The sequence below is a fragment of the Mesoplodon densirostris genome, chromosome X, assembly GCF_025265405.1.
Source record: "Mesoplodon densirostris isolate mMesDen1 chromosome X, mMesDen1 primary haplotype, whole genome shotgun sequence".
NCBI lineage: Eukaryota > Metazoa > Chordata > Mammalia > Artiodactyla > Ziphiidae > Mesoplodon > Mesoplodon densirostris.
The window spans coordinates 27,919,648-27,991,736 of NC_082681.1; positions in this window are offsets into that span (position 1 = coordinate 27,919,648).

Here is a 72,089-nt window from a genome sequence, read left to right on the forward strand (position 1 = left end):
CTTATATTTTTTGTATTTATAGCATTGTCATCTAATTGTTTTAAAATAGAAATATTATGTTTTTTAAGTGAATTTTGTTGTTCTTTTTTTTAATTTTTCTTATTGAAATAGCAACATTTCTTCTGTATTTAGAAAAACAGGCAAGGAAAAAGAAAAATAATAACTCTCCAAATCCTGCCACCTAGAAACAACTACTATTAATATTTAGTGTTCTTCCATTCACTCATCAGTATAGAAATATTTTATGTTAAAAATGTAAGTTTTATTGAGTAATTGATAAGATTGAATCATTTCCTTCTACCTTGGTAAATCAAATGGCTTTACAGGTTATCCCTCCCTTACAGACAAAAATCATATCTCTTCTTTGACATATATGCAGACCTGTTCATATAAATGTTTAAGTGGATATTAAAGTATACTTTTCATTCTGTTATTTTAAATCTGGAATATGTATTTAATCTGGTATTCAAAGATTTTTGAAATTCTATCAATTAATAGATGGTTGATTTCTTAGACAGACCCATCTTACCTGAAGTATAATAGTGCTTATAATAGTGTCTTTCACAAGAGTCAGGATTCAGTGCTCACCCTGGATTCACCTTTGAATTAGAATTGTATCATGGATGTTTAAAAAATTGAGTCTTTTGATTAAAAAAGGAGAAAGAGGGACTTCCCTGGGTGGCACAGTGGTTAAGAATCTGCTTGCCAATGCAGGGGACACAGTTTCGATCCCTGGTCCTGGAAGATCCCACATGCCATGGAGCAACTAAGCCCGTGTGCCACAACTACTGAGACTGCACTCTAGAGCCCGTGAGCCACAGCTACTGAGCCTACGTGCCACAACTACTGAAGTCCGCGTGCCTAGAGCCCGTGCTCTGCTACATGAGAAGCCATCGCAGTGAGAAGCCTGTGCACGCAAAGAAGAGTAGCCCCCGCTCGCCACAACTAAAGAAAGCCTGCGTGCAGCAACGAAGACCCAGCACAGCCAAAAATAAATAAATAGATAAATGTATAAAAAAGAAAAAAAGGAGAAAGAGAAAGAAAAAAGGAAAGAAAGAAAGAAAAGAAAAGGAAAGAAAAGAAGCAGTAGTTTTTACCTCTAACATGAGGAAATCCTTATGCTTTAGAATTTATAACAATATATCTGTGGCAAAATATAACCTGACTGATTTATTATTTTAAAAGATTGTGAGAACTAGGCATGACATATCAAAGTAGTGAGGCATTTGGCAAAAATTTGAAAGAGATACACTTGAGTGGAAATGACAATATTTTTAATTAAAATTAGAAAAATAACTAAGGCATTGGTGCTCAATGGAAAAAAATACACTTAAAGCTTTGTGTTCTATAAAGAGAATTTTGAATATGCACCAATATGCATGCATTAATATTTTTATTTACTATGTAAATAAATCAACTCTATGGAACCAATTCTTCCACTGAGGCATGAAGAAATTATATAGGAAAGTAACTCTCAAATGAATCAATGAAAGAGTAAGCTATTTAGCATTTTACAATTCTCTTTATTCATTCATTCCATTTCCCACATGAATATGCCCCAAACCTTAGAACCGGAATCTGTAAAATTACAACCTACAATAACATGCACTTTCCAGGAAAGTGCTATGTGTTAGCACTTTGTGTATCTAGATAGGCTTATCTTTGAGATTTTGGAATATTTAAAATGCATTATGCTTATAAGTATCCTTTTTGAGATACCCACATTGGAAATGTTGTTTTAAAACAATACTTACACTGCACTCTACTTTCTGCAGTTATAGGCCACACTCTTCCCCAAAGTATTTTGCAGGGCTTTTACTGGCAAAGAATTTCTCACTGCCTTCATATTGCAGATATTGGTTTACAGGAAATTCATACACCCTTGGAAAGTTCTGGGAAAGGGTAGTACACATTTGTTCAAATCTTTTTTTTTTTTTGATTAAATATGTGTGCATGATATAGAGGAAGTTAATCGTGTTGCATACAAAACACTGCTTCAAGTCACAAGGTGTTTCAGGGATATGGGAATGCAGCTAATAAAAACATTTATAAAATAAAATATGTCAGGTGAACTCTCAGGAATTCTGTTTCTATTATAGATCCTTTGCATAACAGAGCAAATGGAAACATTTAGATAACATTTAGGTATGTCAATAACCAAAAATTCTAACACTATTTCACTGTGTGTCAGTAGCACAAAATAAGAGATCCTTAGAAATTCCTGATGGAGATAAAAATCAGCAACAACTAACCAGGGAGTGGGAAGAGATCTGAAGAGGTTAGGGTGCCTAGCCTCAGGCTCTTAAAAGTAATTGTACTCATCTGAGATAGAACTTTTGCACCATCAGCATTGTCAGAAGCATTAACACCTTATTCATCTGCAAATTCCAAATTCAGAATTTCTGATGATCAAAATGGATTTGGGTTTGAAGTTTGCTTTTGTAATAACTGTGAAAGAAAGATTTTCCATGTAATTAAGGGTTTGAATCAGATAACCGAGGGAAATGTTCAATTTGATAAGAAAGTACACTTTTCAAGCCCTCTTTAAAAATCACTTTGATGGTTTTTATTTCCTTCATCATAAAAGCACCATGGGAAACTTGGGAAAAATACAAACGCAGAAAGAAAAATCAAAATCAGAATTTCCAATAATCCAATAACTCAGATACCCACTGTTAATATTTTAGACAGCAGAGGTTGACAAACTTTCTGTAAAGAACCAGATAATATATATTTTAGTCTTTGTGAGCCACATAAGATCTCTGTCAGTTTTGCATTTTGTTTTTGTTTTGTTTTATTTTGTTTTTAACAAACCTTTTAAAATGTAAAAACCCTTCTTCTTCTTAGCTCAAAGGTCATACAAAAACAGATCCTGAACTGGACTTGGCCCACAGGCTATAAGTTTGCCAACCCCATTTTAGTGTACATCCCTAAAGGTCATTTTTCTTTTAAAGATTATTCTTTTCAATATAAAATATTTTAAACACTCAAAAACAATATTTAAAATATTAATATTTTACATTACCAATTTTCAGTATTAAACTTTGCTGAATCTTATTTTAACTCTTCCTTCAAAAAGAACTCAGTATTACAGATGCAGCTGAAGTCTCACGCCCTCCCCAGGAATCAAGTTCTAGAGGTTTTATTTTCCTGAAGTTATGTATATATTATTCCTGCACATAATTTTTAGACTTTTACTATTTCTACATATACCCATAATGATACTGTTTTGTGTGATTTTTAAATTTATGTAAAATAATTGTATTATATGTACCTTGTGTTTTACATTCAACATTATGTTTTTAGATGTCTCCAAGTATTTCCCCCTATTTAAGTCCCCTTAATAATGCTATATACACACATATAAATTGCTATAAGTCATTCTAACCTATTTTAGATTGCTTGTATTTGACCATACCCTGTTAACAATTAGTCTGTGTTACTGAATGCATTAACCTCACATCTTGTACAGCATAGTTTAGAGCTGAGGGGACTCAGAGACTATCTAGTCCAAATCCCTCATATTACGAACGAGTATACAGGCCCAATGACAGTAACTGGCATGTCCAAGATCACATAGCAAGTTAGTACCATATTCAGAACTAGAACTGAGCTTTTGTGCTTATACTAATAAAGCTAGTACAACCCATGGGCTCTTAATTGGGGTGCAGTAACAATGGCAAAGTATTTACCTTGGCTTGCTGCTCCCTTCAACTTGTTCCATTTGGTGAGTCCCTGAGGCATATCTCACATGAACATGAACATGTGCATTGCTTGATTATCACATGGTGTCCATCACGTTCCTTTCAGATGTCCTCAAGATCGTAGTTCTCTGGAGGGTAATCTTCTTGGATATGTTCTGCCATTTTCTTTCCCTGGCTGCTATAATTAACAGCTCTCACCTGCAATCACAAGAGCCCAAACAGATGATGTCCTCTTTGGTGTCTCCTTTATGCCCTTCTGTAGGCTGGTTTGGTTTGTTGTTCCGGGTGCTGTGCACATGCTATATTCTAAAAGTGACCACAAATGAAGAACATATCTATCACATTACTAAGTCCTACAGAGATTTAGTGAAGCAGATTTTTACGAATTTAGTGCAGCTCCTCTCCTTTGGACTCTGGCAGAAGAACATGAGGACTGGACAATGGGATAGTGAAAGTGACAAGATCATTCTACCCATAAGAAACTGACTATTGTCCCTTGGACAAGGCTTATCTGCCACAATTTTCTCTTTGCTAATAATGAGCTCCATCCTCACTCCCAATCCAGGATGGTCTCTAACCCTTCATAAAAATAGTTACCTTGCAGTTTATTCTACCAACCCTCCAGATATGCCCAGATAGTAGAGCTCTAAGATGATCAGTCTATTTCTCAAACTAAGATTTCCTGATGTAAAAATTCTATAGAAGAAATTTTTTTTATTACTTTAGTCCAGCCTTTCCTATAACCTTCTTATTCTGGTAATAAAGATTTAATATAAGAACACATCTTCTTCTAATCCAAGCAATACATTCTTTTTTCCCCCTCTGGCTTTGTTGAGATAAAATTGACATACAACATCGTGTAGGTTTAAGGTATACAATATGATCATTTGATATATGCATATATAGTGAAGTTTACCGCAATAAGGTTAGTTAACCTTCACCTCACAAGATTACCATTTAGTTGTTGTGGTGGTAACAGTAAAGGTCTGCTCTCTTAGCAACTTTCAAGTATACAATACAGTATTGTTAACTATAGTCATTATGCTGTACACTACATGCCCAGGACTTATTCATCTTAGACTTGAAAGTTTGTATCCTTTGACCAACATCTTCCCATATACCCCATCCCTCAGCCCCTAGCAAGCACCACGTTACTCTCTGTTTCTATGGGTTAGATGTTTTTACACTGCACATATAAGCAAGATCATACAGTATTTGTCTTTCTCTGTTTGACTTATTTCACTTAGCATAAGGCCTTCAAGATCCATCCACATTGTTGCACATGGCAGCATTTCCTTCTTTTTTATGGTTGCATAATATTCAAATATATATACATATATATTTTATATATCATCTTTATCTGTTCATCTGTTGATGGACACTTAGGTGGTTTCCATGCCTTGGTTATTATGAACAAAGCTTCAATAAACATGGAAGTATAGATAATTATTTGAGATAGTGATATTTCATGTCCTTCAGATATATATCCAGAAGTGAGATCACAGATCATATGGTAGCTGTATTTTTAATTTTTTATTGAACCTCCATACTGTTTTCCATAGTGGCTGTACCAATTTATATTCCCACCAATAGTAAGCACTACATTTCTTTTTCCTTTTTTTTTTTTTTTTTTTTTTGTGGTACGTGGGCCTCTCCTGTTGCGGAGCACAGGCTCCAGACACGCAGGCCCAGTGGCCATGGCTCACGGGCCCAGCCGCTCCGCGGCACGTGGGATCCTCCCAGACTGGGGCACGAACCCGCGTCCCCTGCATCGGCAGGCGGACTCCCAACCACTGTGCCACCAGGGAAGCCCCAGCACTACATTCTTGATCCACAGGAAATGTCATGTAAGATTTCAGTCTTTAACTACTATGACTATGAATAAAAATTTAACTATTTCCTATTCATTTTCCCCACTTTTTCTCTTAAAAATTAGTCAGGGTTAGTCTAGTAGACATAATAATGCCCCCCCACAAGATGTCCATGTCCTAATACCTGTAACTTTTGTATATGCTACCTTACATGATACGAGGTACTTTGCAGGTTTGATTAAGAGTAAGAACCTTGAGATGGGAGATTATCCTGGATTATCTGGGTGGACCTAATATAATCACAGGGGTCCTTAAAAGTGTAGAACCTTTCCAGGATGTAGTTAGAGGGAGATATGACTACAGAATAATTGTCAGCTAGATGTGATGTCGCTTACTTTAAAGATGGAAAAATGAGCCATGAGCCAAAGAATGTAGGTAGCTTCTAGAGGCTGAAAAAGGCAAGGAAATGAATTCTCACCTGGGATGTCCAAAAAGGAATGCAGCCCTGCTGATATCTTGAGTTTATCCCAGTGAGACCTGTGTTGGACTTCTGAACCACAGAACTATAAGATAACACATTTATATTGTTTAAGCCATTACACAAACTTGTTATGGCATCTGTTACAGCAGCAGTAGTGACAAACCACTCCAGTTAACAACCCATTTACAGGCTGTTTTATTTAAAACCTGCTTTGTTCCTAAAAGGCTAAAGTAGTGTACAAGGATGCATACCATAAAACAAGACAGTATAAATTAAACATTGGCACAAAAGGGGTAGAAAAGCAAATCAAGGACAGCAACATAAAATGAAGCCTAAGAATGAGGTTAATACAAAAATGCATACCATACATACATATATTACAGGTGAGCTCTAGCTTTCTAGTAGCCAATGCAAAGAGGGAAGCCTGGTCAGTTCTAAGGATACTATATGCTATCGTAGTATTCATTTTATAACAATCGATGATTTGCTTAGAAGAAGTTCACTTTAACTTGAGACTTGAATCAGATGAGAAGTTATCCCGAGAAAGTTTATATTATGCAATAATGTTCCCACCCAAATTCGTATGATAGAGACAAGTCTAACTATGCTAAATTATACAATTAGTGATATATTTTGATGAGTCCACTTTGGATTACAATTTGCACAAATCAACGTAACAATGATCTAAGTTAAAAATCCTCACAAGCTTTCTTTCTAATACTTGAATCATTTGGAATTCCATCTCCTAAAATCAAGTAGTTTTAGGGCTTAATGACCTTAAATATCTTCTAGTTTGACTCGATATCTTTACAGAGGAAGGAATGGAGAGTCAGAATGACATCACAATCATACCACAAATTACCATCAGAGCTGGACAGAATGCAGGTGTTTCCACATTTGTTGGTTCCTCCCATATACCTCTGTAAACTTCCTTAAAAGATGAGTCACTGTTTCTTTAAAACGAAGGCTCCTTATTTTGGCATATTCTTCATCATAATTCCAAAGGGTACATATTCTTCTTCTGATCCAAGCACTGAATTCTTGACACCTAGGCAACTCATAAATACTACTTTTGGCTTTTTCAAAACTGGGAGAGCTAACTGGGGAATGAATTCTGTTCTTTTAGTAGACCTAGGTTCCTTCCATAGGTAGATTCCTTTCTTCTCCAAGGAATAGAATTTCTTTCTCCCTGTACACTTTTAAAAATCGAAAATTCAGTGTAGTACAGGTATAAGAGACCCTTAGTAGAGGGGGAAAAAAAAAAAAAGAAAGATGGTCAACACTAAAGAAATGTTAGCTACTTATCATTCATTGAGACAAATGCCTTTTAAGTCAGAGGAATCACAATGTGGCTTCATTTAGTCACACAATTCTGTCTCAAATCATCCTGGTAAAATAGTGACAATAACAGATTGGCTTCAACCAGAATTCAGAAAGAACTCTTGATCTTATCTCATGCATTATCTCCCACCTGAAGACATAGATCCTTTTTTTTTTAAATTGAAATATAGTTGATTTACAGTGTGTTAATTTCTGCTGTACAGCAAAATGATTCAGTTACACATATATATACATTTTTATATTCTTTTCCATTATGGTTTATCATAGAATACTGAATATAGTTCTCTGTGCTATACAGTAGGATCTTGTTGTTTATCCATTCCATATACATTAGCTTACATCGTCGAACCCCAACCTCCCACTCCATCCCTCCCCCAATCCCCTCCCTCTTGGCAACCATAAGTCTGTTCTCTATGAAGACATAGATCCTTTTAAAAACAGCAAGAACTTAATATACGGTAGAGGGAAATGAGTGACAGAGCAACAAAATTTTAAAGGTTTGCTATTAATTTATATATTGATGTCATGCCTTTGTTTTGATTATGGTATTTAATGGATGAAAATTCATTGTTTTAATTGAATATTTAAATTCTGGTTGTACATTGTCTATTTTAATACTGTAAATCATTGAGATCTTTAAATGCCAGAAATTGATAAATGAAAGTTAGGAATGTTATTATCTTTTAAAATATGGAGCAGCATTTTCATACTTAGGGAGTTTCTATTCTAACTAAAACACTATGTTCCCATGTTTAACATTCTAGAATCAGAAATATTGCATCAGCCATGCAGATGGAGAAAGCACTAGACTTTACAATGTAATTTAAAAAGAAACAGTAGTTACCAAAGAGCCGTAGGAATGAATGCACACAGAAGGGGCAGAATATGCCAGTTTAGAATTGACGGATTGCTAAGAATAAAACTGAGCAATAGCAATAAGACAATATTCTTTTTCAATAGTTTTTTCAATCATATCTGTACTTAATGACTCTAATATATTTCTAAGCAAACAACATAGAAACTACAGTCATATTTAGGGTGAAATGACTGTCACAAAGCAGGTTAAATAAGTCCTTGGAAAAGTAGGGCACTTGGAAAAGTTTACAGGTACCCCACCCAGGCACAAGTGTCTTTTTCAGAATAGGGAAAAAACATGTGGATTCTCTCTAGCCAGCTGGTCAACCAAAACAATCAGCTTTCTGGGGATATCCTGCCTTGTTTCGTATCAGACAGCTAAAGTGCTCTTCTACGGTTTTTAGTTTTTTTGCCAATGGTCCTCAATCCTGCCCTGGAGGACCCACCTCCTTTTTGTTTTCTTGGTTTGTTAAGGAGCTCTGAAAGGGATCTGTGGCTCCTATAGGGGTACATGGATGCTTTCAGAGATGTGGTTCTTAAACTCCCTGAAACTGTCTACAAATGTATAAGAATGTACAATTGATTGAGTGTCCATATATATCCAGTGACTCAAACTTGACTTTGAAGACACAAAGGCATAGAATTATGATGATTATAGTATTTACAATGCCTTACATACTATCACACATCACATACCTTACAAACTACTTTCATACAAGGGTCTATCGATGAAGAGCTTATATCTCAGTTGGCACAAAAAATATACACTTCAATTGTTTAATAAATATTTATTAAGTTTCTACTATGTGCCAGGCTCTGTTCTAAGTACTCGAGAAACACTGTCAATAGAACAAAGATCTCTGCCCTAGAAGATCATCTTACATTCTGCATTTAACAAATGTAAAACATGAGAAGAGTTTGAAAGCTATATATACTCTTATGCAAAGTGAATAGCAAAATGGTTATAGGCTTCAGAGTAAAGAACTTATATTTAAACCTCTACTCTTAAAAAAAAGCACTATCTTATATATCAGAAACACCCTGCCTTTCACACTGCTTCCTACTTTCAAATAATGTTAAGGAATTAAGTTTGAAACTTGCCTGGCCCTAAATCCTAGACTTAGCCTTAATAGCCTTCAATGTTTTTTATTATGGATCTTCTCATTTAGGTTGATTGTAGAAACAGCTGGTCTATTTCAACACAAAAGCCTAGAGGTGAAAGTAACCATGATTTTTTTTTTTTTTGCCTCTTTACTAGAATAATACATTATTTCATAGTGGTACAAACTTAGACCATGTATATTACAAAGTATCTCTTCCTGTTTGGATTTTGTGCCCTGCTGGCACTGTGCCTGGTAAAAGTGGTCAACAAAGCAAAATCATTTTTTCTTTCCAATTAATAAGAATGCAGCAATTTATTTTTAGGAGCACGGAAAATAGAATGTACACGTTTATTTAAGTTGTGAATACCAAGAAAAAAAGCATTTGCTGACAAAGCCTAAGAAATTTGGATGGTGATGTATATAAAACCACTGCAGATGAAAGAAATTTTAGTCAAACATATTAATTATTCATTATGTAGTTTCTGGGTTCTTAAAAGAAACTCATGCCTGAGAAGGAAAAGCTGACATAGTAAAATATTATAATGTTTAATTATAAATATTATATTACTAAATATTCCTACTAGTGGACTTTCTATCTTTTGGTCTGGACTAGTTAGTCTGCCTAATGTAAGCTAGAATACAGAATTGCCAATTTGTTCCTTTTAGAGGATGTTTGGTAATCAGAGAGAAAATCTCTTTTCCCTTGTCACGGTTACCCACCCCCATCAGCCACTGTGCAAATGCATGTATTTAGGGGAGCACGGAGGGCTCAAAACAGAGTATCCCCTTGTCTAGGAGAGAAACAACACTGTTCCTAATAAATGAGCCACAGGTGCCACCCTCACGTACAAAAGACAGTATGTACTGTCTTTGCATCATGCTCATGACTCAGATTACCAGAACTCTTACCAGTTTTATTCTCCCCCCCCACCCCTTCTATGTAGTTTATTAGTTTAGCCTGAATGCTCAGTTCCTAATATTACAGAAGGTGTTAATCTTTTCTCTAAGGGTCAGAATGGGTTCTGGTAAATCATAAAACTGATGTTCTGGGAAGAATTGCTGTAATTGCTGTTCTAACAGAGTTCTTTGTGTCTTTGTATCTATGGAGGGAAGAGAAATTTTTCCCTTTACTAATTGTCTTTCCTTCTCCTTAGAGTGCCGATTTCATTTAGTAGGACAATTTTAAAACTATTCTTTAGAAAATGATTTTTGTCATTCTTTAAAATATCTAATTCTTATGGGGCTCATTATACAGGTTCTCCAGTGCGGCTTTCTACCTGTGTGACACACAAACAACACTTTCTCTTCTCCATTTTCACATCCTTAATACGTCTATACTCTCTATTATGAAAATATATCTACTTTTGCTTTAATCCCCATCTCTTTATCTGTTGTTACCTTTAGGTCTATCATGAAATCACTTTAAATCCAATAAATAAAATCTTATTTTTAAAGTGCTCAGTTCTCAGAATTGGAAGAATGCTATTACTGAGAAAGTGGCTATCAGAATCCACCTAACATGGCCTTGAAGCACCTCTCAGCCCTAATAAACCAGAAGAGCCAGAAGTAAGAGCCCCCAACTCAGAGCTTCAGATGAGCTCACCATCAGAGTCAATTATCTCTTTGGCTCTTCTCCAGCTGCTCAGGTTCATGGAGCAGTCTTCTTGGGCTGCCACAACAAAATACCATAGACTGGGGTGTCTTAAACAAAAAATATGTATTTTCTCACAGTCTGGAGTCTGAAAGTCCAAGATCAAGGCACCAGCAGAGTTGATTCCTGCTGAGAGCTCTCTTCCTGACTTGTAGATGGCCACCTTCTCACTATGTCCTCCCATGGCCTTTCCTCTGCATGAAGAGAGATCTTTAGTGTCTTTTCCTCTTCTTAAAAGGCCACCAGTCCCATCGGATTATGGCCCTACCCTTATGACCTCATTTAACCTTAATTACGTCCTTAAAGGCCTATCTCCAAATACAATCACAATGGGAGTTAGGGCTTCAACATACAAATTTTGGGGAGACAGTGGTAACCCATGAAAGCTCAGTTTTTTGAAGGATAAAATACAGTTTTTTTGTGTGTTTTTTTTTGCGGTACACGGGCCTCTCACTGCTGTGGCCTCTCCCGTTGCGGAGCACAGGCTGCGGACGCGCAGGCTCAGCGGCCATGGCTCACGGGCCCAGCTGCTCCGTGGCATGTGGGATCCTCCCGGACCGGGGCACAAACCCGTGTCCCCTGCATCGGCAGGCGGACTCCCAACCACTGTGCCACCAGGGAAGCCCAAATACAGTTATTTTTAACATTGAACCTGAACCTGAAGAGCTGAAGTCACTCACTGACAACACTATCATGAGATTTGTTTAAATTAATTAAATTTTTCATGTCTTTTACTAAATTTTAATATATCATTGCTCCCACCCCTCATCAACTGTACTTTTTAAAAATTGAGCCATTTATCAGATGATACAACTCTGTACTGTAAACTCTTATATAACAAAATAAGTGTTTCTGTGGTTTTGTGATATAGTTTCTTCTATAACAGTTTTTGGAATCTTTTCACTATCAAGTTTTATGAAAATTCCAGGTAAATGGCTTAGATTTTTGAGGGATAAGAAGGTGGCATGGGTAAAGGAGAAACTATTTCTAGTGAGAAAAAGAATCCTCTGAAGAACTTTGTACACCAGTGAATACCAAAGAGAGAATTGAACTTGATGTCTCTGGGGCAAAACAGCTCATAGAGCCTTAGGCAAAATTCTACGGACCTATCTGAACACATCTAGCTGATGAGATACTATGTTGCTTGAGATTCTTCTGTTTTCCCAAATGTGCTTAACTTAGATTTCTATATCCTTTGTGCTTTCAGTGGAAATCCTCCAGGAAGAATTGCAGTGATTTAAAAACAGATACTTGCCACACTTTTCTTTGCATATTTCAGTGGCATCTGACTACAGATTATTTGAGGAGTTCAAATTCCAAAATATCCTAAACCTGCATTGAAAACAAACAAAAATCTATGAGTTCTGTGTGTTCATTGTTAACGTACATCTCTTGAAAACAAGAATTTCAAATGTGTCTATCACAAAATCCAGAAAAAAATGTGTACTTGATGCTTCAGTGTCTAAAAGACTGCCTGGGCTTCCCTGGTGACACAGTGGTTAAGAATCCACCTGCCAATGCAGGGGACATGGGCTTGAGCCCTGATCCAGGAAGATCCCACATGCCGCGGAGCAACTAAGCCTGTGAGCCACAACTACTGAGCCCGCGTGCCGCAACTACTGAAGCCCGCGCACGTAGAGCCCGTGCTCCGCAACAAGGGAAGCCACCGCAATGAGAAGCCTGCACACCACAATGAAGAGTAGCCCTCGGGTTTCCCTGGTGGCACAGTGGTTGAGAGTCCGCCTGCCATCCCACATGCCGTGGAGAGGCTAGGCCCGTGAGCCATGGCCGCTGAGCCTGCACGCCTGGAGCCTGTGCTCCGCAACAGGAGAGACCACAACAGTGAGAGGCCCGTGTACAAAAAAAAAAACAAAAACAAAGAGTAGCCCCCACTCACTGCAACTAGAGAAAGCCCATGCGTAGCAACGAAGACCCAATGCAGCCAAAAATAAATAAATAAATAAATTTATAAAAAATAAATAAAATAAAAGACTGCCTAATGCTGAAGGATGAATAAAATTTGTCTTCAGAATTATTGTTTCTTTAGAGCATATTATTTCTTTAATTGGAAAGATTTTAAAAATAACATAGATGTTGCAAGAAGATTACTGTGCCAAACCCTTTTTTTATGGATTTTTTTCTTTTTAATGTTTCCACATTGATTATAAAAATAATGTGTAGTCATTCTGTAAATTTTGTAAAAATGTATCAGGAAAAGAAATAGCCTTTTCATAAACCCACCAACTTGAGATGATTACTGCTAACATTTCAGCAAACTTCTTTCCAAATACTTCTATAAATATTATGGAGTTTAAATATATGATTTTTGTATCATTTTAACTTAAGATTATGTCATAAGTATCTTCTTATATTCCTAAAAGTTTTAAAAATATAATATTAAATGGCTATGTAATATTCTTTCATACGGACAGTCCATAAATTTTTAAACATTCCTCTAATGTTGAGAATTTAGTTTGCTTTTAATTTTTCATTATTATAAATAACACTGTATAAATCTTGATACTTAAATTTCTGTACAATTTCCTCATTATTTCCTCAGGGTAAATTCCTAGATGAGGAACTATTGGATGAATTAAAAAATCTGTTGGAAAATAAAAAAAACTTAATGCTGAGGTTTCTAACCTCTTTGGGTTTGCTGATACCTCTGAGAATCTGATATAAATTTTGCCCCTCTTCCAGAAAATGCTAGCAATTATAGTTTCCTTCACATAAAGATACTATAAAATGTTTTTTTAAGTATGTCTGCCTTACTCATGAAAACACATTGAAATTCTGAAAATAACAAAAAGCAAATTTTAATTTTGCTCAAAAGTAAATTTCAATGAGAATGTCTTTGTTTTGTTTCAAATGAGTTTAAAATTTAGATGACAGCACATGCAATTTGAGTCACCAAGTGACTTTTGACGGCCACAAGTGCTGAAAACTCTGACTGACAAAATTATGTTGAATAACAAATTGAACCAGACAGCTTTGCCGGATGAAAGTAAACTTGTGTCAATGAGCCTCAGAATTCCCCAGAATTCTTCCAGTTGAAATCATGTCCCAACATGTCGTTTGTTCTCAAATGAATAAAGACATCTTCTGTCAGAATTTACTTTGTTGATGCTGTCCATATTACTAAGGGAGAGTTTAGAAATCAATACTTCAGGGACTTCCCTGGTGGCACAGTGGTTAAGAATCTGCCTGCCAGTGCAGGGGACATGGGTTCGAGCCCTGGTCCGGGAAGATCCCACATGCCGCAGAGCAACTAAGCCCATGAGCCACAACTACTGAACCTGTGCTCTAGAGCCCGTGAGCCACAACTACTGAGCTCCCGTGCCACAACTTCTGAAGCCCGCATGCCTAGAGGCCATGCTCCACAACAAGAGAAGCCACCGCAATGAGAAGCCCGCACACCGCAACAAAGAGTAGCCCCCACTCGCTGTAACTAGAGAAAGCCCGAGTGTAGCAACGAAGACCCACTGCAGCCAAAAATAAATAAATAAATTTATTTTAAAAATCGATACTTCAGTTTCAACATCATCTGAGCAAGAACTTTCAAAGAATTAGGTAATGTTTTAAGTATCGGCAAATTTCTGCCTGAAGAAAAATTGACCCAGTTTTGTCAGTCTTGGCTCCACCCAGCAGAAGTTTGTCCAAGTTTGAAAAGTTTGTAAAGTTGCCTGCTTCCAATCCCCTCTTCCAGAATAGCAAGCTTGGCAAAACAAAACAACAACAATAACACAAAATTTTTATGTTTTTTCCATGGCAACCATAGTTGTGACTGCAGGATTTTGAGTGAAAAGATTTTTCTTAACCCTATGGCCAAAAATCTTCAAATAAGCCAAACCATCATCTGGTAAGTAAGCTATAAGTTAATTAATCAATCAAACACTTTAGAACTTGTTTTGTGGAAAGCCTATGTAGTAAAAAATTTCCAATTCTGTTCACCTTTCTTCACAAAGCCTCTTGAAAAGAAGGTGATTCCAGGTTCAGGCTTTCAGAAAGTTGACAAATTCTACAATATCTTAGGTCTAGCCAAAAAGGAACAGAAGGGGTAAGTCTCCTGGTGCCAATCTACGGGTGTACCACAAAGATGGTAATTTGGGCTTGGCTGTAGTCTCCCTTTATCTGCAGGGGATACATTCCAAGACCCCCAGTGGATGCTTAAAACAGAAGATAGTATGAAATATATATACACACATATATATATATATATATACACACACACGTATATGTATACACACACAGATATATATATACACACACATATATACTATTTTTCCTGTACATACATATGTATGATGAAGTTTAATCTATAATTTAGGCAACCATTACTAAAATAGAACAATTATGCCAATATACTGTAATAAAAGTTATGTGAATGTGGCCTCTCTATCTCAAAATGTCTTACTGTATAAATTTAATGCTTTTTCCATCTTAACTAAGCACTTGTCATGCACTGTGGCTGTAACTTTTGCAGTTTGAAGTGTGACAGCAAAACTAGCATGAATTTCTTTTTCCTTCTTCACAATTTCATGGAGAGAAGATTTGTTCTTTTTTTTTTTTTTTTTTTGGCTGTGTTGGGTCTTCGTTGCATGCAGCCTTTCTCTAGTTGCAGTGAACGTGGGCTACTCTTCGTTGCAGTGCACGGGCTTCTCTTGTTGCAGAGCTCGGGCTCTAGGCACGCGGGCTTCAGTAGCTGTGGCACACGGGTTCAGTAGTTGTGGCTCATGGGCTCTAGAGTGCAGGCTCAGTAGTTGTGGTGCACGGTCTTAGTTGCTCCACGGCATGTGTGATCTTCCCAGACCAGGGATTGAACCTGTGTCCCCTGCATTGGCAGGTGGATTCTTAACTGCTGCGCCACCAGGGAAGTCCCGAGAAGATTTGTTCTTACCATAGATATTAGCAATTTAGAACTTATGAACTGTTTATTTCTGGAATTTTCTATTTAATGTTTTCGGACCTCTGTCGACCTTGGGTAATAGAAACGGCAAATAAGGGGGGACTATGGTATAGAGATTGAGCTTCCTATAGAGAGAATGTGTCCCTGCAAATTTGTAAGTTGAAATCTAATATCTGATGTGATGGTATTAGGAGGTGGGGCCTTTGGGAGGTGATTAGGTCATGAGAGCAGAGCCCTCATGAATGGGACTCTTGCCCTTATAAAAGACACCCTAGAAAACTTCATTGCCCCTTCTGCCATGGGAGGGTGCAACAAGAAGTCCATCTATGAACAAGGAAGCAGGCTCTCACCAGACACCAAACCTCACCAGACAGATTCTGCTGGTGCCTTGGTCTTGAACTTCCAATCTCTAGAACTGTGAGAAACAAATTTCTGCTGTTTATAAGCCACCCAGTCTATGGTATTTTGTAAAACCAGATGTACGGTCAAACACTGCAGATACTGGATAAAAGACTACCAAGATTGTTTCCCCTATTGAACTTTTGCTTGGCAAATAACCTTCCATTTTAAAGACAGCAACAACGTCTGAGTTTCTAAAAGGGGCTCACAAAAACAGGAATCCTTTTATGACATTAGCATGCATATAACATATAAATACTAGATGCAGTCTGCACTGAGATATGAGTGATGCTATCCAGTTCCAGTTCTTGCTGGAGGCAAATGTTTTAGCTGCCTATTTCTTCATGTCTCATTTCAAAATATTTGAAGAAAAATCATCAATTATGGAGTCGATGGGTTTGACAGAAGCACTGCTCATATTTTCTCTGGTTTCCCTAAGTCATAATCCAGTTCATCCTTTTCCAGAGCACATGGCTTCACCAAATCTCTCAAAGTATATGTGGCTTCTTTTGGCTGACAATGTGACAAGCAATCTTATAGGAAAATACTAGAAAGGTTTTTGTGCTGAGGCAAATTTAAGTCCTGGTTATTTCCTTGTCTTTTCAAACTGAACTATCTTTTTAAAAATCCACACTGTTGGCTTCATGTTTCCACTGACAAAATCTTTGGCACATAGTTAAGTATTATGGCTTTGTGTCACATCATAGTCAGTAATGAAAGTGAAACCAAAGTACACCTTAAGTATTTTAATACATTATTTTAATTTTTTTGTGTGTTTTCCCACTTAGGCTTGGGCAGATATAAACAATATGTCCATTATTGTTAACTATGTTTTCTTTAATTTAAATTAACATGAAACTGTATGAAAAGTCGGAGCACTGTAATAGTACCTGATGTGACCTTTCATTCCACCCCACAGTTAATAACATAGTTAGGATAAAATATTTCAACACAGTTTTCAAAATCAAAGGGAAAATATATTCATACACATGTAAGTACACACATCTATAGACACACATATATATTTCATACCTCATGACCCTTAACAACATTATTTGAATGCATTTTTTCACAGAATTTCTAAAGTAATAGGAAAAACACTGAAGTTATAGATATTTACACATATATGTTTATGTATGCATGTGTGTGTATGTGTGTATACACATATAATTTTACCCTGTTAACAATTAACAGTAACTGCTATACACTTTTACAGCTCCTATGAACATGACTATATAATAGAGATCACAGAATATGGGTGTCCAAAATGAGGACCTAGAATCATTATCTCAATTGGAGTTATATTCAGTAGACTCTATAAATTCAGAGGATGAGTAATCCTTTCTATAAATATTTCCATCAAAAATAAAGTAATTTTCAAAATGCACAGATATACTCTTTCAGTCTTCATTGGCTAGAACTGTGTCACATTAGAAGTGTCACAGTTTTTGTATTCTATCATGTACTGCAATGAAAGGAAATCAGCGCATACTTAGACGTTGTGCTTTCTTACTTTGGAAATTTTCTAACCTAAGCTAGGTTCATTGTAAACAAAAGCAATCATCTGTGATTATAATAGCTGGATACATTTTCTTTAATTCCTAACAAGAGAAATAATTCTAGATGTCATAATGTGGCAATAATAAGGATCATATACTGGTGGTGCTCATTTAGCATACCGGGCCACCTATATTAATCAGAATAGGCTAGGCTGGTGTAGCATTAATGACCATACCTTAATGGCCTAACACAGAAAATATTTAGTTCTCATTCCCACAAAATCCAGTGTGGGTTGAGACAGCTCTCCAGGACAGTTTCCCTCCATGTAGTGGTAATTCCTGCAATAATTAGACTAGACTCCTGCAATAACTTGACTCAACCATTTATTTATTTATTTATTTTTATTTAAAAATTTTTATTGGAGTATAGTTGATTTACAATGTTGTGTTAGTTTCAGGTGTACAGCAAAATGAATCAGTTATACACATACATATATCCACTCTTTTTTATATTCTTTTAGGTCATTACAGAGTATTGAGTAGAGTTCCCTGTGCTATACAGCATGTCTTTATTAGTTATCTATTTTTTTTATTTTTGAATTTTATTTTATTTTTATACTGCAGGTTCTTGTTAGTCATCAATTTTATACACATCAGTGTATACACGTCAATCCCAATCTCCCAATTCATTCCCCCACCCCCACCCCCCACTGCTTTCCCCCCTTGGTGTCCATACATTTGTTCTCTACATCTGTGTCTCTGTTTCTGCCCTGCAAACCGGTTCATCTGTACCATTTTTCTAGGTTCCACATATATGCATTAATATACGATATTTCTTTTTCTCTTTCTGACTTACTTCACTCTGTATGACAGACTCTAGATCCAACCACGTCTCTACAAATGACTCAATTTCGTTCCTTTTTATGGCTGAGTAATATTCCATTGTATATATGTACCACATCTTCTTTATCCATTTGTCTATCGATGAGCATTTAGGTTGATTCCATGACCTGGCTATTGTAAATAGTTCTGCAATGAACACTGGGGTGCATGTGTCTTTTTGAATTATGGTTTTCTCTGGGTATATGCCCAGTAGTGGGATTGCTGGATCATATGGTAATTCTATTTTTAGTTTTTTAAGGAACCTCCATACTGTTCTCCATAGTGGCTGTATCAATTTACATTCTCAGCAACAGTGCAAGAGGGTTCCTTTTTCTCCACACCCTCTCCAGCATTTGTTGTTTGTAGATTTTCTGATGATGCCCATTCTAACTGGTGTGAGGTGATACCTTATTGTAGCTTTGATTTGCATTTCTCTAATAATTAGTGATGTTGAGCAGCTTTTCATGTGCTTCTTGGCCATCTGTATGTCTTCTTTGGAGAAATGTCTATTTTGGTCTTCTGCCCATTTTTGGATTGGGTTGTTTGTTTCTTTAATATTGAGCTGCATGAGCCGTTTATATATTTTGGAGATTAATCCTTTGTCCTTTGATTCATTTGCAAATATTTTCTCCCATTCTGAGGGTTGTCTTTTTGTCTTGTTTATGGTTTCCTTTGCTGTGCAAAAGCTTTGAGTTTCATTCGGTCCCATTTCTTTATTTTTGTTTTTATTTCCATTACTGTAGGAGGTGAATCAAAAAAGATCTTGCTGTGATTTATGTCAAAGAGTGTTCTTCCTATGTTTTCCTCTAAGAGTTTTATAGTGTCTGGTCTTACATTTAGGTCTCTAATCCATTTTGAGTTTATTTTTGGGTATGGTGTTAGGGAGTGTTCTAATTTCATTCTTTTACATGTAGCTGTCCAGTTTTCCCAGCACCACTTATTGAAGAGACTGCCTTTTCTCCATTGTATATCCTTGCCTCCTTTTTCATAGATTAGTTGACTATAGGTGTGTGAGTTTATCTCTGGGCTCTCTATCCTGTTCCATTGATCTATGTTTCTGTTTTTGTGCCAGTATCGTATTGTCTTGATTATTGTAACTTTATAGTATAGTCTGAAGTCAGGGAGTCTGATTCTTCCAGCTCTGTTTTTTCCCCTCAAGACTGCTTTGGGGGCCTCCCTGGTGGCGCAGTGGTTAAGAGTCCGCCTGCCGATGCAGCGGATACGGGTTCGTGCCCCGGTCTGGGAGGATCCCATATGCCGCGGAGCGGCTGGGCCCGTGAGCCATGGCCGCTGGGCCTGCGCATCCGGAGCCTGTGCTCCGCAACGGGGGAGGCCACAACAGTGAGAGGCCCACATACCGCAAAAAGAAAAAAAAAAAAAAAAAAAAAACAAGACTGCTTTGGCTATTCGGGGTCTTTTGTGTCTCCATACAAATTTTAAGATTTTTTGTTCTAGTTCTGTAAAACATGCCATTGGTAATTTGATAGGGATTGCATTGAATCTGTAGGTTGCTTTGGGTAGTACAGTCATTTTCACAATATTGATTCTTCCAATCCAAGAACATGGTATATCTCTCCATCTGTTGGAATCATCTTTAATTTCTTTCACCAGTGTCTTTTTTTTTTTTTTTTTTTCTTTTTGCCGTATGCGGGCCTCTCACTCTGTGGCCTCTCCCGTTGTGGAGCACAGGCTCCGGACGTGCAGGCTCAGCGGCCATGGCTCACAGGCCATCCGCTCCACGGCATGTGGGATCTTCCCAGACCAGGGCACGAACCCGTGTCCCCTGCATCGGCAGGCGGACTCTCAACCACTGCGCCACCAGGGAAGCCCTCACCAGTGTCTTATAGTTGTCTGCATACAGGTCTTTTGTCTCCCTAGGTAGGTTTATTCCTAGGTATTTTATTCTTTTTGTTGCAGTGGTAAATGAGGGTGTTTCCTTAATTTCTTCTTCAGATTTTTCATGATTAGTGTATAGGAATGCAAGAGATTTCTGTGCATTAATTTTGTATCCTGCAACTTTACCAAATTCATTGATTAGCTTTAGTAGTTTTCTGGTGGCATCTTTAGGATTCTCTATGTACAGTATCATGTCATCTGCAAACAGTGACAGTTTTACTTCTTCTTTTCCAGCTTGTATTCCTTTTATTTCTTTTTCTTCTGTGATTGCCATGGCTAGGACTTCCACAACTATGTTGAATAATAGTGGCGAGAGTGGACATTCTTGTCATGTTCTTGATCTTAGAGGAAATTCTTTCAGTTTTTCACCATTGAGAATGATGTTTGCTGTGGGTTTGTCGTATATGACCTTTATTATGTTGAGGTAGGTTCCCTCTATGCCCACTTTCTGGAGAGTTTCTATCATAAATGGGTGTTGAATTTTGTCAAAAGCTTTTTCTGCATCTATTGAGATGATTGTATGGTTTTTATCCTTCAATTTGTTAATATGGTGTATCACATTGATTTGCGTATATTGAAGAATCCTTGCATCTCTGGGATAAATCCCACTTGGTCATGGTGTATGATCCTTTTAATGTGTTGTTGGATTCTGTTTGCTAGTATTTTGTTGAGGTTTTTTGCATCTATATTCATCAGTGATATTGGTCTGTAATTTTCTTTTTTTGGTAGTATCTTTGTCTGGTTTTGGTGTCAGGGTGATGGTGGCCTTACAGAATGAGTTTGGGAATGTTCCTTCCTCTGCAATTTTTTGGAAGAGTTTGAGAAGGATGGGTGTTAGCTCTTCTCTAAATGTTTGATAGAATTCACCTGTGAAGCCATCTGTTCCTGGACTTTTGTTTGTTGGAAGATTTTTAATCACAGTCTCAATTTCATTACTTGTGATTGGTCTGTTCATATTTTCTATTTCTTCCTGGTTCAGTCTTGGAAGGTTATACCTTTCTAAGAGTTTGTCCATTTCTTCCAGGTTGTCCATTTTATTGGCATAGAGTTGCTTGTAGCAGTCTCTTAGGATGCTTTGTATTTCTGTGGTGTCTGTTGTAACATCTCCTTTTTCATTTCTAATTTTATTGATTTCAGTCCTCTCCCTCTTTTTCTTGATTGACTCAACCATTTAAACAGAAGGTTCCAGAATTGCCAAAGAAGAGGAGTGGGAGCTGAGGAATTGTGCACTATGTCATAAGTGTTTCAGCCCAGAAGTGACACACATCATGTCTGCACAGCCCTTTGAACAGAAATATGAAGATGACCCCACTTACATGTGAGGGATCTGGGAAGTATAGTTTTGCATTTACTCAGAGGAGAACAGAACTGGATATTGGTGAGTAGTAATAATGTCTACTATACCCTTCTAGACTCCCTTAGGATGAAGAGAAATATTCTTCAAAGAAGTGAGAAGGAAATCAAAGACACTGTAGTGTTCTTTGGGATCCTAGTTAAGGATTCTTGATTTACTTTCTAAAAGTTATAAATCCAACTTTCACTCAACTGATTCCAATAAGAAACAGAATCATTTAATGAATTTAACATGAATTTTGTGTTTAATTCTCAAGTTCACTGTATACTAACTCTGTGGGCGTGTGTTTTTGACCAAATGACTTAGTATCTCTAATCTTTGATTTTCTCATCCGTAGAAGGAAGACGATAATGCCAAACTTCCATGGTTATTTTGAAGAGTAAATGAGATATTATGGAAAATGAACTAGCATTGTCTCTGGCACACACCAGATTCTTAATAAATACTAGTTCTTTTCTCTATCTCCTCTTCCTTCTTCCCTCACTTTTCTAAATATTAGCCCTTTCCAGGGAGAAGAAAGAACTTGTGTGGTTATAGGATTAAACTCTGAAAATACACAGCTTGCATCTTAGCTGTTACTCACTAGTGCATAATCTTGGGAAAATTACTTAAACCTCCTGACCTTCAACATTCTTATCTATAAAGTAAGGGTCAATACTTACCTCATAGCGTTTTTAGGAGGATTAAATTATATAATTCTATAGAATATTTAACAAATTTCTCAATAAATGTTGGCAATTATCATTATTAACAATGCACTGCATTTACAGATTCATGTCAGAAATTTGGCCTGCTTAAGTCAAGCTTTGGATAATGCCCTAATAACCAGTTATTCAAAATATAACCCATGGACCAGCAGAATTGGCAAATTTTAGGATGTTTTTAGAGATGTAAACCCTGCCCCAGACGTACAGAATCAGAATCTATTGTTTAAAGAGATTCCCAGGTGATTCTTAAACATGCTGAAATTTGAGAAGCACTGCCCTACTATATGTGGTGGTTGAGTGTTTTCATGTAATGCAAATATTATCAGAGTGGTGACAAATAGGATGTCCAAGAAGGTAGCACAGCATTTTGGAAAGGGCATTGGATTGGGAGTCAGAAAATCAACGCTTACATTCGAATCTTCCACTGACAAGCTGATTGACCTTATACAAATAATTTATTTCAGCCCTTTTCCTCATTTATGAAATGAAAGACTTAAACTCTGCCTATGGTTCTTAACCAGGAACACACATCAGAATTCACAGGGGGAGTTATTACAAAATATCTGACGAGCCTGCGACACATGAAGAGTCTAATCCATTAGATCTGGAGGCAGTGATCTCCAGAGGTGGGAAGAGTAATAAACTGGAGAGGGGACACCTGTAAAATAACCTCAGAAAAGAGCAGAGGGTGGGAACCTGGAAGGCAACATGCATCATGCAACAGACATTAACAAGCACTCCAGTGCAAGAACAAAATCTCATGAATAGGGCAGGCTGGAGAGCTATTATGCTCAGTGATCTTGTGGGTATAAAAGAAATTACGTGGGGGAAGCACTTAGCCTAGAGCCTCTCACAAAACAGATTCTCAATAACTTTTCCTTTTGTTTCCTATTTTCCTCCTTGAGGAAGTTCCCAATTCACTTCAGAGCTATCTAACTGACTTCCAAATGCCCTCCCTACTTTAACTCATTTAGGCGCAAGAAACTGGATATTCTTAAAAAGAAACAAAACACCCAACAAGTAATTTAGGCAAATCAAACAGAACAATTAAATGTCTTACTTTATTAAACAATAGAGTTTTGATGTTGTAATAATAAGACTTTAGACCAGTTATATTATTTGAGGGACCCAATGCAAAATGAATATGTGGGAACTCTTTAATCAAAAAAGTATTTAAAAAAGGGGGCTAGGGATAAATTGGGAGATTGGGACTGACATATACACACTACTATATATAAAATAGATCACTAATAAGGACCTACTGTATAGCACAGGGAACTCTACTCAATACTCTGTAATGGCCTATATGGGAAAAGAATCTTAAAAAGAGTGGATAGATGTATATATATAACAGATTCACTTTGCTGTACACTTGAAACTAACACAGCATTGTAAATCAACTATATCCCCCCCAAAAAAATTTTTTTAATGTAGTAAGAATTTCAAGGCAGTGACAGCATAGCATTAAACCAAGTGTAGGTCCCTTCTGCACATGGGCCCTTGGAGAATGCAGAGGTCACATGTCCTGCAAGACTAAAGGAATCCTCGACTTGAAGTCTGAATGCCTGGAAAATATGCTAGCTAGGCAACATTTTTTGCCAGTTGATCTGAACCCCGTCACTTTGTTTCTCTGGGCCTTAAAAATTTCCACACCTGTAAGAACAGCTCTGATATTCTATGAGTCTATGGTACACACTGGAATTTCCTAGAAAATACATTACTTAATTTTTCACTCCATTGAATAAATTTTTAAATGACATTGGGCCCATGAAACAAATTAATTCAGAGCTTTGTTTTGCCCTCTGACCTGTCTTTTATTTAACGTGTGCTACTCACCGTGGAAGCAAGGCAATACAGGGCTAATATAACTAATAAAAATAAAAAGTATTTTTTTGATGTCTGAGTGCAAAGAATCCAGATTTTCAGGTAATAGGGCTTATTGGGAGTAGCCAAGCAAGCAGTTGCAGGTCCCAGCACTCCACTGGGAGAAGGGTATAGATTTACATGGAAAAATAGTGGAGATAAACACCAAAGTCTGGTGTTAATACGCATGCATTATTTGGATTCATCTCAATTATCTGAAATATTCAGTCATATCAATAGCTTTGTTCCCATTATATTCAGTTTGCTATAGACTAAAACAATGACTGTTTCAAAAACACAAGGCTACACGAATGTTTATCCTCCTCCTCGTTATCAAAGACCTTCGCTATACAGACTAATCAAAGAAGAGAATTTGGAAAAGCATTAGTGAGACACAAGCTTAGCATGTGTGACCAAGATTAACTCAAAATTACTAGAAGGAAGACAGAAAAAAATAAATTAATCCATACCCCCTGCAAGGGATTAAAAAAATGAGCAAAAAGCTTGATTAAAAAAAAAATCTCGAAGTCAAAAAAGACTATTGGAACAAAAGCAGCACTTGAACAAGATGAAACAGAATACCCCAGGCAGAACAGAAATGGTATCCACTGGAAAGCTAATGCTCCCCAAAGAAGGAAACTCCCCAGAAATTCAGAACAAAGATAAAGGCATAAAGAATCAAAGTGCACATTAAGAATATTAAATTCTTCTAAGTGAACAAAGTACTTGATTCATAAACAAGCACAGTAGGGAAGCTCTCTACCGAGTATTGTGTCCTGCCTGAAAATGCAGGCAATGAGTGAAAATAGCCACACAGGTCCATGTGGAGACCAACATCTTACTATGATGTTGCCTTCGCGGTTCATGGCATGGGACCATACTGTAAAGGAAATGGTGTCTCAGTGGGGTTGCTATGGACTGAATGTTTGTGCCCCATCCCCAATTCATATGTTAAAGCCCTAATCCCCAATGTGATAGTATTTAGAGGTGGGGCCTTTGGAGGTAATTAGGTTTAGAGGAGATCATGAGAGTGGAGCCCCCATGATGTGATTATAAGATCAGACCTCTCTCTGTCTCTGCCTTGTGAGGACACAGCAAGCTGGAAGAGAGCTCTCATCATACACCCATTACCACCAGCACCCTGATGGTAGACCTCCTGGCCTCCAAAACTATGACAAATGTTGGTGGTTTAACCCAGCCAATCTACAGTATTTATTATAACAGCCCGTGTTGATGTGGACAAGGATTCTTTTCAGACTCTCAGAGATAATATCCACTCCCCACCCCCTGAAATTAAAAGGCATCAAGATAAAGCTAACTTAAGCTGTTTTGTATAGTTTTTAAAAGTTTTGTTAAACATCATCATTTTGTATGTTTGCTTCAATTTATCACATATTTACTGAGCACTTAGTATCTGCCAAGCTCTGCACTAGGCATAGAAGATACAGAGATAAATAAGGCAGGGCCCATATCTTAAAGTACCTTAAAATCCAGTACAGGAGACTATAGGAGACCAGATGGTATTAATACATGGTATACAATCTTTAAACTTCTTTTTAACAGGTGCATAATATTCTACTGCATGCATTTGCCAGAGCAGACTAATCATCCTCCTATTATGAGATATTTAGGCTTTCCCCTGACTTTTAGCAACCATAAGCAATAATGCATAAAATACAATTGTACACTTTGTATTTTCCATATATGTGTGAATGCATGTTTAGGGCAAATTCCCATGCATGAATTGCTTTATCAAAGCCTATATATTTTTTAGTTTTTATTTCTTTAAAGAACTGTTTTGGGCCTCCCTGGTGGCGCAAGTGGTTGAGAGTCCGCCTGCCGATGCAGGGGATACGGGTTCGTGCCCCGGTCTGGGAGGATCCCATATGCCGCGGAGCGGCTGGGCCCGTGAGCCATGGCCGCTGAGCCTGCGCGTCCGGAGCCTGCGCGTCCGGAGCCTGTGCTCCGCGACGGGGGAGGCCACAACAGTGAGAGGCCCGCATACCGCAAAAGGAAAAAAAAAAAAAAAAAAGAACTGTTTTATTCAGATAAAATTCACATAACCACACAATTCTCCTATTTAAAGTGTACAACTCAGTGGTTTTTAGTGTATTCACAGAGTTGTTCAACCATCACCACGATCAGTTTTAGAACATTCTCATTACCCGCCCTTCCCACAAAAAATCACACTCATTAGCTGCCACTCCCCATCTCCACCCACCCTTCTGCAAGCCACTAATCTACTCTCTATGGCTATAGATTTTGCCTATTCTGGACATTTCAAATAAATGGAACCATACTGTATATGGTCTTTTGTGACTAGCTTCTTTCACTTAGCATAAAGTTTTTAAAGTTTACCCATGTTGTAGCAAGTGTCAATATTTCATTTCTTTTTGCCAAATAGTATTTTATTGCATGAATATACCATATTTTTTTATCCATTCATCAGTTGATGGACATTTGGGTTGTTTCTAATTTTTGGCTATTATAAATATGCTGCTGTGGACATTCATGTTCAAGTTTTTGTGTGGACACGTGTTTTTATTTCTCTTGGGTATATACCTAGGAGTGGAATTGCTGGGTCATATGGTTACGCTATGGTTAGCCTTTTGAGGAAGTACTAGGCTGTTTTCAAAAGCAGCTGCGCCATTTTACATTCTCATCAGCAGCAGTTGCTTAGGGTACTAATTTCTCCACATCCTTGCCATTATTATTATCTTGCCTTCTTATTATCTGTTTTTTGGTTATAGCCATGCTAGTGGATGTGAAATGGTATCACATTGTGGTTCTGATTTGCATTCCCCTGATTACTAATGATGCTGAGTATCTTTCCATGAACTTATTTGTCATTTGTATCTTCTTTGGAAAAATATGGAGAAAATTTAGTCAGATCCTTTGCCCATATTTTAAATGGATTATTTGTGTTTATATTGATGTGTTGTGAGAGCTCTTTATGTTTTCCAGATAACAATTCCTTATCAGTTATATGAGTCAATATTTTCTCTCCTTCTATGGGTGGTCACTCACTTCTTAATGGTGAAGCACAAAAGGTTTTTTTGTTGTAGTTGTTTTTTCATTGGAGTATAGTTGTTTTACACTGCTGTGTCAGTTTCTGCTGTACAGCAAAGTGAATCAGCCATACGTATATATATATACCCCCTCTTTTTGGATTTCTTTCCCATTTAGGTCACCACAGAGCACTGAGTAGAGTCCCTTGTGTTCTACAGTAGGTTCTCATTAGTTATCTATTTTATACATAGTAGTGTATATATGTCGATCCCAATCTCCCAATTCATCCCACCCCCCACTTCCCCCTTGGTATCCATATGTTTGTTCTCTACCTATGTGTCTCTATTTCTGCTTTGCAGATAAGATCATCTTTACCATTTTTCTAGATTCTACATATATGCATTAACATACGATATTTGTTTTTCTCTTTCTGACTTACTTCACTCTGTATGACAGTTTCTAGGTCCATCCACGTCTCTGCAAATGACCCAATTTCGTTCCTTTTTATGGCTGAGTAATATTCCATTGTATATATATACCACATCTTCTTTATCCATTCCTCCGTCAATGGACATTAGGTTGCTTTCATGTCCTGGCTATTGTAAGTAGTGCTGCAATGAACATTGGGGTGCATGTGTCATTTTGAATTATGGTTTTCTCTGGGTATATGCCCAGTAGAAGGATTGCTGGGTCATATGGTAGTTCTATTTTTAGTTTTTTAAGGAACCTCTATATTATTCTCCATAGTAAAGCCTGTATAATTTTTAAACTTTGCAAAATTTTCCCTCAAAGGGCTTGACAACATGCAGGCATAGAAATAGTACATGCTTCCTCAAACTCACATAATTTTCAAGCCTTTTACATCTCAATATGATGAGTGAAATATTATATCGAAATGTGATTTGGATTTGTTTTTCACTAAAAATAAATTTCACTTCTTTTTAAAAAAATATATGGTACAGATGGAAAGGTAATACCAGTGACAGAAGTATGAACCTTGGCTCTCCACTAAGTTTGTCAGAAGGAATCTCCTTATACTGTTAGCAGTTTACGAGCCTTTTGGCCTCTTGGCCATACGTTCTTTTTCTCCCCCATAATATCACCTTTGCTAGGTAAAGATACTGCCTATGTGGACAGGACGTAAACAGAACAAAACAAACCTCTCCAAAACAACCCAGTGCCTTGGATGGGGAAGGTAAAGCAATCCTATCGCGCCCAATTAATGGCCATCAGTGGACAAGATTGACTTCAAGTAATATCGCAAAGCTAGAGAGGTTTCCTTTGGCTCCTTCTCACTCTTTTTTTCAGAATCCACCATTCTAGACTCTCAGTGCCAACTTGTGCCTCTAGGACCCTAAAAGGAGCTTTTAATTCCTCATCTTGCTCCTTTTTAAAACAGACAGCTTGTTGGAGATCATTAAAATAACAATTAGGGCTACTATGGCATATTGAGCATTTTGTAAGTGTCAAGCTCCTTGCTTAACATTTCCATATCTCATTTAATTTTCACAATCCTGGGAAAATATTTTATTCCTCATTTTATGGTTAAGGAAACAGTCTCAGTGAGGTTAATTCAGCTGATATTCCATAGCTCCTATGTGGAAGAACAGGATTCCAACCCAGATGTATCTAACTTTTAAAGTCCTGTCGTTAACCCTAAAGGATGCTGAGTCTATAAACAAATTCTGGTCATTGTGTTAATGATTAAGAGTAAAGGAAATTGTTATCTTCTTCGCAAGGTGTCTGTATTTCAAAAGACAACATTGGAGAATGCAAAAATTCATACCAAAGGATTGATTCTCTAACGTTGGGATTGTTAGCGCTAAAAAAGAACAGGTAGGCACTATTTTTAGCCACATGGGACTTCTGACTGTACTTCTAAAACTACATTGGGTAGGTAGGCACTTTCTCCACTTGTGTAGAGGCTGACGTCCAGTTCTCTAACCTGTCACATCTTTTAACTATAGTATCCACAGTTTCTGGTATGATAACGGTGGTTGTTTAGTTCATTCATTCATTCAGTCATCCATTTAAGAAATACTAAGAGTCATACACTGTGCAAGGCACTGGAAATGCAATGGTGAATGAGACTGATATTGTCTTTGGCCTCAGGGTTATAGAATAATTAGACATGATGAATTTCTAAGTATAAATATTACTTAGAACATACAGCAATGGCTATTTCTGTCTACATATATATTATAGGCAAAGATATTGTTATAGCCTAGTTGTAAAATAATCTAAATCACTCTGCAGACATGCTTAGTTTTCACATGAAGAATAAATTAATTTTTTAAATCCACAAGGAAGTATTGTGAATTAGAAAGCATTCTTCTGCGATGAATTACTTTTTGAATGAGGAACTTTGGAGGATGTCCAAATCAATATGGTTTATTGGGTTCTGTGAATTTGGAAAGGAAATTGACTGGATTATGTTAGAAAAATAAGGGCACTACCTCCCCACTTCTTGTTAAACTCTACAATACACATCTCTTTAAAGATGAGCAAAGGGACAGGTATTTTCCAAGTCATTCAGCATTTAAATGGATCAATCTCACTGAAAACCATTGAGATTCAAAGATATTAAACGGTTTTTAAAATTTATTTATTTATTTATTTATTTTTGGCTGCGTTGGGTCTTCGTTGCTGCGTGTGGGCTTTCTCTAGTTGTGGTGAGCAGGGGCTACTCTTTTTTTTTTTTTCCTTTTTTTTTTTATTAGTTTCTGCTTTATAACAAAGTGAATTATTTTTGTAAGCAGTGTCATAAAGCTTAATTTCAATCACAAGGTTCAGCAGCTCAGAAAATTTGTACCCTTCCATTCCTCTTGTGATGAAAAGAAATACATTTTTTTCCAGCAGGGAAAGGGGTAATGAGGTAAAGATTTAGTGTTCACGATTATGAGTGGTTTCTGTGGTTAATCAACTTGTCTTTTTAAAAAGTGCCGGGCCTCCCTGGTGGCGCAGTGGTTGAGAGTCCACCTGCCGATGCAGGGGATACGGGTTCGTGCCCCGGTCTGGGAGGATCCCATATGCCGCGGAGCGGCTGGGCCCGTGACGGGGGAGGCCACAACAGTGAGAGGCCCGCATACCGCAAAAAAAAAAAAAAAAGTGTCTTTGTCTATATGTTCAAAGTATAATTGATGTTGATATAAAGCCTATTTTTTAGTTTCGGTTAATTTTAGACAAAATGTTATCATTGGTTAATTAGCATTAACAAAACACAAGTGCTACTAACTCATTTAACCGTAATTCATTTTAGTTTCAAACATACTGACAATTTTTGCTTTATTTAAATATTCTGAATGGATAATTCTTTCATCAGTGTTTATTATTTTTCATACCATTTATTTTTCTTTTTCAGTACAAATGGGAAAATGTATTTAAGGAATAAACAAATTCAAATTAAAGTTGAGTACACTTTGTATTAGTTTCCTATGGCTGCTATAACAAATTACTATAAACTAGGTAACTTGGAACAACAGACGTTTGTTCTGTTACAATTTGGGAGGCTAGAATTGTGAAGACTGTTTCGCTGGGCCTAAATGAAGGTACTGGCAGATCCATCCATGCTCCCTCCAGAGGCTCTAGGGGAGAATCCATTCCTTGCTTCTTCCAGCTTCTGGTAGCTGTCCACATTCCTTGGCTTGTGGCCACATCACTCCAATCTCTCCCTCCATGGTCATACTGCCTTCTTCTCTTCTGTGTGTCAAACTTTCCTCTGCCTCCCTCTTATGAGGATACATGTGATTACATTTAAGGTCTACCCAGATAATCCAAGGTAGTCTTCTCATCTCAAGATTCTTAATTTAACCACACCTGCAAAGTCCTTTTTTTCCATATAAGGCAACATTCACAGGTTCCAGGGATTAACCCATTGATATCTTTTGGGGGGCCACTATTCAACCTACCATTCCCTTCTGAAGTACATACAGGGCCACATATGATTTCTGTGGGCCATAGACACTTTTGTTTTTGTGGTCCTTTCCTCCAAAAAGAAATTTAAAATTATACTTTGACTGCAGTGATATAAACATAAATATTCATATATTCACCATTATCATTAATATATGTGTATTATTATTGTGTTCATTTTTTCTTCTGATGTTAAAAGAAATTAAAATGAAAACATTTTTGTGGACCCCTAAAAGTGCTATGGGCTCTAGGAACTCTGCTTAATGGAAAAGTCAGTCCTGTATATAGAAAACCTATAAGGTCTGTGGACCTCAGCAGCTGATAAAATTTTAAAGTACACAAGTGGGCTTCCCTGGTGGCGCAATGGTTAAGAACCCACCTCCCAATGCAGGGGACACAGGTTCAATCCCTGGTCTGGGAAGATCCCACATGCCGTGGAGCAACTAAGCCTGTGCACCACAACTACTGAGCCTGTGCTCTAGAGCCTGCAAGCCACAACTACTGAAGCCCATGCGCCCAGAGCCCGGGCACTGCAACAAGAGAAGCCACCGCAATGAGAAGCCCACGCACCACAATGAAGAGTAGCCCCTGCTCGCCACAACTAAAAGAAAGCCCACACGCAGCAACGAGGACCCAATGCAGCCAATAAATAAATAAATAAATAAATAAATAGACTTTAAAAAATAATAAAAAAATAAAAGTACACAAGCTCGGGAAAGAATTCTAATATATACATATGTTTCTTAATTGCACTTAGGTTTTCAAAATTCACATGATTTCTGCTCCAGTTTAGATGTTTTCCATTTTCTAGGCTCTATCATTTTTCTATCATGTAATCATTAAAAAGGAAAAGATGAAATCTTTTTAAGTCTATTTCTTCCATACCTCACTGATACGAAAACTGAGAAAAATAATGTGTATGATTTTAAAAAATATGATAAAAATTGTTTCATTCTGTGTCATCTCACTGCAGATTCTGCATGTAACAATACATACCCCATTGTGTTTGCTTTCTTTTAAAATTTTAAAGATTGGGTGTAAGAGAGAAGTAACACTAATAACATTGAACTAAATCACACAGCTTCAATGTGACCTGGTTGGACGTCACCCAATTTACGCCTTGTCCAAATTAGGTTTCTCAACAATAATGTTGTTCTACTATCAAATGGTTCATAATTGCTAACACAGTTCATTTGTGGTTTGCAGAACTACATTTCCTTTGGCAATACAAGGAGAGTGAGAAATCATACAAATTTTTATTTTCACTGTGTTATGAAAGATTATGTTAATCAAAAAAATCAAGCTTGGGTATCTAACAGCAAATCAAAGTTTGTTTTTTTCTCCTGTAGTAGGAAAATGCTATTATTATTGTGCATGGCTTTTCAACTAGGAATTCAACAACCACATATTTTTATAATATGTAAGCTTTGTTTCACAAACTCAGTTCATTAGTTTTAATAAGCTCTTCTGATTTACATAATGCAACAGATGATATTTTATATTATATTTTATTACCTCCAGGACAGTTTTATCTACACCTAAACTAAAATGTGCTATTGCACACTTTATATTTATTCATTGCTTTCTTTGGGAGAACAGAATGAGTAATTACATATGGAAAGGATAGATGAATATATCATAAAATATACTTATTAAAGACTATTCCTATGTTATTTTCAAATTGAATTAAATTTGTCATGCTATTATACAGTTTACAACATTCTCAGTCTCACATAGTTATGAAATCAGAGTAGTAATAACAATAGTTAAACTTTTGGCTTCACATGTATTATCTCATTCACTGCTCATGACAAAATTTGAAACAGTTTCTTTCATTATTCCATTTTATTGGTGAGGAAACTGAGGCACAGAGCAGTTAAGTAATTTGTAAAGATCACAAAGCTAGTAAGTAATGAAGTTGGGATTTAACCCTAAGTTAGGTCTGTCTGCCTACAGAGCCTATACATTTAACCACCATATTATACTGCTTCCACATAGACTATCTTTCCATGTTATTATAATATTTTAGTATTCTACTTTTCTGTTGAAAATGCCAGTGATCATACAAAGTTTTCGATGACTGCAAAGTAATAACCAAATTCAATTAGTAAGACACATGTATGTCATGAATCAAATGCAGAATACACTCAGCAAGTTAACTAAAGTTTGCAGTTTAGTGGGCTGAAGAATGGGATTAAAAATGACAACATTTTGATAGCCTTGTAGATAAAGCTGTTTGTTTTACTTTGTTACAAAGTAACAGACTGGACCAGTAACCCCATCAGTTTCATAAATATATGGAAGACACAAAGAGGATTTGGGCAGAGAAGATGGACAACTCATAACAAATCTGTTGTTTCTACTAAAAAGGAAACCAAAGATTATGTCCCACTGAGGAGGTAACAGTAGTGCCACATTACAATCAGAGGACAACATTAAAACATAAAAGAGCCAAAGGCTTTAATTGAAAGCACTGTTTGCTATCCATTGCTGTTTTAAAAATGGGGTTATCTCTATTACTACATGATACCAGAAGAAGTAAGATAATAATAATAAGAAAAATAATAATAATACATGTATGAATGTTTGCAGAATGCCAAAGCACTCTTTGGCTCACCCCCTCATGCTGCTCAAATTCACAAATCGTTTTGATACCACAGAATCTAGGAGTTGGAAGAGATTGTGAGAGTTCCAGAGCACAGCTTATGAGCAGTGCAGAGTTTCCCTCTACATTATGCCTGGTAGGTAGATATCCAGTCTCTGCTTAACACTGCCAGTGACTAGCAGCATGAAAAGTAGCTCATTCCATTATTGTACAGTAATTTTAGATTTTGTTGTTTTATCAGACTGTCTGTACTTCCATTTATTAGGCCTAGTTGGCTTTCTGAAGAAGACAAAATTAGACGTAATCTGTTCTCCACATGACAGTATATATATATACTTTTTTGTGGTACGCGGGCCTCTCACTGTTGTGGCCTCTCCCGTTGCAGAGCACAGGCTCCTGACACGCAGGCCCAGCAGCCGTGGCTCACGGGCCCAGCCGCTCCGCAGCATGTGGGATCTTCCCGGACCGGGGCATGAACCCGTGTCCACTGCATCGGCAGGCGGACTCTCAACCACTGCGCCACCAGGGAAGCCCCACATGACAGTATTTTAAGGTAGCAACTATGTTTTTTTCTCTTCCTTCGGCTAATCACTGCAGATTATGTTAACCACTCTTCGTATGGAATGTTTTCATAGAAAGAATATGCAACTCTTAATTTACTTCCCCATTTATTGTGGGCCAAAGATCACAAGATGAACCTTGTAAGTTTTAAGAGAGAAAGGAGTCCCCTGTTTCATATCTGCAGCTTTCCCTCAATACTGAAGTTATTATTTATTTTTTCCTGAAGCAGATCTCATGAGAAAAAACATCTTCCTCTGATATTTCACTATGCATGTTCTTAAGCAATCTGAAAAGAGAATGTCTTTGCCAAAATTCTTGCTTGATTCAGAGGCATTTGAATTTGTTGCATCTGATCATGCATCCATGCAGTTAAAAGGTTTTCCACCTCACGTATCAGCCCAGCACACTTTCTTTTAACTGTTGATTATATTGGCTTTGTGCCTACCTTACAGTTTCATCCTCATACTGGCATCAATTACAGTCCCTAGGATGCCATAAACATGAGTTTGTTTTTTTTTTCACTGTGTGGATCTGAGTCAAGACGAGGTGAGGAGAAGGCTTGAAAGTCAAGCATTCAAAAATTAAGGATAGCCTATCTCTTATCCCCTGAGACCAACGTTCTATTCAGAAACCTGAAGCCATTTACTTGTCTCCAATCTTCTCATCACATATGCTTTCTCAAACTCTCAACCCTCTATTGCCTTGAACTTCCTCCTTCCTCCCATTCTTCCAATGGGGATAGGGTTCCCCTCTCCAACCTTCCAACATCTTCCACCCTTACAATGCTTTCCACTATGCCAATCTGTTTCATGATAAACAACCTACCTCTTCTCCTTTGTTCCTGTTGTTTGTTCTCTCCCAAAGACAAGGAAGTTTCCCCTAAGAAGTCCTCTGGAGGAAAAGCTACTCATCCTTATGCTTTGGGTGAGGGGAGAGGACACGGTGTTCCTGGGAATAAGTATTAGCTAGCTCTCCTTTACTGCTTTCAAAACTTTACTTCACCTTCCTGCTAACATCTCTTGTTCTTGAGGATGGCTTTACCATTCTCTAACGTACTCCATTACTAGAATCCACAGATTTCCCGGTCAGTTTTCCAAAGTTTAGTTTTTAGAACCTCAATCAGCTTGCAGATGCTTTTTCTGGGATAGAAGACAGTTATATCTGGAAGTTAGGATGAAACAAACAAAAATTTGTAGGACTGAGTTTGGAGTCTGTTGCCACCTGCTACTGACTCTCCTGATATCTAGAGTACATTCATTCATTGTCTTCACTTATGCTTCCTTGCCTCCTTTTGCTAAACTACCCTAGGCAACAATCAGGATTTGCAAGTAAGGGGTTCTCACCAAGGTCTTCAATGTCTGCTTGTTGACAAATCTAGTTGATACATTTTTTTTTAGACATACCAGTCAAAGGCTGTAGGTCATTCTTAAATGATCTCTTACTTTGGCTCTTATGACACTATTTTGCTCTAGGTTATCCTTTTATCTCTTATACTCCTCTGACCATCCCCTACATGTTGATGTTCCTCCCATTCTGTCCTAGGGTCTCTTCTGTTTTTACTTTTTTAAAAAAGAATTAATTAATTTTATTTTTGGCTGCATTGGGTCTTCGTTGCTGTGCGCGGGCTTTCTCCAGTTGTGGTGAGCGGGGGCTACTCTTTGTTGTGGTCCGTGGGCTTCTCATTGCGGTGGCTTCTCTTCTTGTGGAGCACGGGCTCTAGGTGTGCAGGCTTCAGTCGTTATGGCTCGGGGGCTCTAGAGCATAGGTTCAGTAGTTGTGGCACACAGGCTTAGTTGCTCCATAGCATGTGGGGATCTTCCTGGACTAGGGCTCAAACCCGTGTCCCCTGCATTGGCAGGCAGATTCTCAACCACTGCACCACCAGGGAAGCCCCTCTTCTGTTTTTACTTTATACCCTTTCTTTTGGAAACAGAATCCCTTTCTTCTCATCTCACTCCATTCACCACCATTCCCCTGATTCTGAACCTGTCTGTTCTCTCTGGTCCTTCAAGGTTCAGCCCAGGAGTTTTTTCCTCTAAGGACTCTTTCTTGACTCATTTCCCTTCTGCCTCTTAGAGCCTCCTACAGATCTTTGCCTTTAGAATATATATTCATTAGATCTTAACTTTATTTTGTCTTAACTTTTTTTTTTTTTTTTTTTTTTTTGCGGTATTTGGGCCTCTCACTATTGCGGCCTCTCCCGTCGCGAGGCACAGGCTCCGGACGCGCAGGCTCAGTGGCCATGGCTCACGGGCCCAGCTGCTCCGCAGCATGTGGGATCCTCCTGGACCGGGGCACGAACCTGTGTCCTCTACATCGTCAGGCAGACTCTCAACCACTGCGCCACCAGGGAAGCCCTGTCTTAACTTTTTGAATGTTACTTTCTTTAAGGCCTATGGTATGTTAACTGTCTACGTTTTTTTTTTTTTCCTTGTTTATTCAGTTTAAAAGAGGTCATTCTCTCTGAATGCATCTATTGCTATCATTTCCTCAATTAGTTTTGCATTGTTAGTAAACATAAAGTCCAAAGCAATGTTTCCCATTGGTGCTTTCTCCTTCTTTCCTTGTGAGGAATTAAATCATCAACAACAATTAAGACAGGAATATTTAAGTGTTTTTACTTTTAGCATAAATAACTCTAAAATATGTATATAGGTGAAACTCTAATCCCTATGATGTCTTGCCTAGGTAAGAACTGGGGTATTTTAAAACAGATATCTACCATAGTCTCTGTCTATTTGGGTAGTGTATATATGCTTTTAAAAATCATATAAATTCTCCCTCTTTTTCCTTTAACCTAATAAAATATCTGCACCACATTTCTACACTAAGATTCTTGGATTTTCATATGGGTGCTCATTTTGATGAACTGTGTCATAACACAATTCTTATTCTTTATTTCCATCATTGCCTTCTAATTATGAATCACATTTGTAGTAGGCAGCATTCTAAGATGGGCCCAAAGATTCCTTCCCTCTGGTGTACAGGCCTTACATAAGCTCCTGTTCTTAAATATGATCAAATCTATGAATATGATGAGATATCACTTCTCTGATTAGGTTACTAATCAGTTGACTGTGAGTTAATCAAAAGCAAATGGGCTTGGCATAATCAGGTGAGCTCTTTAAAAGAAGGTGAAACATCAGAGAGACACTTCTGCTGACCCAGAAAATTCACTTTCTCCACTTTTCTGAGCCTATCACTACTACAGTTTAACAGTGTTTCCCAAATTTCCCTGATGATAAGAATCCATGTTGTGAACCTCCATCAGTGATAGATCACATGACAAGGAAATGTGGGCAGCTTTAAGACCCCACACCCAGTGAATGAGGATCTTCAGGAGGAGGGGCTCGGTTATCTGTTTTGTCAATCATTCCTTCTAGTGAATCTTATCCAGGAAATTGGGGAAATGCTGGTTTATACCATGGTCCAGAAAACCAGCTTATCTTATTTGACACAGCTATGGAACCACCTGATAAATCACTGTATTCCTTAATGCTTACAAAATCATGATAGTCAACTGGAAAAAATGAAAATTCCACTTGTGTCCCAACACCTTCCATTTCCTACCCCAAATTGAAAAATTACTGGAGATTTTACTATTGTTTAGTCTGGTAATAAAACGTATTCTACAAGGCCTCACTATGTTTGGGTTTCATCCTCTGCACCCTACTGGTGAGGGAGGTATTCCCACCCTATGGTTATGGAGAAGGCTGAACACATTACACCCAACACAGGACAGATGAGATTAGATGCAGTATATTAATCACATATACTCACAGTCTGGGGCAGGAGACACCACATGCTATGCAACATCATACAGAGTGGGGATGGGGTTGTACTCAGGAACCAAGTGAAGAACCAGGGGCTGCAGGAAGCAGGCTTTATATTATCAGGAGGGAGGGGTGACCCCTGGTGCCCTTGGAGGATGTGATTGGTTTGTTTGAATAATTCCACAGACTGACAAAGAACTGAAGCTCACTACTCAGGGATAAGCAGGAACTGTGCCTGCTCTCCTGGATAAGGACAGTTGTTAGACAAGGGGACCTCCTCCAAGGGAGCAGAGGAGGGAGGAAAAATATGGTTGGGCTATTTGAGGCGCTCCTGGTTTCACGAGACGCCAAAGCAGCACATAATTTGAGGCCTTAATTTTAGGCCTTACACCACACACAATCTCTAATGAACAGTGGCAGGCAAGACCCTCAGTATACCCTGAAGATGTGTACCTAGAAGGGCTTATGCTCCACTTAACCATGCTGGATGAGTGAACCTTTAATATATATTTACATGTAACCATATTTCATTTGCAATATTGATAGCAATAAAAAATTTAGGTTCTTAGACTCCTAGCTGAATGCATATCATGCATTTATTCCCCGTTAAAATATCAAATTTTCAGGGGGCTTCCCTGGTGGCGCAGTGGTTGAGAGTCTGCCTGCCGATGCAGGGGACACGGGTTCGTGCCCCGGTCCGGGAGGATCCCACATGCCACGGAGCGGCTGGGCCCGTGAGCCATGGCTGCTGGGCCTGCATGTCCAGAGCCTGTGCTCCGCAACGGGAGAGGCCACAACAGTGAGAGGCCCGCGTACCGCAAAAAAAAAAAAAAAAAAAAAAAAAAAAAAAAAAAAAAATCAAATTTTCAAAATTATTAATGGAAGCAGGATATTAAACTATGTTACCATGAAGTTAAAGTCTTCTTTCAATATAATTCATTTCAATTATACTTAAAATATCTCACAGAATAGAAACATTGAGAAGACCATAATGCATTATATCAAATAAATTTGTGTCCGTCTTATTTCTAGGAAGTTGTTAAAGGACATATTTGTCTAAATAAATTTACCCCTGGCTCCAGCTTCAGAAACAAAGAGCAGAAAGCCATTAGGTCTGTTGTTTCATTTTTCTGATAAGAGGAAAGTAGACAATTCTTTCTCTATGAAAAAAAATTAGCCATAAAACTTTTTTTTTTACTTTCCATAGCACTTGCAAAACTTTTCAAACCGGGCCTTCCCTGGTGGCGCAGTGGTTGAGAGTCTATCTGCCGATGCAAGGGACACGGGTTCGTGCCCCGGTCCGGGAGGATCCCACATGCCGCAGAGCAGCTGGGCCCGTGAGCCATGGCCGCCGAGCCTGCGCGTCCGGAGCCTGTGCTCCACAATGGGAGAGGCCACAGCAGTGAGAGGCCCGCGTACCACACACACACAAAAAAAAAACTTTTCAAACCTGACACATATGCCCTCTTCTTTTCCTCCCTTTCTGCCCCACCTTATGATATTACCCGCTAGGGGAGGTTGTTTCCTTGGTAAAGAATCATTGCTGTAGCCTTCAGTATAGCCATGAGTGTGATTAGAGACAGAGCAGTTGATAACCACTGTGTAACAGTATAGTATTTCCCTCCCTTTCCCCCTCCTTCCCTTCCTCTTCCCTCCTCCTTTTTCTCTCCCTTATTTTCACCTTACTACTGTTGCAAGTTAATTGAAACTTATAAAAAGGACTTCAGCTTCAGGTTATGAAAGAAGGCAGTAAGATAAATGAGTCCTGAAGCGAAGTTCTCATGGCCTAGAGTTGCAAGAGGCTTAAAAGTCTGAAGTCTTAGAGCTATAGAACTTCTCTGGGGTGGATATAATTCTAAAACACAATTCAGGGTGATCTAATGAGTAGTATTATCAAAACAACCAAAGTGAGAATTAAGAATAAGTTTAAAGTTTTGCTTCTGTTGAGGATTTCTGGGATGTTCAGGGATTTTCTTCCCCAAAAGCTTACTTCATAAGCATAATCTTTAAATATTATATTTTAAAAGTATATCTATACATATCTTATAAAGAAGAAAAATAAAGGTATATCTATTTGAGACACAGGGGAAAACATTATTGTTTGGACCCAGTATTCCTATTCATAGTACCTTTGCCAACTGGGAGCAGTGATCATATTTGTGATAAAAGCAACTAAATGAAAAAAACCCTAACTCTAGTGAGCTGAACTTACAAACCTCAAGTTATACAGTAATTGCAAACACTATGTATGTCAATGTAATAGTTGAAAATGTGAAACATGATCTACTTTAAATCATAATTAATGAGATGGGCAATAGTTCAGAAATGTAATGTTTCCATTTAAAAGATGTTAAAATTCATTACTATATTAGCATCATATTTTTAAATTTTTTGGACACTGGGTTTAGGCCCAGAGGAATTTCGAAAATCAAAATTGACAGTACATATTTAACTACCATAACCACTCAGCAGTTATGCTTAGCCGCTATATTCTCATCCAATAACTCCACAATCTAGGAACTTCTGTGCATATTGAGATTCCTATGGAAGTTATAGCATTAATGAAATTGAGTTTTAAATTTCCCTAGGCTCAACCTAGACATTAAGAATATAAATGTAAATTAACAGAGAACTAGCAGTCCTGAATACTAACACTCAAATCACATTCATTTCCATTTAAATTTTACACAGACATCAGGGAAACAATTTCTCCTCCTTTCCTCCAAAGAAATTATATTAATAATTTTGGCAGTCTTCCTGTGAAGGTACAATGTGCAACATTGTTACCTTACTTAGAAAACAGGCATATTGTAAACTAACACTTGATAGATTACATTTGCTTTGCTAGTGGGACAATTTTAGAGGCTATACTTAAATAGGCTACTCCTGCTTTGAGGAGATTCTAAGTTTAAAAATATGAGTTGAATATACTTACTAACCAATAGTTTGTTAATGGCATATATTACTACCAGGTATATCAAAAAGAAGCATAAAGTAAATAGTCAAAACAACAACAACTCTGCATAATGATATAACTAGTAGCTCCCCCATCTTTCTAGAAGATTCTGCCATGATGAGAGTGTTGTATGTCTCTAACGTGGCTTTACTCATCCTTCTTTCTTCCTCCTTTCCTTCAGATTAGACAAACAAAAGAAAAGGGGGAAAGAGTAACAAACTGCTGGCTGCTTAGTGTTTGGTTTACTTGATGTTTGGTAAAGGAGGGTGTCTACTATAGATAGACAGACAGGTCCAAGTAGTTTGGGGCTCCTGGGGGTCAGGTGGATACCAAGAGCAATCCCTGGTGAAAGTGAAAGTTTTCCAGTGAGTAGCTCCATTCCAAAGTTGTTTATCTGAAACATGTATTAGGTATGGTTGAGTAAGTAGGACAATGAGAGCAAGAAGCTTAGCTTATGTGTCCTAGCTCTTAGGCCCTTCACTCAAGATACTAATTTGATACTCTTTATCTGCCTCATGGGGTTCCCAACCGAATTTCTCTGTGAATTTCTCACATGGACTCTCTTTTCTGATGAAAGTTTATTCCTTGGTGTTACAGATAATTTTCTTCTGGGAAATACATTATCAAATATTGTTATATAACAATAATCCAAATTCATAATCAATTTTCCAGAGCATTCCTGATAGACATGTGGGGTCATTATAAAAAATTCTGTGTAGTGGAAAGATCTTGAAAGTTCATATAGGTGAAAAAAGTGCACAGATACTCTTCTTTTTTAAACCACAAAAAAAGTTTAAAAAAGAAGGATGAGAGAGGAAGCGGAATGCCTTCCTGGAGAGATGTCAAAACACACTATAAAACAATGTTAATATAGGATGGTATTCGTTCAGGAAAGTCAGTCAAATCCATGGAGCATAACTGAGAATTTTTAAAAAAGATGTAGGGCCTCCCTGGTGGTGCAGTGGTTAAGAATCCAGTTGCCAATGCAGGGGACACGGGTTCGAGCCCTAGTCTGGGAAGATCCCACATGCCACGGAACAGCTAAGCCTGTATGCCACAACTCCTGAGCCTGTGCTCTAGAGCCCGTGTGTCACAGCTACTTAGCCCACATGCTGCAACTACTGAAGCCCGTGCGCCTAGAGCCCATGCTCCGCAACAAGAGAAGCCACCGCAATGAGAAGCCCACGCACCACAACGAAGAGTAGCCCCTGCTCCCCACAACTAGAGAAAGCCCACACTCAGCAACGGAGACCCAATGCAGCCAGAAATAAATAAATTAAATAAATAAATTTTTAAAAAATGTATAAACGTATGCTCATTTGGTTTATAATAAACTTCAGATTACTGGGAAAAGGACGGACCTGTCATTAAAGGTTTTGGGACAAGTGGTCAATCAAATGGAAAAAAAAAATAGGCTGTACCCTAAAAGAAGCCACTAACAAAAATAAACATTAGAGTCATGGTCTTAAAACATATTGAAAATAGTAGAAGAAAAGAATGGATATTCTAAAAATATGTGGGTGGTAAAATATTCTTAAGCAAAATACAAAACCCAGACTCCATGAAAGAAAAGACTGACAGATTTGACAACACCAAATGATAGACTGAGAGAAGATACCGACAACATATACAAAAGAGTAATGCCTAGAATATAACAGAATTCCAACAAACTCATGAGGAAAAGGAAGATAATTTATTAGAAAAATGAGACAATGACATAGGTACTTCACAAAAGAAATTTTAAAAGGCAATAATCATATGAAAAAAAGTTCGGCAAATATGTAGTAATCAAGCAAATACGTAGTAAAACGTCAGTGAGAAAAAACAAAAACAAACAACAACAAAGCAATAAGATATTTTTGTCCACCAAATTTAAAATGTTTGATGATGTACAATGTTGTTGAGTATAGGGGAAATGCACACTTTCACACACTTTTGCCTTTTTGAAGGGAAATTTGGCAGTATAGAGCTCGGTCTTTAACTCATCACAGCCACTCTTGGAATCTATTCTAAGGAAACTCTCATACAAGTATGCAAAGATTTCTAATAAATAAAAAAAGAATGAATTCAAGAATGTTTATTATAGCATTATTTGTAAAAGGAAATAATTGGAAACTACCTGCATGTCCATCAATAGAAAATGGTTAAATAAATTATAGTACATCCACAAAATGGAATAGTATGCAGCTGTTTAAAAAAGGAGATAGATCTGTAGATACTGATATATCACCTTGACTGATTTTTAAGTAGAAAAGGTAAGTTTCAGAATCTACCATATAATGTGATCCAATTTAGGTAAAGAAAATGCACCTGAACATATTTATATACATAAATGTGTAGAACTAGGACTAAAGTAATGCATATCAAATTGTCAACAGGGTGAAAGTAGCAGCAAGATTAAGGAGAGTTATAGCAGAGTAGTTAAGTACATAGGCTCTGTGGTCACAGAATTTAGTGGCCTGCTACTTACTAGCTATGTGACCTTGGCAAGTTAGACCTCTAAGTTAAGCTCTCTGTGCCTCAGTTTCTTTATCTACAAGATGGTGGTGATATTATTGCTTACCTCAAAGACTTGTGAGGTTTAACTGAGGCAATGTTATATAAAGCACTTAAAATGAAGCCTGGTCATAGTATAAGTTTACTGTGTAAGAGTCTGCTATTATTGTATGTCTTAAACATTTTGCAACAAGAATGCATTCATGGATTTCTTATTAACAAAAAAGGAAAAAAAAATGAGAATGGGACAGAAATGCTTCTAAATAAAAAAGGGAAAAAAGGAAAAAATTATATCACCTGCACTGGAATTTTAACTATATCAGAATCCAGTAGAACATTGAATTTATAATAATTCATATCTGAAATTGTGCCTATGGTACAAAGAAAAGCATGGCCACATTATTTTGCAGCTCCTCATACCAAGAGATGAACAGTCTATTTCTCCAGTCCTGTGATTTTCTTTGAATAATAGAACCCAGCAGAAGCAACACTGTGTGTGTTCTAGAGCCTAGGCCTTTCCAGGCCTTGTAGCTTCTACATTTGCCATCCTGGGACACTGCCCTGTGGAGACCATGTGGAGAAGAACTGCCAACTAAGGCATGCAGACAGCACCCAGTACCTATTGCCACCTTGTACCTTTGAGCTCAGCCAACCCTCCTGCTGAATGTAGCCACATGAATGTGTCAAGGAAAAATCAGCAGAGCAAACGTGTAGTTAACCTACAGAATCATGAGAAATGATAAACTGCTGTCGTTTTAAGCCACTAAGTTTTAGGGTCATTTGTTATGCAACAACAGTTAACCGATACAGAGGATATGGCATTTCATGGAGACACCACACGGAGAGAGGTTGACACCTCAGTTGTTCGTGCCAACCCAGCTAAGTCACCAGACACATAAGGCCATGTGATCTGCCAACTAAATGCAGCTACTTGAGTGAGCCCAGACAAGACTAGCAGAAAAAAATTCCCATCTCACCCACAAAATCGTGAGAAATGGTAAAATGTTGTTTTAAGCTATGAAGTTTTGAGGTAATTTGTTATGCAGCAGTAGATAATTGACACCATATCCAAAAAGCCTAATTTATTAGATACATAGAGAGAATCTCTTTCAAGCACAATATTACCTCTTAGACATTCCCACGACATGGACTAAGAACAATGTTAAATCAAGGCACCAGATTTTAAAGAATATGAGGTAGGAAGCTTGATAATTACAATTAAACTTGATCAAAAAAAACATATTACAGACTTCTCTTAATTCTTCTCATTATTTTAATCCTTTGTTTTAGAAATAAAGTTGTTAAATTCAGGATTTATCCCCAGTTATTTCTCAAGGACCTACTATGTATAACTAAGACATATAGAAGGCCATGTCCCTGCCCTTGAAGAAATAAAAGTACAATGGGAGAAATAAGCATCTAAATGACTAACTGTAATACAAAGGAGAATGGGATACGGGCCAAGAGAGGAAAAGTACTTTAGCAGTTCAGAGGAGAGAGAGCATTTCAGGATGGAAGTTCAGGGAGGGCTTCTTGGACAAGGTAGTAATGGATATAAGTCTGATAAATATGAATAGACAGCTAGAGATGGAGAAGGATGCAGGATTCTTTTTACCTACATAATTCATAGGTTTTATTCACAATTGTACTTGAACGGAAGGATAGACTGCCCCACTGTAACTAACTGTCCATTTGATGGCCCGTGGGATAAACTGTACTTTACACAGTTTCAAGATGGCGGAGGAGTAAGACGTGGAGATCACCTTCCTCCCCACAAATACATCACAAATACAACTACATGTGGAACAACTCCTACAGAACACCTACTGAACGCTGGCAGAAGACCTCAGACCTCCCAAAAGGCAAGAAACTCCCCCACGTACCTGGGTAGGGCAAAAGAAAAAACAGAGACAAAAGAATAGGGACGGGACCTGCAACAGTGGGAGGGAGCCGTGAAGGAGGAAACGTTTCCACACACTAGGAGCCCCTTCGCGGGCGGAGACTGCGGGTGGCGGAGGGGGGAAGCTTCGGAGCCGCGGAGGAGAGCACAGCCACAGGGGGGCGGAGGGCAAAGCGGAGAGATTCCCGCACAGAGGATCGGTGCCGACCGGCACTCACCAGCCCGAGAGGCTTGTCTGCTCAACCGCCGGGGGGGCGGGACTGAGGGTCGGGCTTCGGTTGGAGCGCAGGGAGAGGACTGGGGTTGGCGGCGTGAACACAGCCTGAAGGGGGTTAGTGCGCCACGGCTAGCTGGGAGGGAGTCCCTGAGAAAACCATAATTCAAAAAGAGTCATGTACCACAATGTTCATTGCAGCTCTATTTACAATAGCCAGGACATGGAAGCAACCTAAATGTCCATCAACAGATGAATATGGATAAAGAAGATGTGGCATATATATACAGTGGAATATTACTCAGCCATAAAAAGAAACGAAATTGAGTTATTTGTAGTGAGGTGGATGGACCTAGAGACTGTCATACAGAGTGAAGTAAGTCAGAAAGAGAAAAACAAATACCGTATGCTAACACAGGTATATGGAATCTAAAAAAAAAAAAAGAAAGGTTCTGAAGAACCTGGGGGCAGGACAGGAATTAAGACGCAGATGTAGAGAATGGACTTGAGGACATGGGGAGGGGGGAGGGTAAGCTGGGACGAAGTGAGAGAGTGGCATGGACATATACACACTACCAAATGTAAAATAGATAGCTAGTGGGAAGCAGCCGCCTAGCACAGGGAGATCAGCTCGGTGCTTTGTGACCACCTAGAGGGGTGGGATAGGGAGGGTGGGAGGGAGGGAGACGCAAGAGGGAGGGGATATGAGGATATATGTATATGTATAGCTGATTCACTTTGTTATAAAGCAGAAACGAACACACCATTGTAAAGCAATTATACTCCAATAAAGATGTTAAAAAAAAAGAGAGAACTGCAGTAGCCTATAGCATCTAGAACTTCAACCAATGTATTAGGTGTCCTAGAAAATTGATGAACCTACTTTGTGGTGGTATGTGATTCCTACCTATACCCATCCTGCAATTGGAATTCCTTTGGTAATAAAATAAAGTGGTCTTGGAGGAGTCTGCATTATTAAAATGATCATGACTGAAAAAATGTGTTTAAAGCAAATCTTGAGATAAATAAAATCATACCTTTAAATGAAAGGCATGAAGACGTATAGGATATGTAAGGAAGATTAGTTCTGTTTTAATTTTTTAATTGTAACTTTCTGATTATGAATTAGTACATACTTATCATGGAAAATTAAATATAGAGATAGAAAAAGGAAAATTAAACTTACTAACAACTTCATGAATCACTATTAATATTGTGATTTCCTTTTCCTAGTCCTTTCTCCATGCATCTATTTGTAAATAATTTATTTTTAGTCAATTCATATAAATCTCAGATTATGTGCTTTTGTAATCTCCCATATTTCCTATTTAAAAATATTTGGGGGATCAGTTCAGTTTTAAACAAGTTGAATTTGAGGTAATTGTGAAATATGAAGGAGGAAATGTCTAGCCAGCTGTTAGAGGTGGCACCTGGGAGGAATGCTGGGACAGGGAATATGGTCTCAAAGGTATCAAACTAGAAGTAACTATTGCACCCTGGAAATGGGGTGAGATCACCCAAACTTTTTACTGGGTTAAGAAAGCAATTGATTTGGTTGGAATAGAATAGATAATTTCAAAATGCATCATAGAGTAGTTGTAAGTAATCATTCTGGATTGCAATGTAAAAGTCAATTTCTTATTGTAAATCTAAGACTGAGCCTTTAGGAACAGAAAAAAATACTGATAGGAGGGAAACCACAAGCAGTTTTAAGAAAAGAAGAAGATCAGTGGTTGGCACTGGTCTCTGGACCCCTGTATACTCTAAAAATTTTTTGAAGACCCCAAAGTGCTGTTGTCTTTGCGGGTTATCTCTATTGATATTTATTTATCAGAAGTTAAAGCAGAAAGAAATTAAATATTTATGTACTGATGTACTTAATATAACAGTAATAAACTTAATACATGTTAAAATAAATGAGTTTCATGAAAAAGTACTATATTTTCCCAATTATTGAGATGTTATATTGTTATCTTAAATACCTGGCTTAATAGAGCACAGCTAAATTCTCATATTTGTTTTTGCATTCAATTAATTGATGTACATTTGTAAGAGAATGTGAGTGAAAGGCAAATATTATCTTGGTATTATTGTGAAAATAATGTTGACTACACAGACACCTTAAGTCTCTAAGGAACTCCCAGGAGTCTCTGGACCAGAGAGAGGTCAGGAGGAATAAGGATAGAAAAGGGGTTACTATTTGAGAGTTGGCAAGTATCAGAAATTGACACAGGTAAAGAGCCATTGAACTGTAAATCAGATCATAACACATCCTCCCATTGTCCTTACGGCAAAATCCAAAATCCTTATCAAGGCCCCTAAACCCTTGTATGATTTGGCTCCTTCCTGCCTCTCCTTCCTCATCTTATGTCACTCTCCACCACCCGCCACCCCCAGGACACTACTTATGTTCACTACACTCCAGATGCACAGGCTGTCCTTGTGTACCTTGACATTGCATATTTCTCATGTCGAATACCATAGATTCTTTACTCAGTGCCTGGAATGCTAACTACTACTCATTCATGCCTCAGATTAGTAGCTGCTGCCTCAGGGACGCCTACCTCAATCTAAATGGAGTCTCTTCCGTTCTCTTGCCAATACTGTGTTCCTTTCTTTCAGAGCCCTCATCGTGGGATCGGTTTTGTCCATCTCCTGCCAGTGGACTGTACTCTCCACAAAGGCAGGAACAGATATGTTTTCTTTATCACTCTCTTCCCAGTACTTAGCACTGAGTAGGTACATAGTAGGTATTCTATAAATCTCTGCCTAATGAAAGTATGAATGAGAGAATGAAGATACGTATGGAGAGCCTGTTTCCTTAATCTGAGAAGAAATTTTTCGTGTTTATTGTGTTGCATGCAACGATAGCATCTTAGTTCCCAATTTTCTTATAAAACGTGTTTAAAATCTGTTTATGATAGACTATCCTAATAATTGTTAGCATCTAATAGCAATTGTTAATGTATGTGGCTATAAAAGTCTTCTTATGGCCATGATTAAGCATGCATTTTAGAAGCACTAAATGCTTTAGTTATTTCAATACAAATTAATAGTTAACTGTAAGTCAATCATGATAATAATTCACTTAAAAGGTTATGACGATGAGGTCAAAAGTTAGAGAGAAGTTCAAGTGCATTTAAATGCCAACAGAACAATCCTAATTGTTCTATACTCTTTTCAAATTCTTTTTCTGGAGTGTAATTTCATCTCTCAAACGGAAATCATGGTACATTTTGAAATCAGTATTTCTCCTTTTCAACAACTGTGATAGTTAAAATGTGCCAAAAAGTAATATTCTTAAAAGTATTTATGATAAAAAGGCAAACACTAGCATAAAGCCAGCTTTCAGATCTGCAAGGGAAGGTACTATGTCATCTTTATGAGGGTACAAATTATTGTTATTGCCATATTTTTATGTGTATGCATATCAAATATATGTGAATTTCATATAAATTAAAGACCAAGGTGCCATTCTTTTAATTGTCTATAATTTTAAATTTAGGCAATTATTTGAATCCATTATATCAGTAATACAAATGAATTGCCACTACACCCTATTGAGAAACCTTGGTTTCTGAAGGTTATGATTAATCTGTATTAGGGATACATTTTATTTTAAGAGTAAGGTGCAGAGAGTAAGGTGCAGAAGCATTGTTGGAGCCCTTCCAGTAAGGGATATTTTGTATGAATGTACACTTCCATGAACAGAGCTTGCTATATGGAATACAAAGTGACTTGCTAAAGCCCAAAGTTAAAAAAAAAAGTATTTTGCTTCTCCTTGGAACTCTAGCCAGAGAAGTGGATCCAGAGGATCCATTTGGGTACTAAATAGGGATAGGTAAAGAGAAGACTTTAATTGCCTTGTCTGTGGTTCTCCTGAGGCTTCAGTGTGAAAAATGTGTCTATCTGCTCTGAACATATGGATGCAGAATCATGGCCACAACCTGTCCACATCCAGGCTCAAGTGAACTTCCTTCAATGTGGCTGCTTCCCCCAGAGGGGTCCATAGCTAACTGGAAATGGGTACTCTCTAGCAGCAAACTGGTGACTGCAATTTTACAACTCTGTTTATGAAAACTGTTTGGGTAGAAAATCATTAAGCTACCTTTCCTGCTTCCAATCATTGTAGCCAAAAATTGAGGTGCCAGCACCATTCATAATCTCTGGTAGTTAATCTCTAGACGACACTGTTATCAGTTGCAATAGGAAATAATGGTTCACCACAACAAGTATGTATTGAAGGTGTGCCTTTGAAATCATCTTGCCATTAGACAAGCAACCAAACAAAACTCCTCCATTTCAGATGGTTCACATTGATTTTCTTTATGTAATTGTTATTAAATTCAGTCTTTTAATATTATTGTACTTACACTTTTACTTATGAGGGTACTTAGAAACAAGATTGAAATAAGTGATATTTTCCATTTTCCATTCTTTGCAGAGAATGCAACCTATGGATTAAACAAATACTTAAAAAAATCAAATCTAAATACTATTCTCTAGGACTGAATTGTTCTAGGTACATGGTAATAGTCACTCATTTTATGCTTGTTGATTAGTGAATTGTTCACAAATCTTTGAACATATCTTAGCTTCTGTAATTTCTTTACCTATTCTCAGTGCTGGCACAGTTCCTGGCACATAGGAGATGCTCCATAAGCATTTGCTGAATTGAATTATGTAATTACATTAGTTCTGGGAATAAATGTATAAGGGTAGGTATGCATGCATGTGTGTGGTCTTTGTTAATGAAAAGGCAAATCTCTTAACAATTCCTAGCAAATTATTTGAATAATATAACCCAGGCAACTGGGTAACTGTCTTATACAGACTGCATGCTCCATTACAATTGGTTATATTTTCCTTCACATTGGCCATTCTGAAACTGGCAATTTAGTGTGGCTTCTTCCTGATATCCACATTTGAAATAGAAATTCTTGGTCCCATGAGCAAAACGACTTAAAAATTCAGCAATTTCCTGTCGCTTAAATGTGTCTAGGGAATCTCTGAAGTTGAATAAACGCTTTAGGAAATCCACCTACAGTATCAGGCTATGGACCTCCAGAAGCAGTAAATCAGTTCTTTGGAAATGGAGAAAAGTCACAGAGCCCTCTGTACTTTGGAATTAGAAAGGGAAACAATGTTTTTGAAGGGACTAAAGGGAGACAGGCGCAGACCAAGTGAATTAAGGACTCCAGGGAGCTGTGGAAGATGGATAAGGAAAATGAGAGGGAAGAACGTGAGAGAAAACATAAGGAGGAGGCGGTAGAGGAGAGAGTTTTTAAAAAATGATTAAACAGACTGCCGAATCGCCAGGAGAGAAACAAGCTGAGTTTCCTTTCATGAAATCCCTGGGGATCAACTGTCCCTTCCTCCCTATGTCTTCGAAAAGAGTAACAAAGAGGCAGCGAGTCTGAGCGTGATGATGATCATGGTTTTAAATCGTATATTCCATTTCCATGGCTGTTATGATTTGTCCAAGTCTCATTCTGCCAGAATTCCCTTTTCATTAATGAGGAGCTCTTTCTTTAATCATTGGTGACAGAGTTTCCTTAGACTCAGAGTGTTTCCAGTCACTGGAGAACTAACTGGCCAGATGTTTCTTTTTCCTCCTTCCAGAACTCTTAGATGGGAACTGGGGAGGTATCCTGAAAGTCTTTTCCCTCCACAGTTCATGGTTCAGGTAGTTCTTAATGAGAAATCTATATTTTATTTAGGAGATATATATAAACATATCTCCTATATCTCCTAAATATATGTTTTCGTTTTGTTTTGGAGGAGAGTAGGGGGTTTTAGGAAGGTTCGTTTACATATTGGTGGCTAGACACAGGTTTTATAGCCATCCCTTCCCCGCTGCTTTTTCAGCCGCCCAACAGAGAGATGGTTCTGGAAGCTGTTGCTATCCCCCTACAGAGTCGAGTTGTCATCTTTTGTTTCTTTGTCGGCAGAGCGATGGGGTGGGCGTGGGAGGGGTGATGGTGAGCGGCTGGGATCCAAACGATTCCTGCCCGAAGCTGAAGGCAGTGTTTAAAAAGGGACGATGGGAATAAACATGCTCTTGCTTCCCCGATTCTTACCCTGAGAGTGTTCAGCTCGCTATATTTCCTCCCCTCGTTAGTGTGCTGGGCTTACAATGCTCCCTCTTTGCAAATACCTGTATCAAAACCCAGGAAGATGGGAACACACGGTTCCGAGATCTATCCCTGGCGTCACCCTATACTCTCTCTTTTTAGGAAACTGAATCCGGTCCCCCTGCTAGGGAGCGCAGAGACCATCCAGCCCGGAAGCCGTTCTCACGCAGCTGCCACCACCCAGGGAGAAGAACAGCTGGAAGCTTTGGTGCGCGCCCACCGCGCCGCGAGCAACTCTTCCCGGTAATTAGCGCCAGCCAAGGCTCCAAATGTGCCTTATTGCAACCCCTAGCGGGCTCTCAACTCAGCAGTAGCTTCTCGCTTTCCTGTCCCTGCTCTTGAGGAGAAAAATTACAAACATGCGTGCACACATACGCATTCACACATGCCCTTCTTTCTTCACTCAAGAAAACCATCAGTAACGTCTGTCTCCTAAAGATTCAACTCTTCGCGCTCTCTTTTCTTTACCTAGAGGCCAGCAGTCCCTGCAAACACACACGAGGCTCTCTTTGCTGCTTTGCGCGCCCCCTACCTGCCTACGGCGGGGGTGGCGCTGGGGGGAAGGGGGGTCTGGGAGTACACTAGACTCCTGTTGGTGCAGCTCCCCTGGCTCGGCACTTGGTATCTCCCACGGTCTTCCTCTAGCTGGGAAGCCAGGAAGGAGAAGGCGACTGTGGGCGTCGCCGCCGCCCTTCACGGAACCGGAGCCAAACCCCAATCCCGGACCAACTTCTCCCACCTCAGACTCACATCTGGCCCAGCCGTGCAGATGTTGGCGGCTGGAGAGTTCCTCCACGCGAGGCGCCCCAAGTCCTGAGCATGCCCAGTAGGACTCCTTAGGCTCCCAAAGCGAGTCTCTGGGCATGCAGATTCCGCTTTTCCGCTTTTTCGAGGAAGCTGAAGACAGCGGGAAGGGAGGGATCCAGGGCTTGGGGCAGCGGGCTGGGTTCGTCCGGGTACTTGCCCTCGTGCCTGGCTGGGTGAGGGGCGGAGCGGATTGGGGAGCCCAGGGACCTGGGCGGCCAGGCTGGGTCGAAGCTGGAGCGCAGGGCCCCTCTCCAGGGGGAGATTGTCAGCGCTGACCCGACGCGCCGCCAGGAGGCTGCTGCATGTGGCCGGCCGGCCTTGGCGCGCTGGGGTCACACTGTCAGCGGGAGGCAGTCGGCGGTGCTCTCACACGCACGCACGCTAGAAAGCTTGGGGGCCTCTTACGCACCGCACTCACGGGCTTGGCTTTTCTGGAAGGCGGGGAAGAGGGGGAAAGGAGGAATCCAAACAAATTTCTCTCTCTCTCTCTCTCTCTCTCTCTCTCTCTCTCTCTCGGTCTCTCGCTCGCTCACTTTTTTTTTTTTTTTTCCAAAGTTATACTGGCAAGAGACTTTGCATTCTTTCTAAGTCAGTCCTCAGGCTTTACACATCGCGGTAGCGTTTGCGCTCCTGTGTGTGTGGGGGGGGGTTGTGTGTGTGTGTGTGTGTGTGTGTAACAGCGCGCGCGTTTGTGTATGTCATGACTATAAAACACTGTTCCAGGTTGCTTTGGGGATGACAAACACTCCTCCGAACCACCCCCACCCCACCTAACCCTCCGGAAAAAATAGAATCTGGTCATGAGAGTACCCTGGCCGGGAACTCATTGTGGTACGAAATCTAAATTTTGTTGATCCTTATTTCCTTCCTCTGCTCCCACCCCCAGCTTTTTCCTTCCCTCTCTCCACCCTCTAACACCCTGATCTTTCTCATCTCGATTTCCCTTCCTTTGCCCACTACCTGGTCCCTAAGCCCTCCTCCTCCGGAGCTCCCCCCCCCCGCCCCCCATCTCAGCTGCGGCTAAAACCTGGAGTCTTAGTGGAAAAGGAAAAAAAAAAAAAAAAAAAAAAAAAAAAAAAACCTTGGCTGTGGAGCTGTCAAACCGGGCATGCTCAGTAGACAGGGCAGGTTTTTTGGTCTCGAGTAGCGGAGAAACATTTTTTGCACCACCGCGACCAGCCTTAGAGCGCGGCGGCGGCGGCCACGGCAACATCAGCACAGCCATCAGCCGTGCAGAGGCCCCGCACCCGGGAGCGCGGCGGGCTCCGGCTTAGCCCGGAGTTCACCTCCGAGTGCCCCGGAGGCTGGGCTCACCCCTTCTGCTCGCACACACACGCACACTCTCTTTCACGGACACAAACGCGTATACACACTCTCGCACCCACGTACGACCCCGGGCGCAAGCACCCTCCTGGCAGCAATCGTCCGCTGGCGCGGTAGTAGCCAGGTTCGGTCCCTGCCCCCGGCGGCTGCCGGCTGAGAGCACCGCCGCCGCCAACCGGAGGAGAGCGATGCGGGGGCCCGAGCGGCAGCTCGAACAGTAATGTGGATTTACAGTCGTTTCCCGCAGGAACCGGCTGAGACGCCTGAGGTCCCGGGCACGGGCAGCGCCCGGCGGGGCTGAGCACCTGGCGAGGGGGCGGGGGACCGCACCTGGGGACGCCATCGAAACTTACGCCTGGACTAGGTAGGTGCGTTGCTGCCGGCTCCCACCTCCTTCCCTCTGGCTCGCGGCCCCCAACCCCCCACTTCCCACCCCAAGGACTCTCGGCGAACTTCGCCCCAAGGCTGCAGGCGGCGGATGGCGGTTCCCGGCCGTGAGTGGCGGGCAGCGTCCGCTCTGGGAGTCCTGCCTAAGGTGGCATAACCTCGGCTCCTTCTTCTCTTGCTCTTCGCCCGGCCCGGGGCTCTGGACCACCCGGGGGAGATGGGAGGTCGTCCTTGTTCGCAGTTCAAGCTTTCAGCGGGCCCTGGGGGCGCTGCCCTTCGAGGGCTCATTAGGCTTCTCAGGCGACACTTTTGCCAACCAACTCCTCCAGTTCTGAAAGGGGGGCCCTCTCCTCAGCTCTCGTTCAGAGCCCTGGCGCTCTAACAAGTGGACCTGGACGCTGGGAAGGGGGGTGGGCTCGGTCCGAGAAGAGACAAGGGGGGCGCCTCTCCTCCAGCATCCTTCCCACCAGGAGCGTCCTCCAGGGGCTCGGCCACTCGGGTCCCGCTCCTGCCGTCTCTCTGAGAGAAGATGCTCAGGGGCTAGGAGGCACTTAGTACCAGTTTGCTTTTGAATTTCTCTTTGAACCTCACTCGGGGAGCCCATGTTCCGGGGGGAACTGCAGGACTTCCTTCTAACCTACGCCGTCTGGGGCCCTACCCAATGCGTCCTTCCCACACCCCAATCTCTGTCATAAGAGACAGTCATTACGCAGCAGTCGGTGCTCTGGGAGCCGTCGGTGTTGGCTTTAACCACGCGCTTAAGCTGCGCGGGTTTGTGTGTTTTCGCATTTCATCTTGAGACACGGTACCGGCAATCTAGCAGCGGCCAGCACCTCTGCGGACTGCCAAGTACCCACTAGGCATGCCTGAGGAAATGTAACCTCACTTTCTTTCACTCCACAACGGGCGGATTGCCAGTTCAGTTTTAGGATGCTTTTCCTAGAGGTGGAGAAGGGGAGACTGTTAGCGCGACTTGGTGAGTGGATGTGTTTGCAGTTAGGAGTGTATTTAAAGATTTCAGCAAACCCAGTGCAGCCGGTTGTTTACAATTGCTGAGACAGACGATCTCACTCCACTAGTACAAGTCTTCTCGACATCTATTTCGCCACCGGGAGAGTAGGGGCGGGGGCGGGGGCTGTTTTGCAGCTCATGCTTGCCGTCGGCAGCTTTGGGTTTAGCGGATCTGCATCACTGCTACGGGCGATATGATAATATGGGTAGGTCTTCAAAATGAAGCAATTGGTCAGGAGACGTCCTGAACTTTCCCGTTTCCCCCCCCCCCCCCGGGAGGTTAATCCGGAGGAGTATTTGAGGTGGCCCGAAGAAATACAAAGAGAAGTTCCTAGTGCCATAGAAGGGAAATTAGTAGCCCCTCGGGTTTAGAAACCAAAAGGAAACGAAACACTCCAGTGGATCCTGTTAGGTACTGTTAGATTAGCATTTAATTGATCGCGTTCGTGGTAAGGGTCACAGACAGCTTCCTTGAATTTTAGATTGTTGTTCTATGATTATAATTAACAAACCAGGTACACTGTACTGTGAGAATCAATCGTTACTCTTAACCTGTTTGGGGAAAACATTGCAAATGTCTGCTCTATTATTGTCTTTTGGCTGAAATATCCTTGTCCATCTTCTTAGTCCGAAGACTTAAGATTTGGAGCATGGGGTACTCCAGTGCCGCCAAGAAAGATGACAGTCTAAGAAGAAAAGGCTTATGATGATGATGATGATGGTGATGAGATCCACAGCTTTACATTCTGCTCCATGGTTACCCAGCATTTGCTTGCTTGCTCACCGCCCCCTCACCCTTGCTCTTAATATTTTCAACGTGGGGAAAAATGAATTTTCATAAGGCATAGTATGACCCTTTAAGTAGTTAACTGGAAGAGCAGAATCCTAGTTTTGCCATTTTTGTCCAAGTTCATAAGACTTTTTGTGTGTGTGATGCGTTAAATAATTTACCTTTGCAAAGTTTTTTTAAAAGGTAGTTAAAAGCTTGCAAGTATGCCAAAGTCATGTTGGAACCTTTTAATGATAATAGAAAGTCACAAGATGCATTTTAAAGGGGTTTGGGTAATTTCTAAAGTGAATCCAAGTTCTAAATGTTATTTAAAAGTTTTCAGATTGTCCCCCAGAATGTTTTTGAAAAACAGGTGTTTCTGGGAAAACAACTCAACGAACAAATGTTAACATTTGTATAATAAAACCAAGAGTCTAGTCCCTAGAACCATGCCAGACACATAGTAGAAAATGAGTATTTTTTGAACGCATGAATTAGTATTTACCATTAGTTCTAAGTTCCCATTATGAATTAAGAACCATCATGTCATTTGACAAAATATACAATGGAGCTGAAGGAAAGAATGCTTTGTGGAATCATTGTGCTGTAAGATTAAGTGAGATTCCAAATATTCAAACAAATAGGTGTGTTAAAAAGTAAAATCAGATTATATGTTAACTACCATCTCTTTCAAAGGCCTAATTAGAAATCTGAGTACTCTAAAGGTCTCGGTGTTTCATTTCAGCTATCATACGTGTAAATAATGCTGACATGATCATAGTTTCCCTTATAGTCATTGCACCTTTCTGATGCTTTTAATACAAAGATTCTTGCTGAAGCAGAACAGTCCAACATTCAAGTTTATTCTGTACAATATGACTTTAAATTGTCAAACTGCAAAATATTCTTTTGATATGTTGCCTCTGAAAACAGAAGGCTTAGGGGAAATTTATTTTCCATGACAGCCTTAAAAACTTGGAAATGGTAAGAAGGTTCAGTATTAACAAAGATTTTTTCCATTTTATGTTAGAGATAGCAATTAGAATCCATGTAATTTTTACTTGAAGCTTGCTTTTCTGGAAAGTCCATCAGTTTCAGTTTCCAGTATAGTTATCAAGTACTTGGTATAGATTATGGTTAATAAATTTCCTAAGGTTTCCCAAACAAGTGATTTATTTATCTATTTATTTACTTACGTACTTACTGACCTGAGGTCAAAAGAAGAACAGTACTTTGAATACTTGACAAAATGATTAATTATTTTAACGAAAACAGATTTTCTTATAATATTCACATATTTGTTCTAGCACTCTCACATACACACACACACTTTTAGAAGCAATCTCATGAGACTGCCGTGCGTCAGATATGAGGCATTATGATAATTTTATTAATATTACATATATTTAAGTTCCTGTCGATTTACCCTTAAAAGTAGTAATCCATGCGTGTTTTTTTTTTTTTTAAAGAAGCTTCCCATCCTTTACCAGAGTGGTTTGAATTGGATTACTAGCACAACTACAGGCAGATTAAATGATGAAGAATATTGTAAGGGATAGTATTTAGCAGTTATGATCAACAACATATATCAATAGCTAGAAATGTAGCTGCTGATTATAAAACATTAAAAGGAATCAGATTTCAGAACTGTCTCCATATACAAAAACTGCTTTAAATCATCTGCAGATTCTGAGTTTGAGATTAAATCATTATTTTGAATTGAAATTAGTCTGTTTCCTTCCCCTAAACGGTAAAACATTCTGAATCCTGGCTTAATATATTATTTCTTTTCCTTTCTGTTTTCCATTGATTTTTTTTTTTTTAGAACTGAGGAAAGTAAATATCAAATAGAACCAGCTAGAATTGTGCTTAGTTTGAGCAGGTGAATGCTATAAAAGCTTTCACACAGCTTTTGATTATTCCTAACAACCTTGATGGTCCAACCATATGTGTCTCTTCCAAATGTGGTACCCTGTTATGACAATTTATATAATGTATAGAGATTTTGTAGTTTGCTAGTTGTACTATGGTACAATTTAGCAAGACCAATGAAATTGCTTACATTTGGAACCCATGAAAAATAGGGCTGAGGAAATTGGAATATAATGGCATAAACTGAAAATTGTTTTATAACAATATTTGTACTAATTGTACTGCTAACATTTCTATATATAATCAAAGCAAACTAGTTTTAATTGGAGCTAGTAAATATTTTTACAATTGACGTTGGATCACTAATGTTTTAAAAATAATAATTTAGAGTCTGATAAATAAAGCCTGTTAAATTCTTATGTAACTTCAGGACACATTTCTAGACCTGGGAGTGTAATCTTGGATAATTTACAACTTAAAAAAAATTCTGACTTTTACTTCCTGTCCAGGCCTCCACTTTAGGTAAACAATAGCATATGGTGAAACATGCATATATGCCAACTAACCACTGTCTCTTGGATGATGTTTTCAATGTGATGTAATGATTCTGAAATATTGGGTTCTCCATTCCCACCTACTCTAAGTGGAGTGGAGAAGGTAATTGGAAAATGGACACAGGAAAATGTGTTAAATCATCTCTTTTTATGTCAGTGAATTATGCCCTGTGAAGCTCTTACTCAGAGCCTTCATATCTGTGTTTATGGTAGGTATGTGCCAAGATTAATATTTTTTTCCTGGGTACTTGTGACAGGTCTCTATGGCTGTCTCTAGGTGACACCCAAATATGTGAGTGAAAAGTTCCGTCAACCATCCAGCTGTTTGAGGTGATGCAAACAAACATCTGGTTGGTTGAGAGAATTTTTTACTTAGTTTCTGGATGTTTTGGAGTCATTTAACAGGCTGATGAATCTTAATATCTATGTCAAAAAGGAAAGAAAAACATAAAATGAAACGCTTTAAAATACATGTAGAGACCCTTAAACATTCTTGGGTTACTATAAAATACATAATGAGCCAAATGCCATCCTGAATCTACAGCCTTCTATGAAATGTGTAAGGAGCTGTTGCTTGCAGTGACAAAAACAGAAACACACTGGCCTTTTCAAAAAGCCAGGAAATAAAACACTTTAACTTCAGTTCTACCTCCCCCCCGCCCCCCTCCGCCCCCGGTACTGATTCATCAGCTTAAAGAAATCGACTTAAAGAGTTTGATATGTTGGCTTCTTACAGTTTCCTGCACCTCACTTTTCACCGATTCTTCTACTGCCATGGAAACTAGATGGGACAGACAGCTGGGAGTCACTAATTCAGGATGGGAACCTGCTTGTTAATTTAATTTCATGCCAGCCTGTTGGTCCCTGAGAGTAACTGTAAAAGGCTGGGGGATTGAATTTGCGAGCAATAAATGATTAAGCAGAACAAAAATCAGTGCCATCTCTGTCATTTTCCTGAAGATTTTATGCAACCTGCCTTGTCCCTACTCAAGCAGTTCTTTAAAAATAATCACAGAAATAGAGCTTTGATTTGTGCATTCCTATTGGTATTTATGTGTATGCTACAGAGAGTTTTTTGTTCTATGAGGACATTCACAACTGTAAAATAGTTTCATAATAGCTATTACACTGAAAAAATATGTTCAGTCAAATTATGATTTTGTAGACTTTGAAGAAGCCTAGTTAGAGATCACAGTAAAGTTAAATATAAATGATGCTTGAATTTTCTGGTAAGATTAGTTATTTTTCCTTTTCAAGTGTAAAAACAATTTTATTAAAATATCTGTGCCCCATTTTTTTTATTACAGAGACCAAATGGATTTGAATACATTTATTTGAAATCTGTAAAACACTCATTTTACCCATCACCATAAAACATACTGATTGTTTTAATTTTAATTGACTAAGTTGTCAGTGGATAAGTAGTCAACAATGAGGAAATTGCCTTTTAATGTTTCTCATATTCTGTTGTAACATTTTTGTGGCTGATTATGACTTGCAAAATTGAACTTTGGGATCACAAACTCTAATATGAGCTGAATTTCAATCCATGTTAAGCCTTTTGCAATATTATCAGCTATGGGTTCTGATAAACTAATATTTTTTTGTCTGAATTTATAGCTGTAAACAAATTTCTGTATTATGGCTAAGAAAGAGTGATTCCCAGAAAGGATTTTGGTAAGGAAAAAAAGAATGGAGATCTAAATCTATATCTATATTTATATGTCACCAGGTAATTTTCTGTTTTAAAGGGACTATAATTTCAAAATACAAATGTCCCAGACAGAATTATTAAAGATAGAATGAAGTAGGATTTAAAAGTTTAGGAGAAATTGGGAATTGCCTGGCAGTCCAGTGGTTAGGACTCCGTGCTTCCACTGCAGGGGGCCCAGGTTCAATCCGTGGTCTGGGAATTGAGATCCCGCATGCCGCACTGTGCGGCCAAAAAAAAAAGTTTAGGCAAAATAATATTCTCATTTTTACATGTTAGGGAATATTCTCGATATCAGTATCCAGTTGTTGGGTATTGAATTGTATATATTTTGTTAACTGGTTTATTTTTGTTACTTGAGCTATATCTGAGTAAAAATACCAAAATATCTGAGTAAAACATGAAAAATTCAGTCAATCATCATTATTGAACAGGTAGATTTCCTAGTATCTATCTATGTCATATCTTCTTTGTCATGTCGATTTCCTCTAACCTTTCAGCAGATGCTTGGCATTTGGATGTACAGTGAAAAAAAAAAATTAGTCAATCATCTGAATAGTTCCAAAGATCTGATCAATGAATTTTAACTGTTCATCCAAATGATATTGTGAAGACACAGCCTCAGTTTCCCTTTAGAAATGACTGTATCTTTACTCTTAAATTGTTTTCCTATTTAGATGAAAGGTACTGTAGATATTCAGAATGTTGATTGCATATATATATGTGTGTGTGTGCATGTATATGTGTGTGACTTTAAGTAGAACCCCTATATGGTTTTATCAAAGGAAATCCAGTTTCATTTTAATGTTTGGAATCACTGCTTAGTGTTTTTAACTGCCTGTGTGAATGAGGGTTTTTAAAGCAACCAAAATAAAAAATACGTTGCTATCAGTTTGCATACGTCAGGGAAAATATGATCGCAGGCTAAGGTCAAGGAGAAAATTTCCCAGTTCCAAGGTTTTGTATAATTGGTGGATTCTAAGTGTTTATATTACTTCTAATGCCTCTATCTGGTTTAGACACCTGTCAAAGAGAAGGTGCCAGATTAGCTGGACAATTGGTTTATTAGATATTGCCTTCCCTGTGTCCCAGATGTATATAGACATTTTAAGAAAACTCTTCAGTTGTTCAGGGAAATTAGAAAAAGATATTGCAGATGGCCTATCTCAGTAATCCAGGTTTTTTCAGGTACATTTAAAATTAAATGTCCTGAGAGATGATTAATTCAGGAAAGTTATTGATAATGAACTCATGCTACACATCCTTTGCACCTATGATGATGCCTTATTAAAGGTGTCTCAATCTTGCTAATTACCACCTGTGTTTAAATATAGAGGTGTATAAATACACTACAACCACACAGTGGCTGGAAGCTTTCTAAACCCAAAGTGTTCCTAGCTAACTCAATTGCTATCAACAAAATGTTTCTTATCAACATTTTGAATTTATATCTGTGCATTACCCCCCTTTAGCATTAATGATTTTCTTTTTTTTAAAGCTGCTCTGCTTAATTGCAGGCATTTCAGTGATATTGATGTGTGATCTGCTCCATTAACTAGACCCCAAATATACTTGTATTTATGTGTGTGGGGATGGGATTTTTTGACTAAAGGAATATTTATTAAAAATTATGTGTACACTATTGATGTGGATTTTGCAAGCATCGTTCACAGAAACATACATCACCTATTTGTTTACTGTGTGCTTGAAATGAATATATTTTTTGTGATTGTGACTCATATCTTTAGAGCTTTAAGCGATGTAGGGAAACATTGACAGAATTGCTGTGCAAGTCAAATAAGAAACTCCTTTTATAAATTTCACTAATGAGATCTAGTGACCTCTAAGGGAGAAGGCTGTGCAGTTGATTGGCCACTTGATACCTATTACTTCGACTTAAGAAAACTCTTGTACCTTGAAATACCAATAACATCACTCTCTTTTCTTCCTCCCTCCTTCCCTTCCTTCCTTTCTTTTTCTTTTTCTTTCTTTCAGCTATTTCCAAGAGTTGAGGTAGTATATAGATTTATGAGAAAAGAAGCTCTGGAACATTCACTAAAGTTTTCGGAGTGATTAATCTTTTTATTCTTTTTCTAAATCTGACCAATTCCTTAGGTATATACTAGCGAATATAAGTATAAAGTGAAATATTATTTTTATATTGTTTTTGGCTCATACATTCAGTTATCTTGGGTAGGAGCTAAAATAACATACCGATTTTCTGGATTGGTACCCTTTATTACAGATTTACTCTGTGCATGTATCCATTCGTTGTGAGTGCATTTGTGATTGATCTTTCATGTTTAGTCTAATAAAATGTCAACCCTTAGAAGTGAGACTCTCCAAGTCTCATGGACTGGCTTCTTTTTTTACTGAAGACTTCAGTATTACAGGGTTTTGGTTATACATCATAAAACAGTCTTCATGAAGAAAGAACTTCATCTGTTCAATCATTCATTCATTCATTCATCAAAACTTTTTAAATGTCTCTGTTTACCCAGTGCTACAAAGACATAAAAAAAACCTTACCATCTAATGGGGGAGACAGACATTTGAATTGGCTCTTAAAGAATAGCTAAGAATTTTTCAGTCAGAGAATATGGAGACCCACAGTCCACAGGGCTAAAAGATCGTGAAAGGGTACAAGGCTAAATTAGCATTGGGGAATACCAACCCAGGAAAATAGAGTGTCATTTTATTTCCTACCCAGGTCTGGGGAACAGACGTTAGGGATAATGTCTTATTTTATTTCCTTACATGTGTCTGACACCCAGAGGGGGCTTAGTACATATTTATTGAATGACTAGATGTGTTAGGATTTTCCTGAATGGAGAATTATATTGGAGAACTGTGGTTTTTATGATGTTTATCCAAAATTACACAATGTAATGCATTGTAGCAGAATCTACTGAATTAGATGAAGGGCTTTAAACTGAGGGGGGCAGGTCACCAACTTTGAGTTTTAGAAAGATGGCACCTGTATGAAGGATGGATTAAAGTGCATTAAGAGTAGTAGCAGTGAGAGATTAAGGGGCTATGTTGCAACTGTGAGTGGTTATGAAGGTGTGAACCATGGCAGTGACAGTAAAGATGGAGAGGAGGGGGAAAATTTGAAAGCCACTCATAAGGTAACATCAGTGGGACGTGGAAATTGATTACATTTAGAGGCTGAGGGAGAGAGAGGAAAGACACTGAGGCTTTTGGCTTGGAAAATTAGGTAATGCCATTAAGCAATACAGGGAACATAGAAGAAAAAGCCACTTTGGCTGGGAATAATGAGGCCAGGTTTGGATTTATTTAATATGAGGCACTATCTTGACATCCAGATAGAGATGATTTGTCACAGATGGAAAGTATAGATCTGAAGATCAGGTCTGGAAGTAGAGATTTGTGTGTCATCAGTCAACGTAGTAGTTGAAATCATAGGAAGGTGGGTTCACCTAGGGAGTATATGTAGAGGGAGAAGAGAAGTAAGGATTAAATCTCGAGACACACTGAACTAAAGAGGTTGGTGAAGTAAGAGGAGACTTCAAGAGAGAGCAGGTCAAGAATAAGGTCAGAGAGGTAGGAGGCAAACCAGGAAATAATGAAATAGAAGCTAAGGGAGGAAAGGATTTTATAAGTGCCATCTGGGCAAAGGCGTGGAAAGCTAATTCATAAGAGGCAATTAAAATGGCTAATAAATGTGAAAAAAGCTTAGTCTTCAGTAATCAGATAAATGCAAATTAGAAAAAATAAATACAAGGGTTTTTTTGTTTGTTTGTTTTGTAAGATAATGCTCGGTGTAATTGCTCAAGTCCTAAACCTTAGAGTTTTCTTGATGCCTCTTTTTGTTCACACCTGACATGACTCTACCTTCAAGCCATATCCTTTGAATCATTTGCCTCTCCTCTCATTCACCATTAGTGTTTTAGTCTAAACCACCATCACCGCTAACCTGGACTACTGAAATAGCCTTCTAATTGATGCCCTTACATACATTTTTGCCTCCACATAGTTTTCTACACAGCAGCTAGGGTGATCCTTTTAAAAAATAATTAAGATCTTCTGATTTTCCCACTCTCTGTCATCTGATGGCTGGCTTCTTATCACACATAAGATAAAAATTTTTTAAATAAGTAAAAAAATCTTTACCATGTCCTACACAGTCCTACAGGATTTGTTCCCTATTTATCCAGTCTCATATCATTCCATTTTTCCCACCAAACCTTGCTCATAACATTCTAGCCAAAATGCCTTCCATTCTGTTCTGTAAACATGCCATGCATTTTTGTCTCTCAGGGCTTTTGCACTTGCTATTTCCTTTGCCTGAAATGAATTCTCACTTCATTCAAATCTTTGATCAAATTTTCCTTCATCATAGAGGCCTTCCCGGACAAAAGAGTCCTATCGTGGTTTATTTTCTATGTCTTTATCCACTTCTGTTTTTCCTCATATTACTCATCACTACCTGGTATCACACTGTATGTTTGTTTATTTAGATTTATGAAATCTACTAACATACTAGCTCTCTGAGGGCATGGACTTGATGTCTGTTTTGCTCACTACTGCATCCATATCACTAGCAAGCACAGTGCCTGGTACACAGTAGGTGTTTAATAAGAGTTGGTTGAATAAATGAATGAATAATAAGGACATGATGAAATGTTAGTTGGTATAGATTTGGCAGTTTGCAGCAGAAGCATTAAAAATGCTCATACTTTTTGACCCAGTAAATCTACTTCTGGGAATTTGTCCTAAAGAAATAATGTGAAAGGCAGAAAAAGCATTATTTGCAAAGATTTTCACCAAGCATTATTTGTAATAGTAGAAAAAATGAAGGAACTTAAATGTTCAACAAGGGAATTGCTAAGTGATTTACAGTACGTTTAGACAATGTAATATTTTATGGCTGTTACAGATGATGTTTACAAATATTTTATGATAAAATGAGAACATTTATGTTATACTATCAAGTGGTAAAGCAGGATACCAAATTATATATACCCAATAGGTAAGAAAAGAAAGACTGGAAAAAGATGCACAAAAGTGCCAAAAATAATTATCTCTGTTTGGAGGAGGTGGGTAATAGGTGATATTTTCCTTTCTGTATTTTTCAGATTTTCTGTAATAAGTCCATATAACTTTCACTACAGAAAAAATACATTTACAAAACAAAGAGGAAACAAAAACACAAATATAAATATTGCCACCTTACAAGTGAGGTTTAGGTAATAAAAAAAAAGGAGAATAAACCTATTCTCCTTGAGAGACGGTGCTGGAGGGAGAGGAATATACCAATTGTAATTGGGGCCAACTGTTCTGTGGCAGCTTTACTTTGAAGAGGTCCACAGCCAGGGAAAATAATTGAGATCCACTGATCCAATCTAGTCTTCACTCACTGGAGAACCAAGGAGGGTTGAGTTTATCATGTCAGGATTTAAACAGGATGTTCGAGGGAGATTAGGCAAGTTAAGTCTTCTTCATATTGCTGTGGAAAGCACTAGCAATTTGCTTCATGTAAAACAGAAGCGATTACTCACTATATTTCTTCATGTCATGTAGTAAAAACAATTAAGTGAAGTTAGACTATAGATTACTTGGCTATTCAGCCACAGTCACCTCTAATGGAAAAGAAGAAAAATAGCATTGACAAGTTTTGGCAGGTCTCATCATTAGAAATGCCCATATTGCCAGAAAAAAAAAGAAGCTGCAGCCAATAATGTAAACCTAGATGTTCTCTAGGCCCTGAGGAAGAAACTGACAATACAGAGTGTTGCAGCATTAATTGTCTGAGAGCACTGATCATTGTAATGGGGAAACTGTCTCTGTTATTAACACAATTATGTTCTACAAGGTCTTTGAGTAAATGTCCCATTAGAAAAATAGCATTAGGGGTGTCAAAGCATGTGTAGCAATATGTAAAGATACACTCATTAGTAAAATAAAGTGTGACCTGTATGCATCCCAAAGTCCTTTGAAAATATAGTGTTAATATAGGTGTTATAGTTATAATTAGTTTATAATTGAGCAATTATTGAAAAACAAGTTTAAAAAGTCCCATTTTCTAAATGAGCAGGAATTATACTTTTTAAATGCATCTGAGAAAGATATCTATCTATACACACATATATGCATGTTCATATATATGTATATATTTTTTGAACCAGAGTTTTAGACCTTTCTTCTGCTCACCTCCAGTTTATGCATTTTATCTCCATAGCCAGTTTCAGATGATAGTTTCATTTTAAGAAGCTGAGAACTGAAGGATGTAGTATTTTATTCTCTAGGTGGGCCCAAACAAGAGGTAGTGGCACTAATGAAAGTTTGGTTAGATGATCCTTTGATGAGCTTTTCCAATTTGGATTTGGGACTAGAGCTTGTTCTGTGAGATGCATTTCTAACATTTGTGGCTCCTGCTGTTTTTGCCTCTGGTATGCATTACTTGGTTGCGTTCAATGATGGTCCTGTCAAACATTCTAACTTGTTTTTTCTCTAAGGGTAGCTAGCCCTCATGCAGTATTAAGACAGTCAACAGTTTATTTTGTGGAAATGAATTCTTGAGTCAAACAAAAAGGTAAAATGTGAGGGAAGTGGTACGTGTTGGGAACTGGTAAGTGATGGCAAGTAACCTGGGGTATCTTATATAGATCGTGTGAACTGGCCTTCTCTAATCATAAAGGGGGAGATAGACTCCTAAAGGCTTCAGTCAGAAGGCAATTGAGAACTGAGCAGAGAAGAGCTATATGATTCTAAAGCCCTCTTGCTTCCCAGTCCTCTGTGGATCTCACCCAGGCAAAATGCTGCATATAGGGTGGTCTGTTTTTTAAAGCAATTTTGCTAGCTGCCTTGAAGAATCAGCCTGATGAGTATGAAGCCAATTTCTACAGACTTGCTCTGGTATATGTGGCAGAAGAGCCAGAAATACTTTTTGTAGTCTAGATCTAAGTACTTTCTGAAATGTCTTCCCTTAAAAGATTCTATCTTAGCACTATTATGGAACTACATGAACACTTGAGCAGAACCATGTCTTTTTTGAGCAACATTAACAGTGATGAAAAATGCACATCGGGCAATTAGATTGCAACTAATCAAGAGCACCACTTTAGTCTATTATGAATGATTTATATATAGTGTACTGGATATGGAGATCATTACTAATAATATTATACTCTATTATCATTGCAAGGTCACCTTGGTGATCTTTGTCAAAGGTGACATTGATGTTATTGACCTACATTTTTAAAAAATTACATTTAGATATTGTCTTCTGTCTTGATTCACTGTGTAGAAATTTTAAATTGTTTGCCCTTATTACTAAGATTTTTGCCTCAAATATTAAAAAAATAGGTTTGGGAATTGATTGATAAATTGGGGCCATCAGGTTAATTAAGTGCCAGTCATAAAATATTGGAATGTTAATGTTTTCCTTTTTCTTTTGCTTTATAATTCATCACACTGCGTTTTCTTTTCTTTTTTTAAATTAATTTATTTACTTTTGGCTGCGTTGGGTCTTCGTCGCTGCATTCAGGCTTCCTCTAGTTGTGGCGAACAGGGGCTACTCTTCACTGAGGTGCGCAAGCTTCTCGTTGTGGTGGGCTCTAGGCGCGTGGGCTTCAGTAATTGTGGCACATGGGCTTAGTTGCCCCGCGGCATATGGGATCTTCCCAGACCAGGGCTCGAACCCATGTCCCCTGCATTGGCAGGCGGATTCTTAACCACTGCGCCACCGGCAGAGTCCCCACACTGCCTTTTCTGAAATGGATTTTTGAAGAATTTAAAACATGTAGCTTTTTAATATATGGGTGATATAAGTTCATTTTAGAAAAATTAGAAAATAATGTGCTTTTTTGTTTATCAATATATTGTTAACATATTTCTATTGCAATAAAATATATATGTATACACACACACATACAGAGACAGAGAGACAGAGACACAGAGAGGTGAAAAACCAACCAAAAATGTAAAAAAATAATTGTAATTCTCCACTCCCCCAGCTCTTCCAGAGTATAGTTTAAAAGCAGCAAATTAAGCCATAGGTAGAGATGATATGGAATGACAATTAATATCCTGACAGTTCTCACATCATATTTAATGGCTTCTTAGTAAAACATCCTATGGTTGTTCCTTGATTTATTTAACCAAACTCCAATTATTGGGCATTTAGGTAATTTCCAGTATTTATGTAAAAAACATCATGAAAAAATTCTTATACTTCTTTGTATACATCTCTGATAATTGCCTTATAAATATATAAACATGCAGTAAGTCGATTGAAGGGAGCGCATATTTTTAAGGCTTTGGGTACCTATTGACAAGTTCCCCTCCAAAAATACTGTACCAATTTATATTACTGCTGAAGGTTTTTTTAAAGTTCATATGTTAAACATCTATGTGACCTCATATTGGGCCCTATATAAATCAGAGGGAGAAGTATCTCTGTCAGGTGGAATAAATTAATGGGGATCATTATAGGGTACACTTCCTGCCCTATTGCCCAGTACCAAGTGTGGCACATGGAGACATATGCTCCATTTTATAACTTGAATAAAGGAAGTCATGTGGGACTTGGGAAACCAAAGTGAGGAGACATGGATTCTAGTCCTGGCTCTGCCACTAACCACATTATGTGACTTTATGCAAACCATTTAATCCCTCTGGGCCTCACTTTCCTGAGAATTAAATGAAATGTATATATGAAGGTTTTCTGTAAATTGTAAAGGACTATTTTAATATAAGAAATTACAATTATTATAAATTGTTTACATTGGTGAAAATTTCTTGAAATTGTGGGCATTTCATCTCAAAATGAGTGGTATATTGAGCAAAAATTCAATAGTACTAAGTTGGAAGAGTCTTTGTAGGTGAGAATTCCATAGCCCTCCAGGTATACTCATTCATAATTAAGAAATTCTTTATTAGCAACATAGTTAATATAATTGTTTGGAGTTTCAAGCAGATCTTTTAAGAAACTGACCCCTTTATCCTTTGTGAATTGCAAAATGAAACCTTATATTCACAACTCCCATGCCCACTCCCACCCCCACCCCACGTGTCTCTTCCTTTCCCTCATATAAGGACTGCTTTGGACCTGCTTGTACATATGTTTGAAGGATAATTTGGCCTAATTTGTTTACAGGAATTACAAGGGTGACCTTTATTCAGCTGTCTCCTTTTTGATTCCCATAACTTCTGGATCTATCAAGGTATGTGCATTCTACACTGAAATTTACTTTGGAAATTGAACACATAGATATATAATGTGAAAAGAACAGAATGTTCCACCTTTATAATCAGTTATATTTATTGCGTGCCATGTGAATGAAATACATTGTTTTAAACTTTAAAAAACCCATTCGGCCATTGTATAGATAAGCTTGTATCTGTACTCCATAATTGCTCGAGTCTTTGCAAAACCAAATGTGCAGGCTGCCCTCTGTATTTGAATGATTCTGTGACCTTTTCCACACACAGCTACTAAAACCAGGAGACTCTTTAACTAATGGGAATATCTGCAGATTACAAGGGAACAGCAGTGGCCAATGAGGGTGTTTGCTAAACCAATTAGTAGTTAACATTGACTGCAAATAAACGTGGCATTTCTCCCTAACAATGGCAAAAGTATTTCCATTCAGATAATTTTACTGACAAAACAAATATTTGCCTCCCGAAAAGAATGTTTTAATTTTTTAGGAAAGTCTGAAGTAAAATATCTGTATTGTCATGGTATTACATTAATTTATTTACCCTTCCATTTTTACTTCCTTTCATCTATCCATTTGTTGAACCATACTGGTTGCAAGTCATTGTGTCTTTTCCTTTGGTAAATATGCCAATGTAGATAGAATTCACCTGGAATATTGAGAAAGTGACTGCTTCTATGTTCAGTCCTATGTTAGGTGAAATATGTGAGAAAATGTGGCAAGATGGGGAAGATTTTCAGATTAATCAAAATCTTCAGTTACTTAAAAGACTTCCCTCATTGGGCTTCATTCTTATTAAAAATATTCATCATTGTTAAGTTCTTAGTAAGTAGGGAATAGGAAGCATTGACTTATTTTCTTTAATACCTGTATCTGGCAGTGCTACGTATCATTATTTAAATATGAATTCTCACCACACTTACAAAAAAAATCAAAAGAATGTCCTGAATTTGTGTTAAGATTTTGGAATCACTTGATACTTCCTTTAAAGAACATTAAACAATGAAATTACATAAAAAATGAAATCTTTAAAATCTTGGAATTTGCATTGCCTTTCAAAAAATACAGTACAGGGCTTCCCTGGTGGCGCAGTGGTTGAGAGTCCGCCTGCCGATGAAGGGGACAGGGGTTCGTGCCCCGGTCCGGGAAGATCCCACATGCCGCGGAGCGGCTGGGCCTGTGAGCCATGGCCACTGGGCCTGCACGTCCGGAGCCTGTGCTCAGTGGCGGGAGAGGCCACGGCACTGAGAGGCCCGTGTACTGCAAAAAAAAAAAAAAAAAAAAAAAACAGTACAAATACATTAAGGGTTTTTTTTGTTTTTGTTTTTTAATTGGGTTCCAGTTAATTGAGATTAGTCTCAATTAGGGAAATTAAAAAGTTAGGGAAATTTAAAATGGATTTGCTAGTTTTAACTCTGCACTTAGTTCTATTTGCCATTCTTCTAGAGGTACTGCCTTTAAGGGGATACCATTGCCAAAAGTTCATTTCACTACAGGAAAAAAAAAAAGTAAGATCAGAAAATAAAATGACATTTAAAAAGAAACTTACTGGTAAGGAATAAGAGATTTTTGCATATTGTGTCATTTGTGAAAATAATTTTCTTAATTTGGGAATTGTGAGTCTGCCAGTTGTGTAATATTAACTGAAAGGTATTTTTTCATACTAAAAAGGTTTAAATGTGTGAAAAATGATGGTCTTGCAAAGCTAATGTGAGTGAAAAATCAGAATGGAGGAAAAATGCCTAGCAGGCCAAAAGAACGCACACTTATGAAAATAATTGGCACTAAATATTTAAAAGGTTCAGAGAGCAGCTACTTTCCCCTCCCTTAGAGAGACAACATGGTATAGCAGAAAAGCCCTTGCCTGTCAATCAGAAAACATAGGATTTACTCCCAGTCTTATAAGAGCGATATGCTCCTCTTTGGTCACTTATCTGCTCTGAGCCTTGGTTTTCTCACATCTATAATAAACACTTTCTTCCTGATAAAACAGTCGATGATTTTTAAAAAATTAAGGGCTCTTCTCAAGTATGCAAAATGGAGTCAAGATTGGCCATTAAGTTGGAATACACACACCAGTTGTTAAAATGACTGCTGCTTGTTTAAGTGGTTTAATGCATTGGTAATAGGGCATTTATTTACTTTTTATCTTAAAGCAACTGTGTATGCTAACACCATTGCCCACCCCCCTACCCTCCACTGTGCACACCAGTATTGGCATTATACTAAATAGATTCAAGTAGAAGTTTAGTTAGTAGTCTCATTTTCCTCCTTGATAAAAATGCTCAACTTTGGGGTGCTGCTGTGCCACTCCTCTGTCAGTCTGTTGAAGTTCAGCAAAACTGTATGTTTTCTCCCTCTTGCAAGGTGGTCATTCAAGGTCAAGTATCTCTCTGAAACTTGGAACCAGCCAAGTGCATAACCCGATGACTTCAGACTCCAATGCTTTCAATCTGGC